The sequence below is a fragment of the Miscanthus floridulus genome, chromosome 9 (assembly GCF_019320115.1).
Source record: "Miscanthus floridulus cultivar M001 chromosome 9, ASM1932011v1, whole genome shotgun sequence".
NCBI classification, from domain to species: Eukaryota; Viridiplantae; Streptophyta; class Magnoliopsida; order Poales; family Poaceae; genus Miscanthus; species Miscanthus floridulus.
This window is the reverse complement of record NC_089588.1, coordinates 1,367,961-1,439,723: the sequence shown is the minus strand read 5'-3', so window position 1 is coordinate 1,439,723 and position 71,763 is coordinate 1,367,961. Positions and strand designations below refer to the sequence as shown.

At 45.8% G+C, this 71,763-nt stretch overlaps 2 protein-coding genes, 3 long non-coding RNA genes and 1 pseudogene across 13 annotated transcripts; 2 read left to right on the top strand and 4 right to left on the bottom strand.

Annotated features, from left to right (window-relative positions):
* Positions 1–553: 553 nt before the first annotated feature.
* LOC136481187 (uncharacterized) lies at positions 554–3,071 on the bottom strand. 3 transcript variants are annotated; one of them, XR_010764645.1, is made up of 4 exons: positions 2,896–3,071; positions 1,532–1,710; positions 1,357–1,442; positions 554–624 (listed from the first exon to the last, which is right to left on the bottom strand). It is a non-coding gene; the product is annotated as an uncharacterized lncRNA (long non-coding RNA). The 3 variants fall into 3 exon arrangements; XR_010764644.1 differs by lacking the exon at positions 554–624 and having other exon boundaries at positions 656–1,442; positions 1,532–1,660; positions 1,755–3,071; XR_010764643.1 differs by lacking the exon at positions 554–624 and having other exon boundaries at positions 656–1,442.
* Positions 3,072–3,147: 76 nt separating this feature from the next.
* Positions 3,148–4,329, bottom strand: LOC136481188 (uncharacterized). The gene is made up of 3 exons (XR_010764646.1): positions 3,791–4,329; positions 3,473–3,577; positions 3,148–3,332 (listed from the first exon to the last, which is right to left on the bottom strand). It is a non-coding gene; the product is annotated as an uncharacterized lncRNA (long non-coding RNA).
* Positions 4,330–8,867: 4,538 nt separating this feature from the next.
* On the top strand, positions 8,868–11,457 carry LOC136484066 (uncharacterized; annotated as a pseudogene).
* Positions 11,458–11,734: 277 nt separating this feature from the next.
* LOC136481185 (probable serine/threonine-protein kinase WNK6) lies at positions 11,735–13,064 on the top strand. Of its 7 annotated transcripts, none has more exons than XM_066478540.1 (4): positions 11,735–11,970; positions 12,181–12,218; positions 12,413–12,571; positions 12,894–13,064. In XM_066478540.1, exons 1-3 carry the CDS (start codon positions 11,866–11,868, stop codon positions 12,561–12,563), a joined length of 294 nt encoding a protein of 97 aa, XP_066334637.1. In that variant the 5' UTR covers positions 11,735–11,865; the 3' UTR covers positions 12,564–12,571; positions 12,894–13,064. The 7 variants fall into 7 exon arrangements, with proteins under 7 accessions (XP_066334637.1, XP_066334636.1, XP_066334635.1 ...); XM_066478539.1 differs by having other exon boundaries at positions 12,773–13,064; XM_066478538.1 differs by having other exon boundaries at positions 12,759–13,064.
* An 11,273-nt stretch (positions 13,065–24,337) lies between these two features.
* LOC136484065 (uncharacterized) lies at positions 24,338–52,844 on the bottom strand. Its single transcript, XM_066481227.1, has 7 exons — positions 52,100–52,844; positions 28,741–30,227; positions 27,754–28,392; positions 27,530–27,646; positions 26,130–27,170; positions 25,315–26,010; positions 24,338–25,174 (listed from the first exon to the last, which is right to left on the bottom strand). The coding sequence occupies exons 1-7, from the start codon at positions 52,842–52,844 to the stop codon at positions 24,338–24,340; spliced, it is 5,562 nt and encodes a 1,853-aa protein (XP_066337324.1).
* A 10,406-nt stretch (positions 52,845–63,250) lies between these two features.
* Positions 63,251–64,092, bottom strand: LOC136481184 (uncharacterized). The gene is made up of 3 exons (XR_010764642.1): positions 63,993–64,092; positions 63,493–63,659; positions 63,251–63,416 (listed from the first exon to the last, which is right to left on the bottom strand). It is a non-coding gene; the product is annotated as an uncharacterized lncRNA (long non-coding RNA).
* Positions 64,093–71,763: the final 7,671 nt, after the last annotated feature.

Here is a 71,763-nt window from a genome sequence, read left to right as displayed (position 1 = left end):
CCATAAATTAACAGATCCAGTATTCCAATGACCAACAACTTAATCAACAATTCTAAACTCGGTTCACATAACTCACTAGATATCACATTTGAACTACTAGTTTCATCTCAGTTCACATTAACATCACAGGAAATAATAAAAAGTTGCCAACCACCATCAACATAAGTTACTACATAAACAAAATCACCAGCAGACCCCTTGCTTAATGAACCAGCAGCTACGAGCAGCGCTCATGTCGAAGAAGCATTGTTGATGGCCAAGATACGCTTGAGCAGCGCATTGTTCTCCTCCATTGCCTTGTTGTTTATCTCTGTCAGCTTCTTGTACTCCTCCATCTCCTTTTGTGTCCTCGCCAGCTTTTCCTCAGCTTCTTCACTTCTCTTCCTGAGTTCATAGATTTCACCTTGTACAGCAGTCGTAGCTTCAGTTGCTAGTTGCTCCCGAAGCTCGCTTTTATTTGATGATGATGATTTAGAGGATGGCACTGGTTTGATGCCAACACTCTTCAGGAAAAGGTTTGAGCTATTCCAGGAGAGCACCTGGGACACAACCTACACACTAGACACTAGACACTGCTGTCTCACCTTCAGCAACAGGTTCTGTCCTCAAAGCTTCCATATTTGACTGAAACAGCAATGACCCATCATTAGTTGATACTTATTGCATTAATTTGAGGAGGAAATATCACACAAGATGTATTTTAAAAAATAAAAACCTATGCTAACGCTACGGCGACTTTCGGTAGTACAAATCAAACATTCAAAAGATAATATATGCATCGCTAACAAAGCATAAATGTGGTATGTTTAAGATTCACTAAAAATCAACGATACATAGAGTTACATATATTAATTAACACTGATCTCATTTGAAATACATTATACCTTTCACAGCACACACTGAAAGAGTTAGAACTACAATAAGTATATTTTCTGTCAATCGTCTTATCTACCCTACATACAGAGGCCTAAATAAGCATGTCTTGGTGGCAGTGATCGCCGTGGCAAAGGTTCAGTGAGGTGTGTGCAAAGCACCTTTCTACCAATATCTTGTCTGCAGCTAGAGAGCATGAAATGACCGATATACCATCTTTCTTTGGCTGATGCTACATCAACTAAAAGCTTGATTGATAGCACAGTTCAATCTGAAGCAATGTAGAAAAGTAACTGCTTGTAGACAGTGTCATATAGTTGTTCTGAAGGGCAAAGCAATGTCAGTTTAGTGGAACAATATAAATTGACCTGTCAGTTTAGTGAAACAGTACAAATTAACCTAGCCACGAACGGCCCAAGCCAAATCACCCTAGTGAAAAAGTACAAATGAAGTGCCCTGTGGATTCAAACCGCTGGCACTGACCTAAGGCCGAGATCTTCGACTGGAGCTGATCCGGCTCATTCTTGCGTGGCCTCGGCAGCCTCCTCCACCCTGAGCGTCACCGTGGCCTGGTTGTTAACATGCATAGTTAAGATGACAGAAAAAAGATACGACAGAAACTGTTGCACGGTTAAGATGAAAATGCATTGCATTTTACCTTTGGGATGTATATTAGTTTGCCAAGGTGAATCAAAGAGCTCGCAGTAGACCAAGTGCAGTATAATTTTTCGGAATTTTATTCATGCTGCACCAGGCCAAGCAAGTGCAGTAGTAACTACACAACCATCTGAAGGCATATGTCGCTGGTAAGATGATAGACACAGTTCTGAAAGAGATCTGACAATCAACAACAACAACAAAATTATTAAAAAGCAAGGTACCTAAGTGAGCTGCAAACATACTTGATCAGGAGCTAACGGTGACATTTGGTAATGCAAATCACACAACAAAAAATGATTTACCAGTGAGCTGAGATTAATCACTTAGAAATTCTGATTTAATGTATCACAAAAGAGTACAAATATTTACAACATACTTTCTTCTTCTTCTTCTATTTGCTCAATCAGTGTGCTGGTTAGTATAGATGATTATTTCTACAATCTCTCCAATGGTTATGGAGCAGGTTCTTCAATCACTAAACTGTGCTTACACATACTTAAATGTCCACTGGATGGGATGACTCAAGTAAAATGAGAGACAAGAGCAACACATGCATGCACCCTCATTGTTGATCTAAATCAAGAGGTTTCAGTTCAAGATCATTGTGGCGACCAACAATGTGGTAAGCTACATAGAAACACTGCGATTAAAATTATATATTGCAGTGTTCATCAGTCATGCATGCAACTGGAGAAGTTGTCCTAATCTCATTTGCAGGTACACCATTGAAGTATATTGCCCGTGCTAACGCTACGGCGATATCTATTTTGCTGTTGCCCTCAGGTTTAGACCAGGCTTCAACAATCTCAAACATCAGCACACAATTCCTCATTTTTTTTCATGGTCCAACATATATAAAATGCCTTAAATTGAACTAACCAGAAATTGTGAAAATTCTTAACATATTTTGATAGGAGATAACATGAACAACAGAATATAAAAGACAGTTCTCAAATTCAACTTAGTAATTTGTTATCCAATATACGTCCCAAAAGAGCTCAAGGATATTTGCATTTCTATGCAGAAAAAAAAGTTCTCAAATTAAATTTAGCAATTTGATACAGAACATCCTAGTTTTCAATGCCACCACTAATCACAAACCATATGCATATCTCAAATTAATGTATAGAATACAAACACCATTCAAACAATTCCTCCCAAATATAATCGTTGTTCCCACAAGGGCACAAGGTATTTGAAGAATATTTGCATTTCTGTTCATACAAAAAACTTTTCTAATTTGGTTTGGCAACTGCTTATCGATAAGATATCCTAGACTCGTACGGAAACAATTATTTGTAAGTAAATAATAGACAATATAAAGGAGATAATAATACAACTTCAATGGAACTTCTTAGTTACCTTTGCTTCACTGATTGCAGCCTCTGATGTTCTGTACCTGGTGGCGGAAGACAACATATGCGGAAGTCAATGCAGATACTGTCAGTATCCATTGCCTCTTCTCTGCCCTTTTCAGTTTTGACCAGGAAAAAGTTCTTCAGATGGAAGAATATCACCTCAATATCACCAGCTATCCCAGTCCAACCATCAACCATTACATATGTAATTTCCTTCATCGGGATGGAGTCACCAATGATCCTTGGTATGCTGCAGAAATAAGCATTTTAGACACTCCGGAAATCATGACTGCCATTCATAATTTCATTAAGAGAATGCAAGGAATAGATTATCAGAAACATATAATGTCGTGCTGTGATATATTTCCGAATTTTCTCGATCTCTGATTTGCAATAGTCAATAGCATCCACCTTGGAACCAAAACATCCAAGAAAGACAGCCTGCAACAAAGCTCAGTTAAAGCACAAGGAATTAATACTAAATATATTAATACAGTATTCCAGTTTATAGATGCGCAAACCAAAAACTACATCAAAGAACAGCATAGCTTAGCTATATAATTATTGTTGCCTATTCTTGCCTCTCTGATGGATTCGCTCATATTTTATCGGTAATAATCAAGCAAGTTTTGCATCTTCTTCTTCTTTTCAACCAGATCAGCGAGTTTATTTGCGTTGTAAACCACCTAAATAGCAACAAGGAAGATTTATTTTCCTTCCCTATTGTAGAACAATGTTAAATCCGAGAAGAGTCTACTACTACTCTGGGACGAAAAGAAGATGCGTGAATCAAAACCGATGTGTTAGATTGGTGCTATGCAAGATCGATGGAAAAAAAAAGTTTGGGTGTAGGCTTGGATTTGGTCTCGAGCGATCGATGGGAGATGGGGATAGCTTACCGGTGAGTTGGGATGGATCTCCGCTCGGCGTCAAGGGGCGCCCTCGTTGGACGAGTTGGGATGGATCTGAGCGCTCGGCCAGGTTCCAGGGGTTGCGACGAGGCCGGCGGCCTGGCGGCAATGGTCTCCCCCACGCAAATCAGAACAGACGGCGAGCGTCGCGAGCCGAGGGGACGAAGTACCGGGGTCGCCGCCCAGCCTGATATCTGCGACCTTCTCCTCGCTCACCCCTCCACCGTGATGCATGGGGACGGAGCACCGGGGTCGCCGCTTGGCGGCGATACGCGCGGGAGCGGGGCAACAAGACTGCCTCCCAGTGGCGAGTGCAACCGCGTGCTCGAGCAGCCGCCGTCCGCCCACCTCCGCGTGCACGCCTGGGGAGGCGCGCCCCTAGCCAGGCCAACAGCAGCCGCGGCGAGCATGACTCCGGGCAGCCTGGCGAGGGCCGCCGCGCGGCCTGGAGAAGGACGGCGAGCGGCACCGGCGGGTGGCGGGGAACCCTAGCCACGGCACACGAATAGCCGCGAATAGCCGGACAAACAGGGGAGAGGTGGGGGGACGATGTTTAAGTTTTTTTTTGGGAAAAGAAGACAGCCGAGGATTCGAACCGGCCGTGGCTATGAGGCGCGGGCCTGGGCGTCGGCGTGCGAGGTGCGAGGGATGAGGAGGTTGACACACTCAATCTGTACCGTTGGATGAAGCTAAAAGGAGTTCTTTTGTTTCTTCAGGTGGCATCCCCTTAAAATCAAAACTACTAAAATAATTTTGAGACATCAAATGATCTCAAATGAAAATTTGATAAACATCAAAGTTGTAGAGGTCACGAAGATCTACAACTTTTATTTTGGTCATCTTGCCATTTGACAAAATTTGAACCTTTCAAATTTGAAATTTTGAAAAACAACAAGTTCGAACCAAAATTTGAGACCCAAAATTATTTCAACATAAAAAGTAATGAATACCAAAGTTGTTCAACTCATTAATATCTACAACTTTTATTTTAGTCATCTTGTCATTTAACAAAATTTGAACCTTTCAAATTTGAAATTTTGAAAAACAACAAGTTCGAACCAAAATTTGAGACCTAAATTGATTTCAACATAAAAAGCGATGAATACCAAAGTTGTTCAACTCATGAATATCTACAACTTTTATTTTGGTCATTTCTTCATTTGACAAATTCTTAGCACACATTGTTCACTAATCTTATACATGTCTCATATAGTTTATAAAACCTTATGAGAGATGTGTCACATTTGTGAACAATGTCGTTACCACTTTGTCATATGAAGAAATGATCAATACAAAAGTTGTAGATCTTGATGAGTTATTCAACTTTGGTATTTATCACTTTTTTCGCTGAAATCATTTGGGGAACCAAAATCTTGTCTGAAGTTGTATTTTTTGAAATTCAAAATTTAAATTGCTCAAACTTTTCATATGTATATATTGACAAAACCAACAAAATAAATTGATAGAGAATGATTTTAGAAAATTTTAGGAAAAAAATTATCAGATTGGGAGTTAGTATGAGTAAGAAAAACTAGTTACAAAGTTGACCCACAGATTAAAAAAAGAAATCACACTGTTTACTAAGATCATGTAAGGATCATCTAGAACAGTGTGATTTCTCTTTTTAATCTGTGGGTAAACTTTGTAACTAGTTGTTCTCGCTCATACTAACTCCAAATGTGATGGTTTTTTTTCTAAAAATTTCTAAAATCATGCTTCAGCATTTCAGTTTGATCAAACTTGGATGTGACAATGTTTTACATATTTTAAATTTTGAAATTCGAAATTTGACAAGTTCAAACCAAATTTTCAAACCCTAAATGATTTCATATGCAAAATTGATGAATACAAAAGTTGTTCAACTCATCAAGATCTACAACTTTTATTTTGGTCATCTTGTCATTTGACAAAATTTGAACCTTTCAAATTTGAAATTTTAAAAAATGACAAGTTCGAACCAAAATTTGAGACCCAAAATGATTTCAACATAAAAAGTGATGAATACCAAAGTTGTTCAACTCATTAATATCTACAACTTTTATTTTAGTCGTCTTGTTATTTGACAAAATTTGAACCTTTCAAATTGGAATTTTTGAAAAACAACAAGTTCGAACCAAAATTTGAGACCCAAAATGATTTCAACATAAAAAGTGATGAATACCAAAGTTGTTCAACTCATTAATATCTACAACTTTTATTTTAGTCATCTTGTCATTTGACAAAATTTGAACCTTTCAAATTTGAAATTTTAAAAAACGACAAGTTCGAACCAAAATTTGAGACCCAAATTGATTTCAATATAAAAAGCGATGAATACCAAAGTTGTTCAACTCATGAATATCTACAACTTGTATTTTGGTCATTTCTTCATTTGATAAATTCTTAGCACACATTGTTCACTAATCTTACACATGTCTTATATAGTTTATAAAACCTTATAAGAGATGTGTCACATTTGTGAACAATGTCGTTACCACTTTGTCATATGAAGAAATGACCAATACAAAAGTTGTAGATCTTGATGAGTTATTCAACTTTGGTATTTATAACTTTTTCAGCTGAAATCATTTGGGGAACCAAAATCTTGTCTGAAGTTGCATTTTTTTGAAATTCAAAATTTAAATTGCTCAAACTTTTCATATGTATATATTGACAAAACCAACAAAATAAATTGATAGAGAATGATTTTAGAAAATTTTAGGAAAAAAATCATCAATTATCATATTATACGTTTACAAATAGAAAAACATGAATGCCTTTATCACAAAACGGCGAGTGCTCCAGTGGTAACGCACCAACATGTCTAGTAGCAGGTCGTGGGTTCGAATCTCCCTGCGTGCGCTATTTTTTGGCAAAAAAAGGGAGGCGGAAGGATGCAAGTCCACCTGGATCGTGTGGGCCACGCTGCCCCACTTGTTCGCCACCACGTCCTCAGGCTGAGACCCGCTGGTGGGACCGCATCGCCACGTCTTTGAGGTTGGGACCCAATGGTGGGACCACATCGCCACGTCCTCAAGGTGGGACCTGCCGGTGGGACCACGACACCACGTCCTCGAGGTGGTACATGAGCCAAACGATCTATGACGATTTAGTTTTGTTGTTTTATGACGATTCTTTTGTTTTCGTCATTATTCTTCATGCCAAAGCTCCGTCACTTGTTACTTATGACGAAGCTGGAAATTTCGTCATAGAAGGCGCTTGTTCTCTGACGAAATTTGAAAGCGTCACGACTAAATCGTTATTGATGAACACATTTCTAGTAGTGCATATTGTATATCTATGTGCATAATGAAAGCTATGTATCTAGAAAAGACAAAACGACCTATAATTTTAAATTAGTTTGGCTTTTTTATATACATTATTTTATTATGTATCCACATATAGCTAGTATATATATCTAAGTGCATAGCAAAAGCTATGTATGCAAAAACCGAAATGTCTTATAATTTCAAATAGAGGGAATCGTATTTTTCCTTCTATTTACAAAATGGCAGGATGCAAACTCAAAGCATATTTTTTCTACTATTTACAAAATGGCAGCACGCAAACTCAAAGCATAATTGATTTACTTGTGTACCGGAATCAAGTGCAAGTCAAGCAAGCAGGAGATCGATCATCGACCCCTCTCAGTTCAGTAACTATCTTGCTCTTGACCAAATTAACATGATTTAGGGTGAATAACACGGGAAATTCAACAAAATCGCTGCCGTGAATCCTTTGCTCTTCATTATGCACACGATCATCACAAAATTCTATATCTGAATATTTTACAGAAAGTTGAAACCCTTATCTCTACTATAATTGAAAACTTGAGACTCATCACGTAGGCTTCAACGCTCCCGTCCGTATAAAAGGAAACAAACGCCGTCCGTATCGACGAAAAAAAGAAAACAAAAATTCCCTTCCGCGCGAGCACGCCCGACGCCCGCCCGTCTGTCATCGACGAAAACAAAGGAAGCCCGACGCCCGCCAGTCCGTCACGGCAACCAGCAACGGCAATTCCGCGACATGCCCGTGCTAGCAGTCCACGACGGAGGACGACCGGGATCCTGATCACGGCAACCAGCAATGGCGATTCCGCGACGTACGATCAGCGGCGGCGACACGTCCCTCCATCGTGATCTACATCGAGTGCCGTCCGCGACGTCGACTCCGAAAGCTCCACGGAGATCATGCGCGTGGCCAGTGCCCCCACCTCCACGGACAAAGCCTGAGACCTCACGCACTTGAAGGTTTGCCTTGCCTTCCTTTTTTTTATTTCCGTCCACGACGGAGGACGACCGAGATCCTGATCACGGCAACCAGCAATGGCGATTCCACGACGTACGATCAGCGGCGGCGACACATCCCTCCATCGTCATCTACATCGAGTGCCGTCCGCGACGTCGACTCCGAAAGCTCCACGGAGATCATGCGCGTGGCCAGTGCCCCCACCGCCACGGACAAAGCCTGAGACCTCACGCACTTGAAGGTTTGCCTTGCCTTCCTTTTTTTATTTCCGTCCACGACGGAGGACGACCGGGATCCTGATCACGGCAACCAGCAACGGCAATTCCACGACGTATGATCAGCGGCGGCGACACATCCCTCCATCGTGATCTACATCGAGTGTCATCCGCGACGTCGACTCCGAAAGCTCCACGGAGATCATGCGCGTGGCCAGTGCCCCCACCTCCACGGACAAAGCCTGAGACCTCACGCACTTGAAGGTTTGCCTTGCCTTCCTTTTTTTATTTCCGTGAAGGCTAGGGTTTATTTGAATGCCTGCATGCCTGGGCTTCGGTTTGCCTTGCCTTTCTTCAAATCTGGAGCCAGTGACAATGAATTGATTAATGCTTTGCGTAAACTTTGGCACTACATAGTTTCAAAGCTTAAAACTTGATGCACCTGTGAAGCCAAGCCATTGTGAAAACATGATTCTGTTTCATGGGTGTACACTGGGAAGCTAAAGCTATAGCTCCAATATGTTTATCTGCACTATCATGTCATCTCATGACTCAATTTAAACATATGTCTTTAAATTTGAGAATTAATTAATTATTAATAAAAAATAATACCTCTCTAGATTATGCGTGTACGCAACAAGATGTTGAGGTAATTGAATATATGAAAGGAAAAAGTAAAAAGCATCTGCTTGTCAGAATCGATGATTGTTGGGGAGCAAGAGATGACATGGATTGTCTTTTTCTTGGGAATGAGCAAGTCAATGGCGCGGTAAGCATGTTTAACACTTGCTTCAGCATTAACTAATGTCCATGGGAAATATCTGCCAATCTTGAAATGACAAAATAAAAACTTGTAGGTCATGAGTCTTTATATCCAATTGATGCGGCAAGAAGAACACCTACTACATAGAGAAGGTGGAGATGTTTACTTGGAGAATACGTGGTTCTCTCAATTACTACAACAAGAGGGAGAGGAAGATGAGATGAAAAAGAGCTGGATAAAAGAGGACATGGTTGAAACAAGGGTACAAAATTATTTAAATGCTGATATGGTAAGATTTCACATATGCTAATTTTATACCCTTTCAAATGTAAGGAAATAGTTTAGATAAATGTCTATTACTGCAGGTCTTCCTTCCTATCAACATTACAAATTTTCACTGGTACCTGGCGGTCGTGAATGCAAATGAAGGTGAAATACATGTTTTGGATTCCTTCGGACAAAATATGACAGATTGGAAAGATCTCAGATATACGGTATGGCTTAACAATTGATATACAAACTTCTTTAAAATTCTTCATTATCTCTTTCTTAGTTAACCTTGGTGTTTTGGTCATTCCAGTTAATAGGAATGGAAAGACTAATAAAGCATGCACTGAAATCTAAACTACTAAACCAAACTAAATGGCTACACGGTATCGAAGTGTCATCTTGGGTGATTAAACATAAGATTACCGAACAAATGCAAAAAGATGGGTAAACTATCTTTCCATTTCGTGTATATACAATTGCACAACCAACAACAGTACCTCTAAAACTCATATTTCATTCATTTTTTGGAATATATGCTCAGTTGTAGTTGTGGATTATGGCTGATTAATTATATGGAATATTGGACTGGAACTGCTTTATCTGACCATGTCACCCAGGTAATTCTATAAGAGTTTATTTCTAAACATAATCATTTCTTTTGGATTGGTTAATATATATCAGAACTTGCTCAAATTTTCAGGAAGATATAAGTAACTTCAGGTTCAAACTACCTGCGATCTTGTATAACTCCCCGTTAAATGAAGCAAGAGGGTTACCGGATCGGGCAACAGTTAGAGACCCACAATGAGCTAGATGGTGATGTCACAGAGCTCGATGAGCTGGATATAATAATGTCGGGTGAAATTAAGTTGACACGTGCAATAAAGTGGAAAAGTAGGGAACAAATATTGGCCGCAATATGCACAAACATCCAATTCATCGCCAGCGACAAAACTTTACTTCAGTAAGTCATTCTATAGTAAACTATTTTGTTCTAATTTAGATATTTCAGTTATCCGTTCTAGAATTCATACAAAAAGTAATTTGTGGATTAACCTTGTTTTATAGCAAAGAGTGGATACGAAGTACACGACCGTACCTAATTTCTTTGAATCTTGTCAAGATTAAAAATATTTTAGATGAGGATCTAGAGATGGATCATGAATGCTTAAATATGGCTATTCGGATGGCTACGTGCAACCAACATATGGTTGGTAAGAAACAAAAATTCCACTTCATGGACCTCAAGTTTGCTGTAAGTTGATATATAAATTTATTGTTTATCAAAGACTTACAATAATTGTATAATTAATTAAAATATATTTTTGCACAATCCTCACGAAATAACTTGGTTTGGACGAGATCCACGATGTTGTGGCAGAATTGACAACGAATACCGCGGGAAATTGAGAAAAGTACTTGAGTGTTGGCCGGACATGGATTACAAAATTAAAGATTGTAACAACGTAAGTTATGTTATGTGTACTATTGTACAAAATTAATTTATTTTGTTTAGCACTTATATTCTCTATGTTTGTTTTTAGATTCTACTACCATATTATCAATGCGGACTGTACATTTTATTCATAATGGACATGGAAAACAAAACCGTGCACATTATGGACCCCCTTCAAGATGGTCCATGTTTCAAGGGTTATGATCAAACAATGGCTTATATACCTACGTTCCACACAATGGCTAGAATGTTCAGTCTCGCCATGGGGCTATCAAATTCTAAGTGGAACGACAATATTTATGACCGGAAGAAAGAATACCCTACACGTGTAACAAATGTTACACATAATAAATACTGGTAACCAGTTGTAATATATTTCACCTGTTATATCACAAAAAAAATTATTTCATTTATTTACATCAAATAAACAACTGATCTTGTCCAGGAAACTTGGAGGCTTTCTTGTATACAATTTCATAAAGTTCTAGGACGGCAAAAGATTGCCACCGATCAACAATGTAAGCATATATAGTCTCTAGCTATATATTGTACACTACATAGAAAAACAGTAACTTATTGTTAATCTATATACCATGCATAGCTCTCAACTTCACTGAGGATGGAATTCTTGGCAGACGTTTTGGCGAGTCGTGCAAACGAATGTTCCGATAACATCCCTGAATATCTTCAAGAGATGATTAAGGAGTTAGGCAAAAAGTAACTTAGATGGTCATAATATTAGAAAATTATACGTAGACTCAAGTACAATTGTTTTTACATTAGACTATGCAAAAATAATTTTATTGTTCTAAGAGACATTCTCAAGAAAAATTCGTAGCGTTAGCACGGGCACCAGTATATCTGATCTTCCACGTGGATGCTTATCACGTTCACGATCAGTTCCCACAAGGTCGCCGAGCCCACCTGCAGCCTCACGTGACCCCGCTCCTAAACACCCGCGGCGCGGTGCCCATGGAACTTGGAACAAGTTCTTTTGAGTTCACAAGAGTAGTTCAGAGTTGAGACTCGCGCTCGCACGCCGTCCTTCGCGCTGCTTAATCGGTTAGGGCTCGTCGATCCATCTCCTGCTCGACTTCTGATCTCGCGGGCAGAGGAGCGCACCGGCTCGATGGCTCCGGATCCGGATTTGTCCGGCGGCGAGCAGGCGGAGCCGCCCGACGAAGTGGACGACCCCGACGTCGACGAGGTCGACCCCACCGGCCGCTACTTCCGGGTACGTGCTGCGCCGTCCATCCGCCGTCCCTTCGCGTCTGCTGCTAGTGTCGACATGCATGTTGTTTAGTCTCGTCAGGTTGCCGGGTTGGTTCATCGCCTGTTAGCGCGGGGGGCTTTCAGTTCCTGAATCTTGAATCTTGATTGCATCTTGCGCTGCGAATTCGTCTGAAAATTGCCTGATCTCTGCGGTTTCGTGCGTGCGTTGCAGTACAAGGAGGTCATGGGATCAGGGGCCTTCAAGACAGTGTACCTCCCTTTCCTCTCCTCAGCTGTTTATGCAGTAATTCAGTAGCAAATTAAATGACAGTAACTTGTTTCCTGAATTTCACACTGGATATTCGAGAAATCACAAAGATTCGCCTTGAATATTTGTTTCAAAATATGAAGAAAGTAAGAATGCTTTCTGTGTTTGTTGATTCACGTGATCGATTTGGTGCCAGCAACAAAGGCTTCGACGTGGTGGAAGTCATCGAGGTGGCATGGGCCAAAGTCTCCAGCACAAGCACATCCTCAAGCTCTACGCCTCATGGCTCGACAAGAAGAAAAGGACCGTCAATATCGTCACTGAGCTGTTCACGTCTGGCAACTTGAGAGAGAATGTAAATATGGCATAACCCCTCCTTGATGTGCTGCTACGATGGAGCGTGTGATTGATTTTACTATTTGTGCCTCGTACATTCTTTTTGTGCCATGGTGAATGTTCAGTTATTTACCAATGGCAAACAAAATCTGAATAACTCTTTCTTTTTCAAATTTAAAGTCTGAATAGTTTATTGGTAGTTTTAGTTTTCACTTTTCAGGGTTAAAAGAAATACAGAGTTGGCTCTTTTTGCTTTCCATTCAGAAGGGAAACAGCTGTACAGAAGTTGCTACCTTCATCATCCCCCTTTAATGATCTACTCCATGTTATGGTGTGGTTAGCTACCGTACGAAGCACAAGAAAGTTGACATGAAGGCTATGAGGTGATGGGCCAAACAGATACTGACAGGGCTAGCCTATCTGCACAGCCAGAAGCCACCAATCATACACAGGGACTCGAAGTGTGACAACATTTTCTTCAATGGGAACCATGCGAAAGTTAACGCCATGATCGCTTGAATTTATCATCTTGTTTATCAGTTATGGTACAATATTTTTTTTATAATAAAATAGTATCAGTAGACTTATTAGTTTATCAGTTATGGTACAATATTTTTTTTTATAATAAAATAGTATCAGCAGACTTATTAGTCACAGAAACCATCAGTCAAACACCCCAGATCAAGGACTTCGGTTTGACAATGGTTATGCAGCAGAGGAAAACACAGAGTATACAAGGTACGGTTTTCTACAGACCACACTACCACATATGTGGTGAGCTTGATATGGCTATAGTAACATTTAACGTGAAACACAGGCACCTAAGAATTCATGGCACCAGAGCTCTTTGGTGAAAACTACAATGAGTTGGTGGATATATACTCTTTTGCCATCGTCCTTCTCCTTGACTTAGTCGACGCCGGTTCTCTGGCCCCTGGTCGCTTGGTCCAAGCCTTCTCATCTACCCTTTACCGCTTCTGGTCCATTGCATACGGACTCCGCACTTGACCTTCTCTATTGCCGTTGACCTTGACGCACCGAACACCTGCACATTCACAAGCAAAGAGACATGATGCACATCACACACAACATAACTCAACATGACACCTCCGGTTAGTCATTAGCATAATCAAACATATATGAAATTTGATTCAACTGGAAAAGTCGACATCTCATATCTGTGTCGATCATTCACAACACACGCATGAGCACATCTCCAGGTTCAAAAATGAAAAAGAAAAAAGAAAAACAGAAACGGACAAACTCGATTGGATTACGGAGGCATAAATATGCTTTGCCTGCTGTGCTATTCAACAAATGGGCCAAACCATGGCACAACCCACACGAAGCTACTGGTGGTTGCCATGCTGCCGAGCGCATGCAGCTTCCATGCACGAGTTTTTTTTATCAGACACGCAAGTTTGTTTTTCACATGACATATAAATTATATGCCATGTTTATGAATATGTTTTTTAAATTAAACATTTGTTAGTACCATTAATTATGAGTTGTTAAGGAAATATTTTTATATACTAAAACATAATATGTATATTTATGGCTCATGTATACTGTCACGATGTGTATGTTTACTTTTATTAAGTTTCAATATAATAACATTGATAAAAGTGTGTAATATAGAAACATATATAGGCTTTATGGTTATTTAAATATTTTTTCTTATAGAAGATGTTGATAATTTAGATGTAGATTTGAGGAGATATTATATAGGTATTCTATGCAGCACCCTGGGTAATGAATAAATATTATTCATTACTCGGGCACACGTCATCTACTCGTTTATCGAACTTCCGGCCTGGCCCATTTTTATTTCTCGCCGAGGCCCAACCACTGTCCCACCAACGAGGCCACGATCTTTTTCGGTTCATCATCATTCCCCTCACCTGCGTAGCTCCTTACGTGTCTGGCGTGGCTCCTCATCCCAAGCTTGCCTGGTGCCGCTACTGATCCCCACCACCGTCGTCGACCCTTCTCAACCGCCCCGCGCCGGCGCTGCCCCTCAACCTCCGCCCACCGGCCGCCATCCTCATCTATACCATTACTGTTGACCCTTCTCAACCCACATCTCCAGGACAAACCGAAGCGATTAGAAGATCGTGGAATACCGGTTACATCTACTGCTGCCGCACCTGGGTCGGCTATCCTCCTCGCATTACCTAGCCGCCAATGTGGGTCCGCCTGTCACCGTCATCCTCCCCATCATCTTGCCGCCGCCATGGCTGCGATCGAGAAGATCTAGTTGATGCTGAGCATCGACGACTGCTGGCTACTTCGGTGCCGGCGAGCTTGCTACACCTGGGCCGGCCATTCCCCTGCGACTTGTTTCGCCACTCCCGTGGCCCCACCCAGCACATCCTTCCTCCTGAGCCGTGGTCATGGCTAGGGTTGGGGGTATGGGGGGAGGGGAAGAAGGGGTCGTCGCAGGCGCGGTCGGGACTCCATGGAGCTTTAGGCCCGTGGTAGCGGCAGTGGAGCCCCGGCGAAACCCTACTGCGCCGCGGCGGGGCGGTGGGCGGAGGCAACGGTGCATGGTGCTGCAGGTAAATCGGGTCTCTAAAAAATCATTTTATAACTACGCACTATACTAGTTGTAATTGGGCAGTAATTCATATTGTAACTATGTCCTTTACTTTGGTTGCAGTTGTGTTTTTGAGACAATGTAGTTGTTTCTCTCCAAAAAGAATTGATTTATAACTACAAACTTCACTAAATTGTAACTGAGTAGTAATTCATATTGTAATTGTGTCATTTTATTTTGTTGAGTTGTGTTCCAGAGAAAATATAATTGTTTCTCTACAAGAAAAATCAATTTATAACTACAAACCACACTAAGTTATAACTGAGTAGTAGTAATTGTCGGCTTCATTTGGTTGTAGAATTGTGTTTAAAAACATTTTTTACTTTTTGTTTTAAAAAACTTTGTCAAAACATAGCCTTCATGGATCTCATTTTGTTCGGCACGATTTTCTTAACAATAATCTTGAAACCTTTGCCGTGCTGCCGAGCGCATACAGCTTCCATGCCCAAGTTTTTTTTTTATCAGACACGCAAGTTTTTTTTTTCCAGTACCACCACAGTAATACTGCTTGCGTAGTATATGTCTCAGGACGCAGGTGATCTAGCGTAGCAGTATCAAAGCTGGAAGCGACTAACAAGAGCGAAAATGCTGGCGTGAATTCCTGTATAAATATAGAACACGGGTACTGGCAAAATAGTCAGGAGAATGCTTCAATTGTTTTCAGTCCCGTTTTTTTCAGCATTATTAAAACGGGTACTGACAAAAAGGCTGCAGCCGTCCTCTCCTTCCTCTTCTCTTCCATCCCGAGAACAAAGGCGCGCGTTTGGACCCTTTCCTCCATTGCTGCGGCTGCGCTTCACCATAAAGCTAGTGCTTAGATTTTAAAGAATGGCTTGATCTTTTTGCTTTAAGGTTAGTAACAAACATCCACTCCTTTGATTTTATTGCTTAATTAGCTTCGTTTTGATGGCTACATTGCTTGATTCTCATTCTAGTTCTTTCTCCGTTCTAGAGAGGACTTTTCTAATTGGACATTTGTGCAAGGCTCAAATTATGGTGAATCCATCATCCAAAAGGTTGGTGTCTATGAACACATTTAAATTCCTAGCTAATTATTCTATGGTGGTCAAGATCATCATTCTTAGTATGTGATGATATAATTAGTTCTTAGAAGTAGAGTAGAATAGTTGTTCTTCAATATTGTGCAATAATTATTTTTTACTACGATTTTCAATTTACAGAGCCGGGGCTACCAATTTTAATTTTTCAATAATTAGTGTACAATAATGTTTTTAAAAAATAGTACTTTCGAGCTACAATTATGGTTCATGAAGCTCGATTTCTTATTAATTCTTTGTAATTATTGTCTCAGTATTTTTTTTTGTGCAGAGATGGATCGAGAGTGGATGCATCTGTCCCGAACGGACAAGCGGTACATGCATGGCGTCAGCCAGTTTATCACCGATGCCAAAGCCCATGCTGGAAATGTGAACCCTGTCTTCTGCCCATGCAAAAATTGCAAGAATCATAGGAACTTTCATCAAATTGAGTCTATACGATCGCACTTGATTACCAGGGGGTTCATGCCAAACTATACGATATGAACTATGCATGGCGAGGTTGGTGTGAATGTTCTGTGGGAAAACGATGATGATGCGGACATGCCTGACGTACCCATCCACGATGCTGATGAGGAACCCGGTGTCAACACGGAACCTATGGCCACAGTTAATAATGTGTTTAGGAACACGCTAACTGACGACACCGAGGATAACGATGGCATTTCTCAGCTGCTACGTAATGTAGAGACCGGATGTCTTAGTGAAAGACAGCTGAGAAAGCTAGAGAAAATAAGACAAGATGGCAAAACACCATTGTATAGGAATTGTCCAATGAGCAAACTGGAAGTCGACATCATGCTGTTAGAGTTCAAATCGACAAACGAATTGAGCGATAAAGGCTTCGATCAGTTGTTAGGTATAATAAGAAAAATGCTCCCAGAAAAAAACAAGTTGCCAGAAAAGACATACTCGGTTAAGCAAATGATCTGCCCCATCGGCCTCGAGGTTGAAAAAATCCACGCGTGTTCCAATGATTGCATATTATACCATAGAGAAAAATACAAAGACTTGGACAAGTGCCCCAAATGTGAAGCTCCACGGTACAAGGAAGGGCCGTCAGATTAGGGTATCAAGACCAGAGGAGGTCCCGTAAAGGTCGTTTGGTATTTCCCTATAGCTCCCCGGGTGCATAGGCTGTTTGCATGTGCAAAGTCAGCCAAACTGTTGCGCTAGCATGGCGAAGAGCGTAAGAAAGATATAATGATGAGGCACCCCACCGATGGGCATGACCGGAGAACTTTCAATACTATGTTCTATAAGGACATCGGTGGAGAGGTAAGGCACCTTTGGTTTGATTTGAGCATAGATGGGATGAATCCTTTCGACTAGGTTAGAAGCAATCATAGCACCTGGTCAGTGACGCTCTGTATATATAACCTTCCACCTTGGGTCTATATGAAGCGGTCGTACATCCAGATGCCACTACTGATCCAAGGGCCAAGATAGCCTAGGAATGACATCGATGTGTTTCTGGAACCAGTGATCGATGAATAAGTGAGATGTTTGAAAAGGGTGTGCTGGATGTTTGGGACGAGTACAAAAAGGAACATGTCACGATTAAGGGAGTACTTATCGCTACAATCACCGACCTGCCAGGTCAAGGTTCGTTGTCCGGAGAGAAGACAAAAGGCTATACTGGATGTGTCGAGTGCTTGGACGACACCGATGCAGTAAATCTGCCAAATAACTCAAAGATAGTTTATATGGGATACCGTAGGTTCCTACCTAAGGATCACCCTTACCGTAGGAACAGAAAAGATTTCAACGGTACTATTGAGAAACGCTTAGCTCTAAAATATCGAGACGGGCCTGCGATACTTCGAGAACTCAACAAACTGGAGGTTGTCCTTGGGAAGGGGGACAATGCAGTAGCAGCGCCTCATGGGAGCATTTGGAAGAAAAAATCAGTTTTCTAGAAACTACCTTACTGGCTATTTCTAAGTGTACGCCACTGTCTTGATCCCATGCACATCACTAAAAATGTGTGCACTAACACTCTTAACACCTTGATGGACACCGGGGGGACATCAAAGGATTCACTAGCCACTTGTCTGGACATGCAACACTTGGGAATCAGGAAGGAGCTGCATCCCGTGGAGCTAGAGAATGGCCAGTTCGAACTTCTGATTGCGTCATGGACATTGAAGAAGGAAGAAAAGCGTGCGCTTATTTCTTTCTTCAATGAACTCAAAGTCCCGATAGGCTATTGTGCGAACCCGAAGAGGCTAGTGAACATGAGAGAACTCAAGTTCAACTATGGCCCTATGAAGGCCCATGACTATCATGTCATTATGACTCAGCTGCTCCCTGTTGCCCTGCGTGGTATCCTCCCCCCAAAGGTCCGCGCCCCAATCATAAAGCTTTGCTCGTTCTTCAACGCGATCTCAAAAAAGGTCATTGATGTGTCCACGCTACAGCAGCTGCAGCGGGACATAGCCGAAACTCTCGTTAGGCTTGAGATGCATTTCCCACCGACTTACTTTGATATCTCATTGCATCTGCTCATTCATCTTGTTGACCAAATTAGAGCCCTTGGCCCAATGTACCTGCATCAGATGTTTCCTTTTAAAAGATTGATGAAAGTTTTCAGGAGGTATGTTAGGAACAGATTCAGGCTAGAAGGGGGCATGGTTGAAGGATGGTCAACGGAGGAGGCCATTGAGTTCTGCACATTTTATCTAGACATCAAAAGAGTCGGAGTTCCAGAATCTCATCATGAGGGAATACTACGTGGCAGAGGAACGATCGGGGAGAAATCTGTTACAGTAGATGACCCTGTTTCTTTCAGACAGGCACAGTTCGCTGTTCTCCAGCAAGCCGAGGGTGTGATGCCATACATTGATGAGCACAGGCAATCGCTGCAAACTCTGTATCCGAGCAGGTCACAGGCTTGGCTAGATAAAAAACATAAGGAGGAATTTGTCAGCTGGTTGCGACGTCGCTTGCTTGGAATAAAGTTGGGTAATCAACTGGATGCCTTAGCCAAGGGACCTTCGAGTACATATCTTAAGTACCAAGGGTATGAGATCAGTGGATTCACATTTTACACAAAAAAGCAAGATGGATAGAGCACATACCAAAATTGTGGTGTTTGTTTTGATGCTCACGACGAGAACAACAACGTGCAGGCGACATACTATGGTTTCATAGAGGAGATATGGGAGCTAGCCTACAGTCCATTGAAGGCAGCTCTTTTTCGCTGCCAGTGGGTCCGGCTCAAGGAAATCAACACTAACAGTGAAAGGTTCACTACCGTTGATCTCACTAAGACCGCATACAGAGACGACCCCTTCGTCCTTGCAAGAGATGTTATGCAAGTCTTCTATGCAAGGGACAACAAGACAAAAGGAAGGCTAAAAGTAGTCCTAGAAGGGAAAAGGAAGATTGTCGGTGTCGATGGAGTGATGGATGAAGAAGACTACAGGGGCTATCAGAAAATACCTCCATTCGGGGCGAACGTACCCCTACCTATCCTTCAAGAGGGTCACGAACCTGCTTACGTACGAATTGATCACAATGATGCCCTCATTGTTGATGCACCTAAAGATAGTTAGATTATTGTTAACTATGTAATCATTATGCAGACATTATATCAGTAATTCGCACTGAATATTTAATTTATATTTTGTGCGCATCTCTACAATTTAATTATTGACTATGTAATCAAATATTAAGATGATGTTCACAAACACTATTATTTGATAATTATAGACCATTAATTAATTATCATAGAATTAAATAATCAAGACACAAATTTTTGTGTTATTTTAGAATATAAACTAACTGCATTATTTCTATTAATAAATAAATAAAGAAAAGCAAACTAAGCGAACTCCCTATCCTAGCTCAGCGGTTAAGGCCGCACACTCTGTACTCTGAGACCCGCGCTCGAATCCCAGGGGGGCCAAACATTTTTGATTTTGCATTTATTATTTAGTAGTGCATTACAATGGGATAAAAGAAAAAATAAAACCATTCTAACCGAACTCCCTATCCTAACTCAGCGGTTAAGGCCGTGCACTCTCGACCCCGTGACCCGCGCTCGAATCTCAGGCGGGCCAAACTTTTTTATATTTTTTACAAAAGGCTGCGATGGCAGGCTCCAAACCGACACTGTTTTTTTATATTTTTTTACCTAAAGTTGGCGGCAGGGCCCTTCACTGCCGGTTTTGGTTTTAAAACCAGCAACGATAGCTCCTATCATAGTCGGTTGCTCAAACCGACACAGAAGGCCCAATTCACTGTCGGTTTTTAAACTAGAACCGACAGTGATGTGTAAATGCTCCTCACATGCCAGCAGTGCTCCTATGACTACAACAGTTGGAACACTGCTCCCACCTACCCCGACAACTTTAGTTTAGAAATAAAAATGTACCATGACTGCTAGCCCCTATAAAATGACCCTTGGCCAGGAGCTAGCCTCTCCATGCATGTTGGTTTCAGCCAGGCCTTATCAGCCATGATACAATGTTTTCCTCTCACAACAAACCACAGATATTGTTATGCATCGTAGTCCACCAAAATGGTGCACACATGAGGTACTAGTAGAATGCTACTGAAGATAGAGCAACGTCGAAGATTGGAGATGCCACGAGGTTCATAGAGCCATCCGATGTGGTGCCGAGCTGAATCCGATGTGCTCTGGACTGTACCAAGAAAAAGGCCATGTACAGCAGAGGTATGGATTCATCGATGCCATCTAATCATCTCCAACGGCTATAGCTCGTAGACCACCTCGATGCTGTTGTTTGACCCTAGTTGATGCTAGAAGAATGCTACTGAGGTGGTTAAATTATAATGTGTTGATACACATTGATGGTAACATTGACCTGTATGCAAATAGGTCTTTGTTATCGTATATGGAATTTTAGTGTAAGGTCTTTGTTATCGTATATGTAACTTATTTCTAATTTTTTGTAATTTTTTGATGTATTTCATTACTATCTAAATAAATATATCGTTGTTGTTAAAACTTTCCCACTGTAGTGTCTAAATAAATATATCCTTTACATATATGCACCTTCACTGTCGGTTCTATTTAGAAACCGACAGTGATAGTCACCTTCACTGTCGGTTCTATTTAAAAACTGACAGTGATAGTAACTTTCACTGTCGGTTCTATTCAAAAACCTGCATTGATGTCCATGCCCCCTATATAAAACAAACTGTCAGCCACATACATCGATCCCACCCACCCATAAACTCTCTTAGTCTCATTTCTCTTATTTCACTCTCACTTCTCAAGACATCCACTCTCTCTCTACGTGATTTGGTCATGGCTCCTGTATTTTTCAATGGTATTGATATGTTGTCTTCTCCAATATTCTATCTATATTCATTTTATCTATATTTATATTCATGTTTCTTTGCATTCTATATTTATATATATTCTTATTCCTTGCATTCGATCTATATTTAATTATGTTGCCACATTTTACTTGGAAGAATTTTTTGTGCATATATTTTATGTTCATATTTTTTTTTTGCATTTTATCGATCAGGTGGTATGAACAACGGACCTCCCCCACGACAAGAACCAGGTTTCCACCCTGGTGATAAGCCATTCGCTCCTAATGTGGCCATTCCACGGTTCCCTGTTCCAGCTATTATATAAAATATTTTCCAACATCTTTTGTTTTTTGATGCTAACAAATAACTGTAATTAGTTTAATATCATTGTTGCATGCATATATCTGGCATACTATATCCCCAATAGATTGGCTGCGAACAGCACTTAGCTGGTTCTTTATCTCGGACATCGTCAAGAACACGACATCTAATGCAAGTGGTCGGCTATGGACGTGTGAACTCAGTTTTTTCATCCCTGTGAGGGGTTCAAATCATCGGAACCATATCCACGGGATGGGAATATAGAGCTCAGACGTAATAAGCGCCCAATTAACTGACGTGCGCATTTATTTAGAGGCACTTCGACGTATTTGCTATGATGTGCCTGATTTCTCGCACTTCAAGGCACTTGCTTTGAATGCTGGTGATATCCCCGTCCCGTAAGCAAGCGAATGGTTTGCGAGCTATAACCATGCGGATGTGGTAAAATATTCACTTATACCTTAGTCGTGGTTATTTGTTGTTTATTATTGTAATAACATTCTCTATTTTTTTTCTTTTTCTCCGCATCCAGATTGCGCTACAGGACCTTACCTATGCTGCATGTGGCTTGTGGGCCGTTCTAGACCAAGCTACGGAGCAACTCGGATATGATTGTGACTTCTGCAATGGAAACCTCGGCCAGCTCACTATAGAAGGACGCAAGTACCGCATAAGGATTACTAACATGGGCAGTGGTCGTTCAGTAGGTTACATCTATAGCCGACCATTCTTTCGGTATTGTGAAGCACGAGAGAGTGTACTCATACGGGCATTGGACTTCACGATATAAGCGGATACATAATCCGTGACATTAATTACCATATATGGCTACAAAGGCATGTTAGTGTGCATAGCCCGATCGATCCCGGCAGTGATTCCGATAGTAATTAATGTTTATTTAGCTAGGTTTTTAAGGTCGTAGTTTAATTGGGTTCTAATTTTAATATGTACGGCTTTGTGTGTTTAATTATTGTCATGCATGTAATTAGTAAGCGATCCTAATAATATATTATTTTCTAATCACACATACCACTTTCTAATGTTTCTCCCTTTAATGTTGCTCAGTGTCCGAAAAAGACATATCGGTGGGACGCAGGTCCCATTCAAGGTTGTCGAAATGGAGGGGAAGTACCTGTCACAGCTGGCGAGAAACAATGAATGCGGGTTTTATGTAGTGTGGGCAATGCTTCGCTACATCGGCGAGAAATCGGAAGAAGCCGATAAGTTGGTGTGTATAATCCCCATTTCATTTATGTCTGTTAATAATTCAACATAATGATTTACCGTTCCTCTCTGGATATCATCTATTTTGAACGACAGCATAAAAAATATAACCGCCAAAGGCTGTTAGACATGGAGATCGTCGCACTACAATCGGAGCTCGCAAAGTTCATCTTAGCCGAGGTATTGGAAAAAGATGAAGTATTTTTCATTGCACAATCCGTGAGGTACAATGACCAGTATGGCCTAGAGTAGCTCGCCAGATTATTGTAAGAAGTCCGAGAAGCATTGCACAATCTATGACGTCCGAGAACATTTCTTTTTTGTTTTGAGGGCTCGAGATCTGGATAAGAACATTTGAACTGTAACCGTAACATTTGTAATGTTTAATATTGATGGACCTGTTGTCTACGTAGCGTATATAAAGCGAAACCCGATTCCACGAAAAAATATAAATTAAAATCAATTATAAAACAATAAAATGCGAATGGGCCATCACTGCCAGTTAGCAACGAACCGGCAGTATTGTCGTAACCATCACTGCCGGTCATCAACAAACCGACAGTGTTGTCTTGCTCAACACTGCCGGCTTGAGCCATAAGCCGATAGTGTTTTCTTGCTCAACACTGCCGGCTTGAGCCATGAACTGTCAGTGTTGGATTGCTCAACACTGCCGGCTTGAGCCATGAACCGACAGTGTTGGATTGCTCAACACTGCCGGCTTGAGCCATGAACCGACAGTGTTGTCTTGCTCAACACTGCCGGCTTGAGCCATGAACCAACAGTGTTGTATTTCTCACACTGCCGGCTTGAGTCATGAACCGACAGTGTTGTCTTGCTCAACACTGTCGGCTTGAGTCATGAACCGACAGTGTAGGCTTGCTCAACACTGTTGGCTTGAGCCAAGAACCGACACTCTTGAAGCAACCATCACTGTTGGTTGGGACTACAAACCGGCAGTGTTGTTTAACTAGACACTGTCGGGTGGAGCCAGGAACAGACACTGTTGCCTATAGATCAGTGTCGGTTTTTAAGAACCGACAGTGATGTCAACCCCCCATCACTGTCGGTATGCCACTGTCGGTTCAAAATCCGACAATGAAGGGGGTTTTTGAACCGGCAGTGATGTCCATATCTGGGGTAGTGCTGATGTGGCAAATATATGCATGGGCCCCTAACCCGACAAGTTTTCCAGGCCACGCACGCCATATAACCATAAACCAGTGCCCGATCGACATGATTTTGTGACAACAAATTAAAAGGGATACAACAAATAACATATATAATTTGGCGAAGTCTAGTACGGTGGTCGACGACGAGCGCATATCCGATCTGGATCATTGAGCACGAGGGGTACAAGTTTTAGTGCATCTTCTGGGCTCATGATTCCGATCGATTCTAGCGTCCTGTGTTGAGGCCATCCTTGGTAGGCGTGATCCCTCCAGTCCAGCAGTGCTCTTGATATTAATGGCCCATTCTTTATGTAATCCATCAGTTGCTTGGTAAGTTTCGTCCCGCCTTTATTCCAACCACCTGCCATGGCTTCGCGGACAGGTTCCATCCTCGCTGAATCGCAGACCATGATCATCAGGCCCACCAGTGACCGCTTGGCTTCCTGACTCGGCTCCCTATCTGTGAAGCGCGATAGCTCGCGCACGGCTTCCGCCATGAAGGTCTTGCCCAGCCTCACGGGGCCCAGTATTTGCTCACTGTCCCTTCCGTAGTCCCACCACCACTGGAGTTTTGAACTATATTCTACTGCGAGCTTCCGACGATTGCCAGGCTCGTAGCAGCAGAATCGATCCTTCATGTTGATGAAGCCTATTACGTCCAAGTTGTCACACCGCATGACTAATATTATCGATGACCTTTTTTCCGCTTCCAGTTTGATGTGAAACAAACTTTCTGGTTGGATGCGGTCAGTGTCAGGATATATCGTGTTGACTTCCTGCATGTTGACTTTGCGGAGCACTTTGTTGTTACTTGTGGATGAGAGATCTGGATGATCAGCCACGAGATCCCTGCAGCGTGGGTGGTCGGTCACCAATCTACGCAGCTCAATGATGAATGTACTGAATCCTTCTGCATCATTCCAAACCATGTACGATATGTCAGGTTGCCACATCCTATCCATCTGCATTACATATGTAGTAGTGATCAAGCAAATGACTACATATGACATATCTGATGATTAGCGAAAAACAAAACAAAACAAAAGGAAAGCATAAGAAATGTGTTGAGTAACGAGTGCTCAGTCATGTTTTCAATGTTTACCTTCCATGGTCCCGGGACATATTGATCACAAGGGTACAAGGCGACGTTCACTTCAACTTCATACCCGTCCACTTCACGACGTTGACTCGACCTGCTACTGTGGTTGTCGAAGGTGAGAATAATATTATTGAAACGCGGATTAATACTAGCCCCTTGGTTCTTGGAAGTTTCAATGCTTAGGTCCACGCCTATGTGAAGCCATTGACCACATGGCACCGCAACCACATTCCTGGCCAGCTCAAGGGACCGCACCAGCTGATACAGGACGCCCGGCGGCGAGTCCGTCAATGGAGAGAGATGCTGTGCCGTCTCCTTTGTACGCCTGAAGAGGATGCTCTGGCCTTTGAAATCACCAATGCTAGCAGTAATAACACCGTAGACGCTACAAGGGCTGTTCCCATCTTTCATCCGCAGCTTCACCTGCACTGTGGCCTCCAGGGCGTTGGACATCACCGCATAGGTGATCTTAACGTTGCGGCCGGGGCCTGAAGAGCTTAGGGTCCGAGTCATGGGTCCTTTGTCAACTTCCCTGGCGTACTCTGGGTCATAGCAGTCCCATTCCCATTTGATGGAACCGCCGCCGCCGCCATCGCCAGTGCTTGTGTAGGGTCCTGGGACGTCAATTTTGATGGCAAAGCACCCGTATGCCAAGATGCTTGTGCAGGGTCCCGTGAGCACCAAATCAGCCATTGTTCCCTACAACCATGCACATTGCTTCATTAATAATCTAATCTATTATTGCTTTCATGCGAAAAAGATTCATATAGATTATGGATACCAGGGATTAGTTAATAGACATGATCTAATACATATACCTTTTCTTCTTGTTCCTGCTTCCTATAGATGATATGGCCTCGTTTCCCATCGAAGACTATTACGGTTGTGCCAAGGACCCCAAGGTCCGCATGCATGGCCAACAGCTCCACCCGAGGTCGGTCCTTGGCGCCGTCAGCCTTCTGATGTCGCGACCAAGAAAGGTCCATGAAGCTGCTGCTGCTCTCGGCCCCGCCGGCCTGATGAGGTGGATCCAAACGGTAGTTGAGCACGAGGTAAATGTCTCGTAGCGGTGAAATGGGGTGCGGGTTGGCATATCTTCTACTCTTCCATGCCAGCAGCTGGCATGACATCCTCCCATATTGATTCAACACGTCACCACGCATTAGATCCCGAGTAAAGTCCCTGTCGGAAAATAGCGTGTAATCTTCGCTGCTCCTGCTCCACGAGCTTGTAAAGAAGTTGTAGATTGGATTCATCCTTGAAGACTCGCAGATGATGAGGATCAGCCCCGCTAGTGCCAACCTGGGTGACTTCATACAAATACGATCGTCCACCCAAGCTGGGAAGCACGACAGCACGTGCACGGCATCCATGGCGAAGTCCTGGCCCGGATTCACGTGCTCCAGTATTCTCACAAGACCACCTTTAGTGTCGAAGTCCAGTAAGGATCTGTAACCGACACCCCAGCTTAGGCGTTGGGGATTGTATTCATCAATTGGGAGTATATCGGCAGATCTATCCGGGTTCTCAATGAGCTGAAATGAATCTCCTTGCTGGTTCATGAAGCCACAGACATACAAGTTGTCGTCCCGCATGATTAGGGTTGTCGACAGCGTTTGCTCTCCCTTCACTGCTTGCAGCTTTACGTGAATCCACCTCGCCGGCTGTTCAGCACGTTGCTTGGCGAGCACTGGGTGTTCTCTGGTGGAGGAGAGAATTGATCTGTGGTGGCGATCAAAGATATCCTCGCGGTCAGGATGGTCAGCGAGGATGCCACGGAGATCCATTATAAATTCAGTGAACGACAGTTCGTCTCCGATGGTGTACACTACAGATCGATTCCCTGAAACCATTTTAGCCTGCATGCATTACCCGAGAGTTTAGTTAAAAGAAGGAAAGTGATACTCCCTCCGTTTCTAAATTATAAGTCATTCCAAGAATCTTGGAGAGTCAAAGCATCTCAAGTTTGACCAAATTTATATAATAAGTTAATAAGATAATAACATTTATGATACCAGTTAAGTATCATTAGATTTTTTGTTAAATATATTTTCATAGTATACCTATTTGATGTCATAAATCTTTGTATTTTGGTCAAATTTGAGATGCTTTGACTCTCCAAGATTCTTGGGATGACTTATAATTTGGGATGGATGAGTAACAAATGTCTTCAATGTTTAGCGCAAGCACTATAGTAGCTAGTCCTCCTTTAATTTACCTCCTGTGTACCACTGATGATTTGTTCTAACGACGACGGAGCAGTAATAGCTTTCTCCAGATGAGCCTCTTTGCTGGTTATTATTTGCTCCGGAGGGTGACTTATTGTCCGTGCGATCTGCAGTGGATTAGTAGTATATAATAATCATCCAGTAGACAACAAGATTATTAGTATTCGTTAAAAGAATAAGAGATGATAAAAAATGTCTTCAATATAATGTTTACCTCCGGGTACCAGGTGACTTCCACTTCCACTTCCACTTCATTGCCGTCGTCAGTTTTACTGGAACTAATTCCATTGGCGAAGCGGAGAGGAACATTATTCAATTCAACTTTCTTGCCATCGCCAGTTTCAATCTGGAGGTTCACCTCTATTTGAAGCGCACTGCCGCATGGCACTGCAACCACATTCCTCGCCAGCTCAAGAAGGAACCACGAGTCGTCATCGGTAGGGGAGAAACACTGACGCGTCCCCTTCGCACACCTGAAGAGGACGCTCCTGTATTTGTCTTCAAAGCCGTCGATACGTGCAGTGATCTCACCACCAATGCCAGCAGTGTTATGCCCATCTTTGAGTCGCAGCCTGACCTGCACTGTGGCCTCCAGGGCATCTGACATCACAACGTAGGTGACCTCAGCTACCTCGGGGCGCATGTCCGGAGAGCAGATGGTATGGCTCACGGGTAGTTGGTCGACTTGGGCGGCGTACTTGGGGTCATAACAGTCCCATTCCCATTGGATGAGACCACCGGCATCGCCACTGCTGCTACTGGCAGTGGCAGGTGGGATGTTAATTTTAATGGCGAAGCACCCGTAAGCTGAGATGCCTTTGTAGGGTCCAGTCAGTACCAACTCGACCATTCCCTACATGCATGCACTGCTTGATTAATATGGCATGGTTGTAAAAAGGATTCATGTAGTAGACATCTTACTATTTCTAATCCTCCCAAGATACACAAAGAAAGAAAAGATAAATTCTGCAAAATTTTCGCAATGATCAAAAACAAATTGCCTTTAATTTTCTATACTCTAGGCATCATCTTACTACTGCATACAAATACTCACAAGAAGCACTAAGAAATAGTGTCTATGACCATATGGTGTTTGAGATTTGTTTGGAGTAAACAATGATAATAATGCCCCGTCACATTAGAGAAGGGGATCCAAATAGGCCCTAAGTTGACAAATTAGTAAGACATAATATATGTATACCTGTTCTGTCTCCTCTTCTCCTTCCTCCTTCCTATAGATGATCTGGCCTCGTCTGCCGTCAAAGACGACGATTTCCGTGCCTTTGACATGAAGATCAGCATGTATGGCCAATAGCTCCACCCGAGGTCGACCGTGGCCCTGGCATCGTAGATCAAGATCCCCGTTGTCACCGGCCTCCCCGGGTTGGCTAGCAGAGCCACCGCTGCTGTCACCATCACCGGCCTCTCCAGGTTGGCTAGAAGAATCGCCACCACTGCTGCTGGTGTCGTCTCCGGCCTCATCGGCTTGGCTAGCAGGGCCGCTGCCGCTGTCGGCATCGCTAGCCTCCTCTGATTTGCTATCACGGCCGCCATTGCTGCCAGCATCGCTAGCCTCCTCCGATGATTTGCTAGCAGAGATGCCACCAATGCCAATGTTGCAGGACTTCTTGTGTTGGATTTGTGGCCTCCCATTGCTGCCATTGTTGAATCCCCTTTTACGCTCGCGGCCACCTCCGCTTTGGCTAGGAGGGCCGCCACATCCGTTGGTATTATGGCCACCTCTGCTTTGTCCAGGAGGGCCGCGACCACTGCCAGTGTTGCCGGGCTTATTAATAGAATCTCCATCGTTGTTCACACTGCCAGGCTTCCCACGTTGATTCTTCTTCTTTTCTTCTTTTTTAGCCTGATCACTTGTATGGGTGTTGTTGAGCACGAGGTGTATGGTTTGTAGCTCCATAATGGGGTGCGGTTGCCAATTCTGTGTGCTCACATTGCTGGCGTACCCTCGGGTCTTCCATGCCATTAGCTTGCTCGACATTTTCCCATGTTCCCAGAAGTTCTCAATCATCAATTGCTTGGCGAATCCCGTGCCGGTGCTCCACCCACGTGAAAAGAAGTCGTGGGGAGGATTCATCCTTGCGGACTCGCAGACCATGATGATCAGGCCCGCCAGTGCCACCCCGGGCCTCAGATCGATACTAGCCACCGGATTTGGGTGGCTCGACAGCACGCGCACGGCGTTCTTCGCAAAATCACGGCCCAAATGAGCCGCCTCCAGTTTGTGCACGGCATGATCATTACTTTTGGCTCCCAGCATGGACATGTAACTGACGCCCCATCTTGAGTGTTCGGGATCGCGTCCATTAGTAATTGGGAGTACCATATTGGTGGATGCATTCCGGTTGTCGTCGAGCAGCTGGAACGAATCTCCTTGCTGGTTCATGAAACCAAGGACGTACAAGTTGTCATCCCTCATGAATAGGGTTGTCCACGACGTTTCCTCTCCCTCCACTGCTTGCAGCGTGACGTGAATCCACCTCGCCGGTTGTTCATCAGCACGCTGCTTGGCCAGCACTGGATGATCTCCGGTTTCGGAGAGATTTGGGTCTTTGTGGCCGCCCAAGATATCCTCACTGTCTGGATGCTCGGCGAGTTTGCGACGTAGATCCGTCATGAATGAAATGAATGAAATTTCATCTCCGATGGTATACACCAGTTCAGCATGTACTGCAACAATAATTAAATTAACACATGAGAAAAATAACCCAATATATACATGTACATGCACGCACGCACGCATAGACCAAGTTATAGTTTTGAACTTAATTTGTAGCAAATTAATTACCCACGTATCGTCTCATCAGAGATATACTCACTTTCGACGTTGTTAAAAGTAAACTAAATTAACTTCGAAATATGCATCAAAATTACTTACATTTGTCGTTTTAGAAAAAAGTCTCAAAATGACTTTTTTTTAACATAGACTATATCATTATGAATGCGAGAACTTATGAGTATATCGATTTTCATATTAAATATATGCCTCAAACTATGTTTTGTTGACAGCAAAAATGTTAGCACACGTGCAATGGGCTCCAACATGAAGTTCCCGACGTCAAGACGATCAAGAAACACATTTGAATAATCAAATTTGGAGTTCAAACGAAGAAAGGATGATTTTGGGGTCTGTCTGGCTTCTCTGATCCTGTCTGGCAAGGACCGTTCAGCCCCGCGAATACTGGCTAGGCCAGTTTGCCTGGTCTGAGACCGCTTCGAGTTTAGCTCCGTCCTAGCTCATGTGTTTAACGTGGAAAAATTGTAAATTATGTCTTGGATATGTTTCTTAATGGGATAAGGCCACCCCCTCTCTATATATTGGAGGATCATGGCCAGTTGAGGGATGCAACTTCCAATCGATAAAAAAAACATCTATTACCCCTTTTTATTTACCCTAGCTTTTCCAACCCCTGCTGTTCGCTGCGTCTCTCGACGAGATTCGGTGGCGTTCTAAGTGGCCCTTGCCGACCTTAGGACAACCTCAACGTGCCCCTCCCTGACGGATCTTCCCGAGAGGTGTTCTTGAGCTTTTCAGGCGAAGAACGGGCATCGAATCGGCTCTACCAACCGGCTGGTCGGTCTTACTGATCTCGGACGTCCTTGTTGCATGATAGGTCATGTGCGACCTTGGACAAGCTAATCTTTGCTGGTGTGTGATCCAAATCGACGTCAACACACTTTTTAGTGACCCCGCTAGGAAAAGAAGATTAATCTACAAGCAACGTGTTTGAAGAACACAACAAGAAGGAGGGTGATCCCACGGATCCGTTCAACCCCGACAATATCATTCATCCTACGATGATCGATCAACTACCAGAGGATCTCCGTAAGATGGTGGAGGAGTAGAACGCTACTAACCTACAAGCCACTCTTGCAATTTGTTCGCTAGATCGGCGAGGAGGGGTGGCAAAACAATTCAAGGTAGTCAATCAGGTTGCTCATTCAACCACGGCTGAACCCAAGGTAACACCACCCATAATTAATACATCTTCTATTGTTACCATGGAACAACTCAATAAAATGATGGCGGATTGCGATGCGGCTATGATAAATACGTTTCATAGTATGCAATACAATGCTAGTCTTAAGAAACCTATGGATTATGGACCTGTTATGCCTAGTGTGTCTGTATTGGTGTCTTCTTCTCGATCTTAAGACCATGGATCCTTCCTTTCGCATGCCAATGAACTACTTTAAGGGTGATAGGATCAATTAGCTGACTAGAGGGGGTGAATAATCTTTTCTAAAACTAATTATGCGCCGACTAACCGAAACAAATACAGAAATAGACTAATCGGTCTAGCCAAGACTACACCCATCTATCTATGTTCACAAGCACCTTACAAAGATTCTAATTTTGCAACTAAGGTGCCGAGCTAGAGAGAGCTCACCTACACAAGTCTCGTTGGTAAGGTCACACAAATCTAAGCAACTAGTACAGCAAAACACACCAAGAGCTCCTACTCATACTAGTTAGCAAAGCATACAAAGCCTAAGCCACACTAGCACTACTCAACTAGTAAAGCTACACAAGCTAAACTAGAGAGCAACAACTACTTAGTTATACAAACTAAGCAAGGCTACTTAGCTACACAAGAACAACAACACTAGCACAAGTATGTACAAGTAAAACAAGCTAGTGATAAGGATTGCAAACTGTTGACGGTCGTTAACCCTCAAAATAAACCATCAATATAACATGAAAAACTGAATAAATATGATCACCAACATAGGCATAGGGGTTTCAACTAACAAATTCCACAAGTGTTGGTGAATCTATTTCTGCAGGAGGATTTAATCAGAAAACAGGCAAAGTGGACCTATCCGTCAGAGCAAATCATGATCATCAGCGACGAAACCGACTTAGAGGACCTCCAATCCACCATCTAGGATAGATCATCAAAGATTGGGCAGAGAAGAGCCTAGGTGGGGCTAACCGGCCCATGGGGCCCGCTGGTCAGCCCCCCGCTTGTACGTCGGTGCTCCACCGCCTTTAAGGATCAATCTTAACCGTGTATCGAGGTCAGTTCGTATCAAGAGTCCAGATGGATTGTTGCCACGGATTCATGGGCCCATAGGATGCCTGGTGCCCCCTATAAAAGGCCCCCCATACCTCCTCCAGAAGGCATCAGTCCTGAACCTAGAAACGATCCCAGAGATCATTCAACCTCAGAGCTCCCTACACCAATATTCATAGGCATAGCTAGCTAAGTTAGATCTAGAGAGTCAAGCTTCCCGCTTGGATTCCCGATCCTGTCAGTCTAGCTTGGTATAGCCTTGTATCCTTTATTATTCATACATTTGCTCTGACATTGTTCTTCATATTTATTATGTTCTTAGTTATCATGTTCTTAGATTACTTTGATTATATGCTTGGTGTAGTTAGAGTTATCATTATGTTTATGCATAGGATCGCAAAAGCGCTCATTCTTGTTGATGAATGGGGTGAGTGGTCGACATTATGTAAGCGTGGTGCTTATACGTTGTTTACCTGTGGATGCACCCTACATTCCGGATCGTGTGGTAGATCGCGAGGGTGACAACCTCGTTGAGTCCTTTATAGTCCATCTCCCATCTGTAGGCCAAGTAGGACTCGGTTGCGACGGAAGTAGTCAAGCTATGTTCTTGCTCTTCTTTAGTAATGTCCCTTATGCATAGATATAGAGTTAATCTTTTGGCTATTGCTAAGTATATATGCACATCATTGTATGCTTTGACTTGTGACTAGAATAACTTAGGAATTAATCTTTCTTGTATTTACTTAGACTTGCTATTGCTATCTTATTGAGTACTCTGAGTGTTGCATTTATCATTTATATATTATTCTATCTCTTGGTTTACCCCTGTTTAGAGTAAGTGTTTGGCTCATTGATCCATCATAAGAAAGTAATCAATATTCTTTGCCAGTCCTTCCCTGTGGTAAAAATATAAATAACGATACCTGGAATACTCCCGGTGAAGTGCTACAATGGTATATCTGTGCGCTTGCAGAATTTCATATCTTTCTAAGTCACATAAATACCACAAGTATTTCTGGTGTCATTACTGGGGATTATATCTCTAGTAGTGATGCTAAGAAATGCCAACACAAACCAACAGGATGACAAGTTGACACGATGAATTTTATCCTAAGGTTCGGTGGTTTGCCAACCACTTAATCCCCATTGAGGCAAGCCCAAGGTTGTTGCCGATCCTCTTGCTAGCGGTGGCCCGCAAGCCTATAGTCTCCCCACAAGGAGTGCTCCAAAATGAGCTCTAGCACTTGATCCGGACAAACCACTTGGCGCTCTTCACACCTCGCTCTACTAGTGTTGCTCTTTGCTTCTCCCATTGGGTGAGCACGGTACCTGGGGTTCACATGCTTCTTACGGGCTTCAAGAGTAACAAGCACACCGACTTGCCTTCTTCTCCTTTCCTGTGTTAGTGCATGTGATCTATTGTCCAATGATCCACCCAATGAAACAGTACGATGGTGATCCAAACAAGCCATCCACATGCTTTTCAGAGCCTTTTCAAGTGTGCTAAACTCCACCAAGTGAACCAACATTTCATGTGTGTGAGTTAGCATTTTCAATCATTATGAAAGAATTTTCACTTGCACCTTTCCACGCCACTCGATCCTAGCAACGTATGCAAAGTTAGATCACTCAAGTGGCACTAGATGACCAATATGCAAACAAGTTTGCCCCTCTTAGTAGTATGACCATCTATCCTAAACCCGGTCAAGCACTTCTCTTCTTAACCTTAGATTGGTAAAATAAAATGCCCAACAAATATATCTTTTCCTTGCACATTCCATTTCATCTCCATGTTGGTGATGCTACACAAGCATCCAACCTCCACCTTCAACAAATGATGAACAATGATCATCCATAGGTGTAGCCTGTTGGTATTTCTTATGCTCATGTAGAATATTCCGCAAGCGCATAGAATACCATTGTAGCATTTCACCCAAGAGTTTACCTACTAAGCCAAAGTGAGGGTACGTGATATACAATAAAGTAGGGTGACACACAGAAGATCCACTCATGGAAATGTATGGTGGAAGCGTAGCCAAGTAGGAGGACAAGGAGTGAGGAAGCACAAGAATCCTAAGTTACTTCTTATCCAAGCACAACTATAGCAAGGGACTATGGTGATACAGATAAACCAAGATATAGCAAGGTAGGATGCAATAGCACTTCGGGGCTTACCTGCCCCAAACTGACCCAGAGGGTTGATTGGGCACAGCAGCACCACGAGCCCTATGATTTAAAAACTAGACCTATCGTGGGGGAATACATAGGATGGACAAGGCTGTCACCACCTGCCAACTACCCTTAACTATCCAGAGGTCTAGCCGCATTCCAAGGTATCGATAGTATAAGCACCACGCTTACACTATTTGTTACTCCCCTAACCTCATGTTAAGACTAGAGCAGCAACTAGTGATGAAGAACCCATGCTATTAAGAGCCTACTATACTAAACAAGGTAGTAGAAACATCACTAGAGCATAACAAGAACAAGACTTAGCACTCAAAGTAATAAGACTTGAAATAGTACTTGCATAGAAAGTAATATATTGAAATGAGGAAAGTCTCACAAGAGAGATACAAGAGCTATAACAGACTGCTAGAGACCGCTTCTAGACTCTAAGTAAGGCTCCTTCTCACTCTAACTCCCACTAGGGCTAACACTATCACTAATAGTGTCGGGTCCATAGACCCGGGGTCCCCAATGGGACCGCTTTTCCACAACACTTAGCCCAGCAGACGGTGAGGCAACGATGCGCACCTGAGCTGCCCCAAATACGCGACGCCAGGCCGAGACCATGATCTGGCCACCGACCGGTGCCTCCGACCAGGAGGCCCGGTTGGCACCCCGACTAAATGGCCTGGTCCGAGGACGGGACTACAGTTAAACTCCGACAGAGTTCCCCCGACCGGGGGCATGCCAATCCGACTCCGACCAAGTTCCCCCGACTGGGGGCATGCCAGAGCTACGCACACCGCTCCTTTCAACCACTATAGTTGGGACCTACCAGGATAGCCGACCGGGGATGCCCACTCGGTGTGGACCCGGGGAGCAGGTGGAGCAGATAAGGTAAGATGCTCGGGGTCAAACCGCTATACAGGGGACGGTGCCTCACCATATCCCATACACGCATTGCATAGTGCCGCTGTGCCATGTTAGGTGGACATTGTGCTACCTGCCCGACGTGATGGAGCACGAACAGGATGGAGGGGGATGGCCATCCCATACTCGATGATGTGAGCATGAACAGGGGTGGAGGGTGATGGCTATCCTGTACCCGACGACGTGGGTGACAACGAGACTAGGCAGCGCCCACACACTTTCTCACACTCTCTCTTTGACTTGTATAGCCATTCCCTTCAACTATAAAAGGGGATACGCTCTCTCTAGACAGGCTTCAGGCTACACACCAGATGCATAGACGTAGACGCACACATGCAGCTCTACCTCTCTAGCACTTAGCGCACGCTCGAGTCCCTGTCGTCCTCCTTCATTCGAACCGGAGTCCGATCGGGTCTCGAACACTTCCCTTCTCATTCCTCACTTGTTTGTACCCCCACTACAAACTTCGAGCATCTAGGCTCAGGAATAAAGTCGATCGACCGACCCCAACTGGACATAGGGCCCACTGCCCGAACCAATATAAATCCTGTGTCATTGTGTGCTAAGCCACATCCGATCTAACGCATGGCAAAACTACAAATATTACTTGTCAGACAGTTTACGCACCAACAGTTGGCGCCGTCCGTGGGGAGGACGCCATGCGTTCGTGTTTTTTGGTCATTAGATGGCCCACCTCTCTGGCACTTTTTGCATGGTGAGCTCGGGCGATACGATTCGCTTCCGTTCACTAGAGTTTCCCGCACCCCCACTCGATGGCATGTGGGTTCCTCCCATCTTTGCGCTGTTCCAGACCTTCCGCTTCGAAAGTCTGGTCTTCATCGCCGACCAGCTCGGCGTACTTTGCCTCGATGAGGAGGCACCCATCCTGGCGTCCCTAGGAGGAGGAGCGCCCTCCATGGGCCCTGAGCCACTCGATGACCTCGATGTCGAGATGCTCGCGCTCTGCCTTGAGTCCCTGTTGGGCTCAAACCACTCAGTGAGTGACGTGGATATTGTCCTATACTCACTGTTCAACACCTTTCGCTAGCTCTCCGGAGGGACCCCGTTGTCCCCACCATGATCGCCGCACGGCTAGTTCCATTATGGCCTCGCATCCCCCATGGACGCATACGCATGGGGGCTCTAGAGAGCCATGATGCCGCCCCCTCTCATGTCCGAGTTCATGGGGATGGTAGGCTACACCCCCGCCTCCTTCCATGATCTCATCGATGAAGATGTTGAAAGCGACGGCTGAAGCATTGGCGACATTATGGCACCTAGCCATCCTCTATCCTGGGAGTGCGCCATGGCAGACGTCCTAGGACAGCTACCGGAGTTGGTGGAGTCCCAGCGGACTCACACCGCCCAGGACCCTTGTGCGCAGGCCATGGCACGTGCGCAGGAGCATGGCGATAAGCTACGACAATGGTGGCAGAGCCGGCAGCCACATGCGCCGGCACGCCTGGCATAGCACCCTGAGCCACATGTGCATAACCCAGCGAGCGGCCCTCGAGACTACGCCCGCCAGGTCCAGTGCAACATCCTGCCTAGAGGGGATGATCCCCCCAGTTCGCTCAGGCCGGTTAGAACATCGCTGCCGCGGTGATGCTTTTGTGCAGCCTCCCTGAGCCTACCGATCCCTAGGAGCAGGCGATCCACCGGAACCTCCGGGCGCTGGTGGAGACTGCCGCCGTTCAGTAGGCGGAAAGCTCCGCATTGCGATAGCGGCACGCGGTCTCTTGCCCGACCAGGGCACTGGGGCTGCACCAGTCGAACCGCTCCATCTGCTCACCACAACAGTCGCTTCGTGTGAGGCAGGGTGCCACGGTTGCATCGCAGCCTGACCCGACGCCTGCTCCATGCCGACCACGTGTGCGCAAGTGACTTGGGCTGAACCTTGATGCTCACAGCGTCATTAGCACTCGGTGCCAGGCTCAGCACGATGCTGACGTCCTCTGGATGGCAGCGAGTGTGGGCGGCGTAGGCCCTAGATGGCCCACCAAGGAGTACGAGGAGACACACCCTAGGCACAGTGGCCGACCGACCGACCGGAGCCCCAGCTCGGATGGCCTAAGGCCATGGGCTTTTGGTCGCCGTATCTAGAAAGCACCGTTTCCACAGCGCTTCTGACCACCCACAAACATCGCCAAGTACATCAGGGAGACGAACCCAGATGGCTCGAGGACTTCTGGCTCACCTGCCGAGCTAGTGGAGCTGATGATGACTATTTTATCATCCAATACCTCCCATCTGCGTAGGGGAGTTTGTTTGGGCATGGCTCGAATTTCTTCTGCCCAACAGCATCCATGACTAGACGGAGCTCAAGAGAGTCTTCATCAGGAACTTCTAGGGGATGTCCGTCCATCCCGAGAATTCCTGGGACCTCAAGAGTTGCAAGTAGGAGCCCAATGAGTCCCTGTGGGATTACATCCATAGGTTCTCGAGGTAGTGCAACTCCCATCCTAATGTCATCGACGCAGATGTCATCAGCGCATTCCTCTTTGGGATGACCTGCAAGTCCCTGGTCCACAAGCTTAGCTGCATGAAGCCCCGTACCATCCGTGACCTGCTCGACATCACCACGAACCACGCCTTCGGTGAGGAGGCGGTTAGGACAAGGGCAAGTCCAAGCGCGAGGACCAAGACTAGGGCCCCTCCACACAATGGGGCAAGAAAAACAAGAAGGGTCGGCGCCGACTGACCAACACTACCCTGGTCACCGAGACCAAGCGCTCGAGCAAGCAGCCCCAGCAGGGCTAACATGACCACATTGACAAGCTGATGGAGAGCCCATGCACCAACCACGCCTACCCTGTCAAACACCTCTACAAGGACTGTGAGCTCCTCAAGCGTTTCCTACGGCAAACGACCAAGCCCAAGGAGGGGAACGGCAAGGAGGACGTGGCCAAGAAGGGAGGCATGGCGGGCAAGGATGGAGATGGCTTCCCTAGCCCTAAGGAATGCCTCATGATCTTTTGGGGCCCGATGCTGACCACTCCAAGCGCCAGCTCAAGGTACGCTATCGAGAGGCATGTGCCGCCGAGTCAGCCGTCCCCTCTTTCCTTCACTGGTCGGACTCCCCAATCACATTTGATTGGAGAGACCATCGCCCTTGCGTCACCCGACAAGGTTGCTACCCGCTCATCGTCGACCCCATCGTCCGCAAGAAGCGTCTCACCAAGGTGCTGATGGACAGAGGCAGCAGCCTCAACATTTTGTACGTTGACACCCTCGACGCCATGCGCATCCTCCGGTCAGAGCTCTGCCCTATGAGCTCTCCCTTCCACGGTGTGATCCTGGGGACATAGGCATACCCACTCGGGCTGATCAACCTACCCATCGTATTCGGTGATCGCACCAACTTTCGCACGGAGGTCCTGACCTTCGAGGTGGTGGACTTTCTGGGGTCCTATCATGCTATCTTGGGGCGGCCATGCTACGTCAAGTTCATGGTGATCCCTAACTACACCTACCTCAAGCTAAAGATGCTGGGATCGAACGGCATCATCACCATGGGTAGCACCTTCTCGCACGCCTACACGTGCGACCATGAGCACTACGAGCTTGCCACAGCCATCGTCAATTCCATCGAGTTCCCGAAGCTCGGGAACACGGTGGCTCTGGCGGTCCCTGACTGCAACGAGCAGACCTCCACGAGCACCTTCCATTCGACCGAGGAGACCAAGGCGGTGGAGGTCGACCCCAGCGACCCAACCAAGATGGTGCGGATCGGGACCAAGCTCCCGACCAAATAGGAAAGCGAGCTCTTCGACTTCCTGCACGTGAATCAGGATGTTTTCGTAAGGAAGCCTTCTGACATGCTAGGCATACCGAGGGAGGTCACCGAGCTCTCACTACACATCGTCCTAGGCTCAAAGCCTGTCAATCAACGCCTGCGCCGCTTTGATGACGAGGGGCGTAGGGCCATAGGCGAGGAGATCACCAAACTTCTGGCGGTCGGCTTCATCAAGGAGTTATACCACTCTGACTGGCTTGCTAATCCTGTTCTTGTAAAAAAAGAATGGGAAATGGAGAATGTGTGTCGACTATACTGGCCTTAACAAGGCGTGCCGCAAGGATCATTTTCCTTTACCATGCATAGATCAGATAGTCAACTCCACTTCAGGATGCGAAATCCTCTCCTTTCTGGATGCCTACTCAGGCTACCACCAGATCGCGATGAAAGAGGCCGACCAGGTCGCGACCTCATTCATCACCCCGTATGGTTCATACTACTACATAACCATGCCATTCGGTCTGAAGAACGCGGGTGCCACCTATCAACGGTGCATGCAGCGATGCTTCGCCGCCCAAATCGACCCACCCGACCAACCCAATTAAGTCGAGCAGCCAAAACCCACTATTATTGTCTACGTGGATAACATAGTGGTGAAAACGGCTCATGCAAATGACCTGATCGCAAACTTAGCTACGACATTCGTGAACCTTTGAAGGTTTAGCATCAAATTGAATCCTAAAAAATATGTTTTCGGGGTTCCGAAAGGGAAGCTGCTCGGATACATCGTGTCCGAGCGTGGCATCAAAGCCAACCCTAAAAAAATCATAGCCATCTCCAACATGGGCCCCATACGCAATGTCAAGGGCGTACAGAGGCTCACCGGGTGCTAGGCCGCCCTAAGCTAGTTCATCTCCCGGCTAGGCGAACGGAGCATGCCTCTCTACAAACTCCTCAACGAGACAGACACATTCGTCTGGACAGAGGAGGCACAACTGGCTTTGGAAAGCCTCAAAGTGTCGCTAACGTCGGCCCCAATCCTCATCGCTCCTGAATGGGGAGAACCTCTCCTCCTCTACATTGCGGCAAGCAACCATGTGGTCAGCGCCGCCCTCATCGTCGAAAGGGAGGAGCTGGGGCATGCGCTAAAGGTCCAACGACCAGTGTACTTCATCAGTGAGGTACTATCCAATGCCAAAGTTCGCTACCCCTAGGTCCAGAAACTTCTGTACGCCATGTTGATGGTGACCCGGAAGCTCCTGCGCTACTTCACCGACCATGAGGTCACAGTCGTCACCTCATACCCGCTGGGGGAGATTGTCCGCAACCACGATGCTGTCGACCGAATCTCCATGTGGGCACTCGAGCTCATGGGCCACAACATTAGGTATGTCCCTCACACCATGATTAAGCCTCAGGCCCTTGCCGACTTCATCTCCGAATGGACGGAAGTCAAGATCCTGACCCCGGACATCACCCATGAGTACTGGACGATGTACTTTGATGGGTCGGTCACGGCACCCGACTCGGGGGCTAGGGTGGTCCTGATCTCCCCAGGTGGGTGCAGGCTCCACTACACAATTCATTTTTAGTTTCTGGCCTCGAACAACATCGTGGAGTACGAGGCCCTCATCAATGGGATGCGCATCGCCATTGAGCTTGGTGCGAAGCGGCTATATTTTTGTGGTGACTTGGAGCTGGTAGTCGACCAAATCATGAAGGAGTCCTCCTATAAGAACCCTCTCATGGCAGCGTACTGCCAAGAGGTGAGCAACCTCAAGGACAAATTTTGAGGCATCGAGCTGCATCATGTCCCGCGAAAGGACAATGACGCCACCGACTTCCTTGCGAAGTTAGCGGCCAGATGGGAACCACCTCCTGATGGGGTCTTTGTGAACGAAATCTATGAGCCGTCTGCCCATGTCCGAGAGGATCCAACCCAGTCTCAACCTAACTCTAGTAGAGCACTCGGGGGCTCCGGTGCTTTGACATGGCTAGACTTCGACCAAGTGCTCGGGGGCTCCGACCCTGACGCCACCATGGCAACCTCGTCCGGCGACACTGCCATGATGGCGGTCGACCCAGCCGAATGGAGAGCGCCACTGCTTGCCTACCTCCTCAAGAAGATCCTCCCACTAGAGAGGACTGAAGCACGATGAATCGCTCGATGCACCAAGACGTTCGTTGCCATTGGTGGTGAACTTTACAAATGAAGTCCGTCCAGAATACTCATGAAGTCCATCCCGACCGACCAGGGCAAACAACTTCTCCTCGACATCCATGCCGGAATTAGTGGAAAACACATGGCCCTGAGGTCACTGGTTGGTAAGGCCTTCCGCCAAGGTTTCTACTGGCCCACCGCGCTGTGAGACTAGAGGAGGTTGTCCGCAGGTGTGAAGGATGCCAGTTCTACGCCCGGCAAACTCACCTGCCAGCGCAGGAGCTCCAGACCATCCCCATCACCTGGCCATTCGTGGTCTGGGGCCTTGACATGGTTAGGCCCCACAAAAAGGCCCTAGGTGGCTCCACTCACCCACTCATGGCGGTGGACATGTCCACCAAGTGGATCGACGTGAAGCCCATCACCAACATCTGCTCGAAAGTGGTGGTCAAGTTCTTCCTCGACATCATCTATCGGTTCAATGTCTCTAACTGTATCATCACCAACCACAAAATGAACTTCACCAGCAAAAAGTTCCTGGACTTCTATGATGAATATGGCATTAGGGTCGATTGGGCCTCAGTCGGGCACCCGCGGACCAACGGTTAGGTCGAGCAGGCCAATGGCATGGTCCTCTAGGGACTCAAGCCTCACATTTTCGACTGGCTCAAAAAGTATGCAGGGCGATGGGTAGTAGAGGTCCCAGTGGTCCTCTAGAGCCTAAGAATGACCCCAAACTGATACACAGGGTTTACCCCCTTCTTCCTGGTGTACGAAGCTAAAGCCGTGTTACTGTCTGACCTCGATCATGGCGCCTCAAGACTAAAGGCCTTTGACCAAGACCGAGCTATGAAGGCTTAGTAGGATGTGGTCAACCTATTCGAGGAGGCATGAGAGACGGCCCTCATCCACTCTGCTCATAACCAGTAAACCCTCTGTAGGTACCACGAGAGGAAAATCTGAGGCAGGACCCTCGAGGTCGGTGACCAAGTACTCCAGAGGACCAAGTCGACAAAGGACAAGCACAAGCTCTCTCCACCATGGGAAGGACCATACATGGTGGCTAAGTTGATCCAACCAGGTGCCTACCAACTGAGGGACAACGACGGCTACATCCTCACCAACACATGGAACATCGAACAATTATGTCGTTTCTTTCCCTAAGCTCGGTTTTACCGGTCATTTCCATTCAACATTTGCTCCTACAGAACCCTAGCCCGAGCACTCTCAGCCTAGGTCGCTCAGGGGCTCCATGGGGGTGCGATACCAATCCCTCCTTACTGTCGTGTAGTCACGCATTTCGCCCAAACAAAAGGGCATCTCCCAAATGAAAGGGCATCCCGTTCCTTGTCTCTACCCTATGTAACTTGCGCTTCAACCTCCCAACCGATCAGACCCCGCTACGACCTACGGATATGAGAAGCTAAGCCTCGCGGGCCATGCCCGGGTTCTAAAGGTTGCAGCCTATGGTCAACGGGCAGGTTTGAAATGGAAAAGGACAAAAAGCAAAATTATGCAAGGATAAAAACAAGGGTGGGCGGGACAAGCTCCCCCTCATGAGTGATATTATCACAAAAGAACTTAAATTGTTCACATGGGGGCTCCCCCATGTATTCATCTTTATACAAAGACTGACTACATTTTCTATTGTGGCCCTCCGACCGCATCGGCTAGCAGTGCGGCTAGCAAGGACGAAGGCGCTTCAGTTGCAGCCGGGACGACACTCGGCTTGGTTGCGTGCAAGATGACGCTCGCCTCCAACCCGATCTCCACTACTTCAGTAGGATGGACGACGCCTTCCTGGCCCATGCCTGCAGCTGAGCGGCGAGTCTCCATCACCCACTACACGGTGGCCAGCTTGGTGATCGCCTGCACGTGTGGCACCAAGCTCTCCCCCAGCGCCTGGATCTCATTTGCACTCCACCCACTGGCATACCCTCTATAGGCAGACGCGAAGTCCAAGGTGGGGTAGTGAGTCACCACCGACATGAGCACCCCCGATGCCCCATAGAACATGCCGTCGGTTATGAGCACCCGAACCTCATTCGAGACCTTCGTGAGTCAGATGGCGGGCATGCTGGTGCTCGGGCCTGGCCCGAACACCTCAGGGATCACCACCAGCACCACACTATAGAGTTGGTCGAGCTCTCCCTTGAGAATGGCTCGCTCCTCTAGGGACCATTCCAATGCCTCCGCACTCCAACCAAACATCACCTAGGTCGTTCCTAGCTCCTGCTGTAGAGAGCCAACCTTTTCACCTAGCTCTAGGAACGAACGACAGAGTTAGGAGCCTGGAAAATAAGGATCAAGATGTCGACCGAGGGCAGGATAGATATGTACCATGGTGGGAGCTTTCACTAACGGCAAGCCCTCGCTCTTGTTGGGTTGCCCTCTCCTGCAGCGTGGCAACATTCTGCTCCGACGACAGTGCCCGTTGCTCGACGTCCGCTCGGGCCTTTGGCTCCGCCTCTAGAGCCTCTAGGCACTCCTTGAGCGCTGCCTCGGTCTCTGCAAAATGGGCCAACACCGCGTTGGGATCCTACTCGGCAGCCGTCGCCAGCTCGACTGCACGCCGCTCCTCCTCTTGGGCTCTCGTCGCCATTGCCGCCTGGTCTTGGGACTCACGGCGAGCGGCTTGTAGCTCACGACTGAGCTCATCGACCCGCCACAACACTGCCGTGTCCTGCTCTAGCCGACCATGCTCCTCATGAAGGAACTAGGACATGGGGGCCAACATCCTCTCCAAGCTCTATGAGATGAAGAGCAGGCGCGCTGAGACGACCGTTGAAAATCAAGAAATCAAAGACAAACACCAAGATCGTAGAGAACTTACCTCTACAATGCGCGGCAGGCAACGGTCATGGCCCGGTGGACAAGCTCGACCCTCTCCAAGGCCTCCTTGAGCCTTGTCATGGTAAGGGCGAGGTTGGACTCCATCGATAGCCCGCTCTGCCCGAGTAGGTCCCAAAGCTCACCCTCCTTTCAGTCGTGAAGGACGAACCAGGCCTTTCCTGGCTTGCCCGGCTAGGGCCGCACCAGCTCCTGGGTCACCGCCGACCCACCGGAAGATCCAACCACAGCAGTGCCAAGTGACGATGGGATCATCACCCACTCCTGGGACACCAGGATGGCTGGCTACACCTCCCCAGTGTCTTCCTCACCGTCAGAGGGGATGTTCACCACCGAGATGTCATGGCTCGCCAGAAGCTGCTCTACCTCCATCCTGACCACCTCCAACTCTGACTAGGCAAGTGAATCATGCGCCCCTCTACCGGGTGAAACAGGGAGCCCCACGTCCCTCCTCACCTCCTCGGTGACCGGTGGGGGAGGGATCACTGTCGCCACGGTCGCCACCATGCTCACGACCAGTGGGGAAGAAGCAACCCCCATCAAGGGAGGTCGAGCCGCCACCAGCCTACTTCCACCGTCGCTTGTCGTGACCCGCTGCAGGTTGGGCCTCCACTCTGCATGCACGGGAGGTAGGGAGATCCATGAAGGAGCCGACGCCTGGCCGCTGCAAAAAAGAAGGCGCTAAAGCAGGTTAGTCACGCCTGAAAAAGCTTAATCTTCCTGACAAAGGGAAGCACGATTACATACCCAGACGGAAGTGTTTGAGGCTTGAATGCCCGACTAGATGACAATGAGCCAACCGGACGAGGATTGCTCAGAGGTCGCAGCCTGCGCCCCCTCGGATCAACCAATGGTGGGGGTGACTAGGCCAGTCTCCGTTCGGCCTCCGAATGGCCTCGGCGGGGCATCTCCCCCCTAGAGGCTGCACGCGCATGCTGACCCCGAAGGCGCAGGCAAACGATCGCATTTCCCCAACCAACCAGTGTGCTCTGTCATGCTTCAAAGCAGGGGGCTACGAAGCCGACAACGCATCCCAAGGCCGTGACGACTGCACCCGCTTCGCCTCACATTCACAGGCGGCATCCTTGCTCGTGGCACACTTCCTTGATTCAGGGGCATCAGAGCGCATCCACGCTCTGCATCCGCCACCGACAGTCGTAGTAGTGGGCTCGCAATGCACCACCGAAGCTATGGTGGCACCCCCATCCTCCTGGTCCTCCAAGGAACTCGCATCATCGCCCATATCCATGTGGTCATCCGACTCGAGCTCCGCCTCCTTGTCCTCCCGGCGCTCACCACGGTGGACCCACCGATTGATCTCCTAGTCCTTTTCGAACTTCCTCCGAGCCTTCATGGACCTTTTCTTCTTCTTGGCGAGCATGGCCTCCCTCTAGGCGGCTTGCCGAGCCACGCCTTCTACCCCTTTCGGGAGATGCGGTTGGGACTTGAAGCCTTCGAGCCCCTACGAAACAGACAACTCAGAATCGATCGAGAGATCAAAACAAGCAAGAAAAGGGTCATGGGAAAGGAGCATACCAAGTCGGACCGCTTCATGGCATTGAAGGGTCTAGGCATCCCGTCGAGGGTCTCTTGTTGCCCCAACTGTAATGCCCGATCAAGATATCCCCAGACGTCGCTCCCCGACAACTTCACCGACGACGTACGGTCGAGATCCGACACGCTAGAATACTCCTACATCGGTCGCGTTCTCTCTGCCAATGGGGCAATCTGATGGTAGAAGAAGGTCTTGAAGACCCACACCCCACTGAGGCCGTCTTTCACGAGCTTCCGAAGCACCGTCTCGATGATCTCTAGCTTGTTCTGTTGACAGGAAGTAGGACCCCATGTCCAGCTATCCCTCTTCTCCAGCTTCCCTCCAGTGAACTTCGAGAATGGCGCCTCCACCGGGTTCCTGATGTAGAACCACTCGCCGTGCCACCCTCAATTGGAGTCGCTGGGGGAGTATGACAGGTAAGGAACTGATAGCTTGGGCTGCTTCTACAGGGTGAACCCACCAACCGGAGCGACTATGAGCGCTTTTCCCTCGGACAGAGCCCGCCCACTAAAGATCCACCGAAAGAGATCCACCTATGGCTCCATCCTGAGGAAGGCCTCACAAATGGTGACAAAGCCAGTGATATGTAGCACCCTATTTGAATTGAGGTGCTGCAGCTCCAAGCCCTACTCACTGAGAAGCCTGTGTAGGAACCAGTGCGTAGGATACCCGAGCCCGTGCTCATGGAAGGCGAGGAAGGAGACAACCTCATTGACCCAGGGTTGCGGAACACCCTCCCCTAGTGCAGGAGCCCTCTAGTGTGCCACCTTCTTCGACGGGAGCAGCCCCTTCTTCGCGAAGGCGGCCAGAAAGTCCTCCCATTCGTTGGAAGGCCTCTAGTTCGACATTGCGCGCCGGATCAATGAACGGATCCATAAAATCTCCCACTGTACCCTCCTCTCTCTTAGGAATCACCATGGCATGCGAAGATGCTTGGCGAAAAGAAGGAAGGGGAAACGACAGCGGTTGAAGAGAGGCAAAAGGACAGGAGAAAAAACCTCCTCCTCCCCCCTATTTAATGGGGAAGGCTGCACGACAGGACGTGCCCTGGCTGACAGGACGTGGCATGATTGACGGAATGTGGCCTAGGTGGGACCCGCCCACTACCGCAACAGGGGCGCAAGAAACAGGCCATGACCCCACGCGAATGACCCTTGGCCCTCCCAAGCAGGGTTTGGAAGGTTCCACCAACAGAGTCTTCACCAAGGAGAGGCCAACAGGCCACCCGAGTTGGTCGGACGGCTCGGGCATCTGCCGAGAGACGGGTATGGAGCAGTGGAATGCCACACGAAGGCCATGCTGACCCCATCACGAACGACGGATCTAGATTCCACTCGGGCATACCTGATAAGAGCTCCCCGAGCCCGTCACTCCAGCCATCAAGGTAAGTGGCATCAACTCGCCCCCTTCGGTTGCAGAAACCATAGATGGGGCAATGCCTGAAAGCCCGACCGAAGTAACTTTACCAACCCTCTATTTTCCTTTCCAGTGCATGAGCATTCATTCATCCATTCATCTCATGCCTGCATACATTCGTTCATTCATCCCTGCATGCATGCATTCATTCATCCATCCACACATTCATCTCATAAATGCAATTATTGCATTGCAACGCTTCGTGTCATGTCACAAAGCAAAAGTCGGCTCATTCGAAATGAGCCACGATCGACCGGGGTTCGAAGGCTAGCCCGCGAAGGGCTCAAGGCCGCCTCACGTCAAACAAAGCCAGGGGAGAAAATGCAGATGAGCTCCAATAGCCTTCGCCCGACCCGCTCAGCAGTGGCCAGGGTCATCTCGACTTTTTTGTTTGATCCTGACCTTGACCCATGCCCACAGAATCTCCATCGAGTGGAGGCCGGCGGGCCACCTGAGTTGGTCTCTGAAATGGTCAGGCATCTATCGGGAGGCGGGTTAAGGAGCAGTGAAATGCCACATGAGGGCTATGCTAACCCTGTTACAAATGATGGACCCGGATTCCACTTGGACATGCCCGCTAGTGAGCTCACCGAGCCCGCCACTCGAGCCATCGAGGTAAGAGGCGTCAGCTCAACCCCTCCGGTTGCGAAAACCATGGATGGGGTGACGCAGGAAAACATGCGACCGACCCCTAGTGGCTTGGGGGCTCGAGCCGCTAGATCCCGACTTGAGAGTCCGACCAGCGACACAGGACATGGTCGGAATGCACACAGGCAAACACCCCAACTAGCAATAAGGATGGTATCATACCAACCGATGGGGACACGTGAGTCCGTGACTCTGGAAAAGTACAAAAGTACTCACTTCGGGCCGACTCCTCGGTCAGCCATAGGCTCGGGGGCTGGGTGCCTGTATCTACTCGGCATGCCTCCACGGCCTTCACCGGTCCCCTCCTTAGGGCTGGGCACCTGTATCTACTCTGCGTGCCTCCACAGCCTTCGTCGGTCCCCTCCTCTGCGGTAGGGAGCCTGTATCTACTCGGCGTGCCTCCGCGGCCTTTGCTGGTCCCCTCCTCAGGAGCTGGACACCTGTATCTACTCAGCGCACCTCCGTGACATTTGCCAATCCCCTCCCCAGGGGCTGGGCGCCACCATCCACTCGGCGTGCCTTCGCGGCCCTCGCCAGTCCTCTTCTTGGGGGCTGGGCGCCTAATCCTACTTGGTTACCCTACGCGGCACAGCAAACCAAGGGGGAAACACCGAAGTTCCAATGACAACCCGCCTCCACGGCGCAATGGGCACATGAAACATATAGTGAATATGAGCTTTCATTAAGCTAAAAACAGAAGCCCATGGCTTTTACAATATCATGCAAAGCGTGTGTGAACAGCCTTGGGACTGATCTACACCTTGGAGCACGAAGCGGGACAAGGGAGCCGTGCTCCTTATCCCCCCCCCTCAGCGATGCTCTCCTGCATCCTCTGATCCAGAATCTGGGATGAGGCCCAGTCGGGACCCATGATGCTCTCTCCTCACGAGGAGTCTTCTAGCATCGTGGTCTCTGGACTTGCCCAAAGAGGCTTCGGAAGGAAGGAGCATCCGAACGACTATTACGAGAAGCCTTCCGACATCAGGGGGAATAGCCGAAGCCACCCCTGGCAAGGAGCAAGAGCCTCAAACCGACTAGCGCTATAACTTGAGCAATGAGCGCTCCAAAGGCAGGAGCAGCTCTATTTATAGCCAAGATAGCAAGCTACCATCCAGGAACACTACGGCACGCACCCGTGACTACATAGTGAAAGTATCTGGGAACAAGACAACATCACAGTACCCCCGTGAAGCTGATCCTTATCTAGGGCCCGTACTCACACGTGGCTTGTCCCTTTCTTTGCAAAGAGACGAGGGCGAAGAGTACCCCCGTGAAGCTGATCCTTATTCAGGGCTCATACTCACGAGTGGCTCGTCCCTTTCTTTGCAAAGAGACGAGGGCAAACAGTACTCTCGTGTGGCTGATCCTTATCAGGAGTCTGGGGCCAGTACTTGCACGCGGCGCGCCCTCTTCTCTGCAAAGAGACAAGGATGAACAGTACTTCCGTGTATTGAGGGCTATTGATGAGGTCGCCGATAAGAGATTAGAAGCGGCTATTGAGAGAGACAAGTTACAGGTGGCAAAAGCATACAACAAGAAAGTCAAATTGAAGAGCTTTCAAGTTGGTGGTCTAGTATGGAAAGGTGATTCTACCAAAGCTCAGGAAGTGGTCTCCAAGTTGGGAAGATCATTTCAAGATTGCGAGAGTACTTCCCAGGAATTCATATTTGGTGGAGTCATTGCAAGGTACTTTGCTACCCATGCTCTGAATGGAAAATACTTGAAGAAGTTTTATCCAAGCGTGTGGCAAGAAGCATTAGCGCATATGGCCGATAGTTGGTTATTGCCCTTAGAACAAATATATGCATGTCTAATTTTTTTAATATCACCCTTAGAACAAAATAAACATGGCCGATGGGTGTGTTGACATCGTCCTTGTCTGCATCATCACAGCAAATGGAAAAATCTGGTTCGTCCAGAGCCGCACCAAAATATTGGACGCATCCGGTCATTCGCGTGGGAGGCCACGCCACACGCGAAAGAAAGCCCACGCCACCTGTTTTCACACGCCCCACTGGGTGGACCCCACGCTGCGTACCGCCCTACCATCGCGCTCGCTGTATTTCGCCTGACCACCACGCTCGCACGCAGGAACCCACGTGGGTCCTAGTCACCTGGCCCCGCCTGTGGATGCCGCGCCATGGATGTGTCTACCGGCCTTAGGCGCCCGCACAGTGACCCACGGTGGTTCCCCAGTAGTTGCAGCAGGCGGCTGCGGCAGGTGGGTCCCATTGCAACATGTGCAACACCCGATCTACTTTTGCAACATTTAGATGAAACACCTGTAACATACGTCCGAAACAGCTGAAACACTTGCAACATATGTCTGAAACACTTGTAAAATACCAGAAAAACTTAAAATCACGTGTGTAGCCATTGCAAACCTATGCAAACATCAAGACAAAACACTTGCAACATACATATGAAAACACCCGAAATACTTGCATATATATGCAACATCCCGATCTAGTTTTGTAACATCCAAATAAAATACTAGCAACATACGTCTGAAATAGATAAAATGTTTGGAACATACACTTGAAACATACGTGTATAGCCATTGCAATATGTGCAGCATCCCGATCTACTTTTGCAACGTCAATATAAAACACTTGCAACATACCTCCGAAACATCTGAAACACTTGCAACATACGCTTGTAACATGCTCTTTCAGCGCAATGTCACCTTACAGCTTGGACGAATGGAGGCTCGTCGTTCCGGAGCTCGACGCCGGCGCGGAGGTCGGCGGAGGCACATGGAGCTCGCAGCGGCGCGGAGCTCGCCGGTGCGACAGCGGTGCGGGCAACTCGCCGGCGGGGTGGCGTCACACGAAGCTCCTCCCCTCGCCTGCTTGCTGGAGCATTCGTCGTGGAGGCTCGCCGGCTTGGTGGAGCGGCCGCAACGGGCCGATGGCGAGGTGCGGGGAGGAGAAGGAAGCGGGACGAGGAGGAGGAGGCGTGCGGCGGCGGGCATGGTTGCCAGAGGCGGGACCACGCGGGAGGCCTTGAGTGCGGGTCCGGATGCGGGAGGCTGGGAGCCTGTGACTGTGAGGCTGTGAGGGAGGAGCAGTGTGCGGTGGAGACGGGGCTACTTGTGACATTTGCCACAGGCAGGTTGCTTGGGCCTGTCCGTAGGCCCAGCAAGCAAGCATCCGGGCGGACAACACCCTGACCCGGGCATTACCGATAAACAAATGCAAGGTGAGTCCGACTAGGAGATACTCAGCAGACAACACCCTGACCCGGGCATTACCGATAAACAAATGCAAGGTGAGTCCGACTAGGAGATACTCAGCAGCTAGCGTTGCTATTTTATTGGGAGCTCTTTCATACACGACGGCATCAAGATACATGGAAAGGGAGTTGTGTGCACAGGGGAAACATACACGTCCGAATCAAATAACCACGTTTCGGTTTAGATTAGGACTCCTAGCTATTTCCTTTAGAAAAGACCAGCCATCCTATAAACATGTGAAAGGTGATGGCCGATTCGTGACAACACACAATCGCACAAACAAATCTACTATATTATTTGGCATCTACTATTTTTTCTCTATAGTTTTTGCTTCTTAGTTTTTGTTGTTGCCATCTATTTTGTTGCGACAGTGAGCACAAGGTCCTAGGGGCGATGAGGCCGACCTAGGGCAGCCCATCGCTGCCATTCTCCATGACGGGGTCTCTCCCAGGAGTGTGGGATGTCGGGTTGCAGGAGCTCTCGTCGGTGTGTCCTGTCTATCGAGGTCCCAGCGAGGCTTCCCTTGCGATATGTCTTGCGCACCGCGCTCATTGTCGGGGGCACACATGACGTGTTCGTGTGCGAACAATGTGGTTCTTAAATTTATTGTTGAATTAATAATGCTTATGTTCCTTAGCCATTTTAGTCTATGCTTAGCACAAATTGACGGACTAGTGTGTGCGTAGTACTTTTTACAAGAAATACAAAAAAAACAGGGATCAGCAGTGTGGCAATGATATATCATATCATAAAAAATGCAATAATATTTTGAAAATGGTCATACTTTAAAGGATTGAATGCACACTTCAAAGAAAAGGGATTACCGTTGAGCACGAGGTAGATGTCACCTAGCTCCGAGTGGGGGCGCTGTTCTGTATAGTTTCCACTCTTCCAATGCCTCAGACGCCTTGACATCTCTACATATTTCCACACGTAATCTGTCATCAATTGCTTGGTGAATCCTGTCCCGGTGTCCCAGCCACGTGCAATGGCGTCGCACACAGTATTCATCCTTGCGGATTCGGAGACCATGAACATCAGGCCCACGACGGCCCGCCTGGAGTTGTAAACATCCGCCACTACATTTGGGTCGAAGCGCGACAGCAAACCAACGGCTTGCGTCGCGAAGTTCTTGCCCAAGTTTGCGGACGTGAGTCTATCCATGACTTCCTCCTCCTTTCTGACGCCTAGTATACTTTTGTAGCTGTTGCCCCAGCCTAGAAGTACTGACTTGTATTTTGGAGTATACTTTTGTATTTTGGGTTCTGCTGTCCGCCGATACCCAAGCTCGTACCGACGATCTCCATTCTGGTTGATGAAGCCCACAACGTCCACGTTGTCGTCCCGCATGACTAGGGTTATGGACGTCGTTTCCTTGCCCTTGACCACGTGGAGCAGCTCGATGTGAATCCACCTCGCCGGTTGTTCAGCACGCGGCTTCGGGAGCAGTGGGTGTTTGTGATCAAAGATATCCTCACGGTCTTGGTGATCAGCGAGGATGTCACGTAGTTTCTCTATGAATTCAGTGAACGACCTGTGATCTCCGATGGTGTACGTGAGGTCAACCATTACGACCTGTAGTATGTGATTTAGTTACTAAAAGAAGATGGAAAATGACAATAAATGACATTAATGTTTGGTGCACAACTAGTCGTCGCCATTTGCCAATCATCGCTCCAAATATTTTACCTCCTGTGGCACGTCCAACATCTCCTGGTCAGTCGCACTTCCCATGGTGAATTCCACTGCAGTACAGTAATTTAGTTAATTAGTTCCTACTACCACCATTCACTGGGTGACGAGTGCAATGCCAATGCACAGCCCCAATGCTAGTCAGTAGCTCTGATATAATGGGTTGAAACCCACCCCCTACCCGACCCAAACCCATAGCAAATTAAGTCTTCTATCCACCCCAAATTTCCCAACTCACCCCGAAATTTTATCGTTTCAATCGAACCCAATTCAGCTCACCAACAAGTAGACACATAAGTTCACTACTAGATTTGCATAAAAGATACATATGAGTTTGAATAAAATATGCAGACTCACATCAAAAGAACGAAAACCTCACCTTTGCACATTTAAATTTTATCAAAATTGACTAAAATTTATTTGCTCGAGATGATCTAATATATAATAAGGAAGCTACTTCGTGCCAAATGGTATTGCATAACGTCAAATCCCGTGGCGCGAGGTGGAGGACGTCGAGGAGGTTAGCAGTGCCACCAACTCGTTGAGAGCTGTCCTCTCTACTACTTGTTCGGTGCACCCACAGCGAGACCAGGGCATTCGCGCGGGCCATGGACGGTGACATCGCCGTGCTTCTCTTCAGGGACACGGCCGACGCCGGGACTCCCCTTGCCTCCGGCAAGGAAGGTATGACTGTGTCTCCCCTGAACCTTCCCTTTCTGTTTCTTGTATCTATAAGGAACGCGTCCACCCGTCGTTGTGGCGTCCTGCTAGCCTTCCTTCTTCTGCGGTTTTCTAAAATCATGATGTGCGGCAAGAACATGTTTCTTACTAGTGACGCTTTGCCATCTGTGTTCTCTTTTATAAACTACTGTAAGGAAGACTACCACAGACAATGGTTCTTACCATCAGTTGTTTGAGTCTGGTGGTGCTCAATTTTCTTTGCTAGTGTGTGACTACCACAGACAATGGTTCTTACCATCCGCGAATGCCTCCCTCTCCCACTGCACTCTCTTTTTGTTCCTTATCCTCTCCATCTCTCTCTCCCCAACCCACAAATCTCCCTAGGCTGGTGCACAGTGTTTTTTCCTTTTTTATTTTGTGATTTGTGAAATGGGCATCACTCACTACTACTAAAAAGATTTTGAGAGATTGACCCCTAGGATTAATAGAGGCGAGCACAAAAGGATGCCACTTCTGTTAATGGAGGGCGCGCCCAGAAACACCTGCCTTTGTTAACCATTAACGGAGGAGGTCATATTAAGGAGATCGCCTCCGTTAATGCTCCACTAACAGTGGTGAACACTTTAAGAAGACCACTGTCACACGTCCGATCTAGGGGGTTGACTTCCCCTTGATTTAGAGGTAGGATTGGGGGATTATAGGGGAGGAGCGGCAGCCCTAGTGCTGATCGCGCCCTAGAGAGAGGGACGGAACCGCGGCGGCAGCAAGCTACAGCTAGCCTGGCTAATGGTGACCGGTGCGGCCACGGCGGCTAGATCAGGCGGTGGAACGGCGGGCGGCATGGGTGGTGGCGGTGGCAGCTGCCGACGCCTGCTGCTGCTGGTAGCTGTAGGGCAGGGAGGCGCTGTGAGGCAGGGGGCGGCGGCGGAAGGAGAAGAGAGGGAGAGAGGTAGAGGGTTTTACCACAAACTATTCTTGCTTAATTCCAAAAGATATATCTCCCTTTATATTTATAGGAAGGACTCGACTTTACTTGACTTACAAGCAAACCTAGCTTCTAGACTCTTCCTAAATCTAGATCTAGATGGGTCTTGCAACATGCTACAGTGCCATTAGCGGAGACGGTCCCCTTAACAGATGCGAGCTTCCTAAGGCGTCTGCCTCCGTTAATGGGTCCTTAGCGGAGGCAGTCCCCTTAAGACAACTCACGCCCTCCTCTATTCGTTTTAGGATGCCTGCCTCCGTTAATGAAATGCTATAAATACATCATCCCAACCATTTCATCTTCCTCCATGAGCTCTCCCATTTATTTTGACAGGGTGAACTGTGAAAAAACTCCATTTTTCAAGGGGGGAGGTTTTGATCATGTTTTCTTTGAGGGAGGTGGCCATTGGAGGTTGCTATGCTCTCATATCCTTTTTTGTGCTCTTTCCAAAGTTTTTGATGCTTTTGGGATGGTCTAGATCTAGATCTATGGTGGAACGAGAGAGAAATGAGAAGACATTTATGGTGCTAGTTCATGCATGGTGGTATAGGTCCAGCATGTTGGTTTTATTTGTGTCATGCATGCATATTTTTGTTTTTGTGAGAGAAAGAGAAGTATATGTATATGTATATATATATATAGGGAAATTATTTCCTACTCCCAGGGCGTACTTACTCCATGTGTATATCTCTAGATTGAGGGTGTATATGGCCCGGCGAAGTGTACTTAGACGGAGTATATGATCATACTAGACCATCTAGGGTAGTATGTATGTCAAGTATGCAAGTATACATAGAGTAATTAGCTCCATAATTAGTGGCGTTTATGTATATTTTTGTTTGTGTGAGAGAAAGAGAAGATATACAAGTTATGCATGCACCATCTCTTGTGCACTGTTTTCAACCAAGTTAACTGCAGAATTTGGAAAAGTGTTCTATAACGAAGTTGTGGAGAATTTTGTAAGCTTTCCAACGGTATAAGCTACAACTTCATTGGATTAACAGAATGGGAGTTACAGCCTGTTTTACTGTTCTATTGTTTTTTCTGCTCGCGAGGAATTTCAGGTTTCTTGTTCTTGGCCATATACAAGAGTACCATCGGGATGTCACAATGACTTCATACTAGTTAGCTCATCTAAAAGAATGTGCAAGCTATGCTTGGTATCCCCTAGTTTATCTTTTCTTAAGGGGGGTAGCCAAGTGAAGAATTTGCAAGATGAAATGTCCTACGTTCTAGTTTGCGCAGCAGAAGCGTGGTGGTACCCAACGATGTGAGAGAAACTCAGAGTTTCAATGAGGTTTGATTGAAGGTTCAACGAAGGTTTATCCAAGATCATCAAGATTTTGGTAGAGCTACCAGAGAAGTTTTCAAGTTAGTTTGGATCAAGAGACCTTAGCTAATTGCCGGAAGGAGTTGAAGAAGAGGTTGAAGTAAAACCAATGTGTTAGCTTTATTAGATCAGGACAAGAACTTTATATCCACTAGGATGCACCCTATCAAGGTGTGGGATGTGTCCTTAAGCATGAAGAAAAGTAGCGACTAGTTCATTAAGTCAACTAAGGAAGCGTGAGTTAAACTACCTAACATAATATCTGGAGTTATCCATTGTGGAGCATGGAAGTAATATCTTCTTGAAAGTAAAAGTGACATCTAGGAGGATCACAAGAATCTACAGGACATCTTCACTAAGTTGGTCTTGAGCTTGTGATATCTTCGTTGGAATGAAATTGATTATGACTTGAAAAAGTGCTATCACTTGGAGAAGCAAAAGTCATGGCCGATGCCCTTAGCAATGGAGAATTGTGCTAAGAAGGTTCGGGTGACACCAAGAACTAAGAATTGTATTCCAAGTTTGAGCAACTTGATCGAAATCACTAATGTTCTGAAGATTGGTAGTAGAATTTTCTTCTGACCAAGAGATTCATCAGGCTTCATCGGAGAAGGTGGATATTTTAAGGAAGAGAATTGGTACTAAAGGAAAGGTGGCCTAGTAATTGGAGTTACCTGGGAATTTCTCAAGGTACTTGTCATAATCTTGGAGTTAGTTTGACAAGTTACTTGGAGTAAGATTTGCAGGTATGCAAAGTAAAGTGGGATCCTTATCAAGTCGATGGAACCGCACGAGGAAGTAAAGAAGAATCCAAAGGTGGAGAATATGCATATCTTTTGTCAACATCGTCCGAATCTCGAGGACGAGATTCATCTTAAGGAGGGTAGAATTGTAACACCCCAAAATTTGCCTCTTTTGAAAATAGGATTAAAATGACTTGATTCTGTATTTTTGTGCTCATGAAATATAGGAAAATAAATTTTTTCATTAAATTAAAATTCATCATAAGATTTAGCAACATGTTTGAGCATACATGCCCTTGCATTTGATTTATTTGGTTGAGTGGTTTTGATTGAAAATTTAAAATGATTTAAATTGCTTTTGCAAATAAAATTAAAAAATGGTCTTGAAGTAAAAGAAAAGAAAGAGAAGAGAATTAGAAAACAAATGACTTTAAGAAGTTGTAAAAATTTATTTTTGAAAACTTATCAAAATTGCTCACTTTTATTTGAGTTGAAAAGTATACTTGAAACTACATTGGAATTCGATTTGGTTCATGTTTTAAAATTTGGTTTGAATTAAGAAAGGAAAATAGAAAGATATTTGGAAAAAAGAAAACTCCATACTCCTTTTCTCTCTTGGCCCAGCTGGCCTGTTTTTTTTCCCGTGGCCCATCTTCTCTTCTTCCCCCTCCTTTCTCATTTTTCCTCGGCCCAGCTCCCTTCTTCTTTTCCCTTTGGCCTAGCTGCGCATAGGCCTGCTTTCTCCCCTGTGCGAGCCCAGCTCGGCCTTCCCTCTTGCGACCGAGGCCCAGCTCCTCCAGTTCCCTCCCGTGCCCCGCGCACTCTCTCTTCTCTCTGGCAAGCGGCCCAGCATCACCGCGCCTTCTCCCTCCCGCGTCTGCTCCGCAGCGGCCCAGCCTAGCGCCGGCCCAGCGTCTCGGCCAGCAAAGCCCGCAGCGCGCACCTCTTTCCTTCCTCTCACTGGCAACACAGGCCCACCTATCGGGTGCGCCTTCTTCCCCACGCCGTATCCTGTCCGGACTTGCCGCCACCGCCCGGGAGTCCCACACCACCCCGCCCGTGTTTTTCTTTGCGCTGCAAGTGTCTGCGCCCCTTAAATAGCGGATGCCTGAGCCCTCCACTTCCAATCCCTAGCTTTAGAGCCGCAGCCACCATTGTCCGAGCGCTGCAGCTGCCGAAGGGGATCGCGCCGCCGTCCGCCGTCGCCAGTCAAGCACAGCGCCCGCTTTGCTCCTTCTCCGCCGCGGGAAGCAGCTAGGTGAGTTTGCCTCAAGCTCCTCTTTCACCCCGTGCCGTTCCCGTTGAAAACCGTGGCCGTAGGCCTTGAATCACGCGTGCCGCCGAGTTCCTCGTCGCCGGCCATGGCTTCCACTGTGCCGGGCACTATAGCCGGCCGGCTCTCTCCTATTCCCCCCCCCCGTGATCTAATCAGCGCCGTCCAAATTAGATCTGACGGTCGATATTTCATAATACCCCTTCGCCGGTCAACATTGCAAAAGAGCCCCTCCAGTTTTCTATTTTTGGACCCGCAGTCCATAGCACTTTTCTAGAGTACGTTTTCTTCTCTGGAAAGCGTAGTTCTATTGGATTAGATCCAAAATACGTTTTCACTTATTTACAGATTTGCCACTGATTTTGTTTTAGTCATAACTTCTCCGTTTTAACTCCGATTTGACCCGTTCAACTTGCGTTAGGTTCGTAATTTCATAACCTACATGTTTAAACCACTGTTAGATATGTTTTCAACTTTTAAAATTCGTGAGTAGATTTAATCTTTTATTTTACTAAAGGAAATCTTATTTATTTCATATCTTCTGCGTTTTAGCTTCGTTTTGATCCATTCAAGTTGTGCTAGATTTATGCGTTAGTAATGATGTTTATCATGTCACTAATACTGGAATTTCGTGGTTTAAACTCTAATTTGAATAATAATTATGCGACGGGATTTTATAGATAAAATATGATTTGTTTTACTTTAGTTTTATAATTCGAATCTAAACTTGACTTAATTCAATTTATGTAAGCTTTTATATAGTTAAAATAAATAAAGCCTATAGTTTTCTTTTACGCATATAAAGCATATCTATCGGTAGATGTATCTATTTCACCGAAGCTCCGATTAGCGTGCCTCTCGCGTCTGTGTGTTCGGAGCGATGCGTAGAATCGTATTTCAAACTCTTTCACTTATTTTTCTATGATTGGTGTACTATTCTAATTTAGATCTATTGTTTGCTTTATGTATGATTGTGTGGTGCTTTATGATTACGTTCAGTCGATGAGATATACGTGGTGATCAAGAAGAAGAAGAAGAGCGTTGAAGATTAAAGCTTACCGAAGGATCGATGTTTTAAGGCAAGTATAGCATGGGATCATCCTTGTTGTCCTATACACCTTTAATCATTTAATTCATACTGCATGTGTCTACCTTGACTATCACTAAGGATTTCCTAGTACTTTGTTACCCTATACCTTGATACCTTTGGGTTATTGCATTGGGTAGTATGATGCTAGTGCTCAACTAAAGCCATGATCTTGTAACTTGACTAATGGTATATGCAACAAACTTTAAAAGATGCTTTTTAGCAACATGGAACAAGGGGGCTAGAGCATTGGGCTGTTTTATGATGCTCTAGATTCCTCTCCCTAAGGACTTATCTGTAAGTGATCATCCGGGACTTACAGTACAGCTGTGAGGGCTATATGGCTCTGGCTTTAGCTCAGTATGAGGACCTTTTCTAGCTTGTTAGAGGTTACCTTTATTGGCATAAGAATGGCTTGACGAATCGGGTATAGGACAACCTCTACTCTTATGTGTATAGGCTGCGTGTCATTGTGTCATTCAATAGGGGGGGTTCCTATATCTGTTTGCCGAATGAATCTAATGGCCCTAACCTGTTAGACAAACCTTTAAAGGCTTCATAGTGAACCCTGCCAACCTTCCTTGAAAGTGGGTCAAGAGATTAGTTACCTCCAGCAAAAGGGTAAATCACAACTCACAGTGAAAGTGTACAACCTCTGCAGAGTGTAAAACTGGTATATCAGCCGTGCTCACGGTCATGAGCGGCCTTAGAACATTTGCAGAATAGATGATCACTAATGGTTAATGATGATGAACACTAATGATACTGATGATGAATATGCTCATTAATGATTACTATTTATGCTATTCATTATTCATGTTTACCTGATCATGTGTTTATGGGCTTGTGATGAACTTGTTGCCACCCAAATTGCTAAAAGATGACTCATTAAAAGCTAAACGCAGTTAAACCAGTGTTAGCCTTTTGAGCCTCATGAACCCCATGCTATATTTGTTGAGTACGGCTTGTACTTACGGTTGTTTTACTTTTTAAATCTTTGGAAAAATCCCGGTTGGGTACCAGATTGCTAGAGTTTGAAGAACTTAGGCTTGTGATCAACCAGTCAGTTGTCCCTGTGGATTTGGAGTCTTCGCCTGAAGATCGAAGTTGTCTATCCGTTGTCTATACTCTGAGGTTATAATCTTTATACTAATACGCTATGTATTTAAGCATTGCCTTTTGATATTCCCCTTATTTGTAGCTATATGTGAGATTTGACTTCTTGGGCTCACATATGGTGTGTATCTGGTTTTGTTTTTAAAACCGGGTGCTACACTTACTCCCATGTGTATATCTCTAGATTGAGGGTGTATATGGCCCAGCGAAGTGTACTTAGACGGAGTATATGATCATACTAGATTATCTAGGGTAGTATGTATGTCAAGTATGCAAGTATACATAGAGTAATTAGCTCCATAATTAGTGGCGTTTATGTATATTTTTGTTTGTGTGAGAGAAAGAGAAGATATACAAGTTATGCAAGCACCATCTCCGTATATAAGATGATTCATATATTGATGCATCTATAATATATATAATTTTCCTGCTACAAGATTATTACCATCATGAAAAGGTCATAATGGATGTATAACATATCAAGGCTAACACCACCTTTCAAAGAACAAGTGACGAAGTTTGTTGTTAGCGCTCGGAAGCATGCTTTGAGTGAGAATCGGAAGTGCATCGTTTGTGTTCTCGCTACAAGAACAAGCATGTATGGATGCTAAATGGTTGTGAAGTCAAATATCAAGTGAGGTTTTGTCCATGGCCACACGGTTAGGATGTTTTATGGCAAAGAGATGCGAGTGCTGCATCTGGAAGAACAACAGTGTAGGCACACCATCAATCTGCCATGATAGAGGATCATGGTGGAACCTCACCAGCCGGTCACAGCGTTGATGAGGATGTTTTTTTCACGTTCGATGAATTTGTCAAAGACGCGGACGGCCACGGTGATGGTGGTGGTGATAGGTTTGGATGATCCTGAAGATGCAAAGTTCTTTGCGGAGTTGCAACACCGCCTCAATGACACAGGTATCGCTCCAGTCTGATGAATAAGTACGTACTTTAACAACAAGGATAAGCCTGAATCTATCCCACCAGCACTAGAGAGCTACAGGAAATGAGTGTTTCTCATGGTGAAGGACATGGAGGTCATCTTTGGAAAGAACAAAAAAGTGGCAAATAAGATGAGGAAGAGAAAGTAGGACAAGGTGGAGGCAGATGCCTTTCCTCTCAAGAAGTCAATTTTCTTCAAGCACCTGTTGTACCAGAACGAGCTGGAAGCGCCCATGCCATCGATGGCATGCACCTAGAGAAGAATGTCTTTGAAAACACAATTTGCCTCCTACTAGAAATCAAGGGAAAGAGGAATGATAGTCTCAAGTCATGGATGGATCTTATCAATCAAGTCATAGGATCACAAAGCGCTCATTCTTGTTGACGAACAGGGTGAGTGGTCGACATTGTGTAAGCATGGTGCTTATACGTTGTTTACCTACGGATGCACCCTACATTCCGAATCGTGTGGTAAATTGAGAGGGTGACAGCCTCGTTGAGTCCTCTATAGTCCACCTCCCGTCTATAGGCCAAGTAGGACCCTGTTGCGACGGAAGTAGTCAAGCTCTATTCTTGCTCTTCTTTAATAATGTCCCTTATGCATAGATATGGAGTTAGTCTTTTGCTATTGCTAAGTATATATGCACATCATTGTATGCTTTGACTTGTGACTAGAATAACTTAGGAATTAATCTCTCTTGAATCTACTTAGACTTGCTATTGCTATCTTATGGAGTACTCTGAGTGTTGTATTTATGATTTATATATTATTCTATCTCTTGGTTTAGCCCTGTTTAGAGTAAGTGTTTGGTTCATTGATCCATCATAAAAAAGTAATCAATATTCTTTGTCAGTCCTTCCCTGTAGTAAAAATATAAATAACGATACCTGAAATACTCTCGGTGAAGTGCTTCAATGGTATATATGTGCGCTTACAGAATTTCATATCTTTCTAAGTCACATTAAAATACCATAAACATTTCTGATGTCATTGCTGGAGATTACATCTCTAGTAGTGATGCTAAGAAATGTCAACAGAGTCATGATAATGAGCCTCTAGGGTAGAAGCCCATTTGTGGGGTCTATATAATAAGGGGTGCGGGTCAGAGAAGGGATACGCTTGTGCACCCTATACACTCTAGCCGCCATCCTTCTCTCCCTCCCACCATGTGCCTATCCTTCCCACACTTGTGGATACTATGGAGGTGTTGCTGCTATTACTGCGGTGTTGACCGGTGGTGAATGCGAGACGGGACAAGGCGGCGGTCATGTTATTGTTGCCAGGACGTGGAGGATGTATATCCACTTCCACTACATTGACGCGCACGATGTTGGATCAGGCTGCTTCAACTCTTCTTTTGTTGCGCTACGTCAAGTGGTAACGATCTATGATCTGCAACTCGCATGTTGTTCTAGTAGAACGCGGTAAAAAATTTATTTTATTCTAGCGTAGCTGCTAACAACAGCTTAGTACTTACTTTTCTAAGCTTAATGATTCGATCATGCCTTCTTTCATTCATAACAACAGATAAGCTGTTCCATTCACAGCTTTGTAGCAACCTGTGACAGGAGGGGAAATCTCCATCCCATCTCGGCCTCCCACTCAAAAAGTAGTATAACCAAGGGCAGAGAGCATGAAGCAAGGAAATGCTAATAATTGTAATCCGTGTGTTTAGAGAAATCTATTTAAGTGCAAATAATAAGAAATAGCAGGAAATTTTCAAATTTAGGCCTCGTTTATTTCAAGCTTATGCTAGCCTTTTGCAACATAGAAGCAGGAAGTGGAAACAAATTAATTATACAAACCTTAAAAAAACAACGTGTGGTGTAAATTCAACCAACGTCATGGAGTATCTACGTTCCATACGGTCCTATTTGGCCGGGTTAGATCCCAAGTCATCTACTCCGAATTTGTTTTGTACAGACACTAAAGGCCCGTTTGGCTCGGCTTCCGCCGGCTCTGGCTGCGCCTGACAAAATCTGCGCTGATCACTGTAGCGATGAGCCGGTTTTCTCTCTCCACCTTTTCTGTCTCACTGTAGCGTGTGGTACTGTAGCATGCGGGAGATGAAGCCAGAGAAGCCAGGAAAACGAGCTTCTCCGGCTCCGATGAACAGTGCAAGTGTCGGTGAGAGGGGGAGAGGAGGAGAGAGGAAAGCCGCTTCTATGAACAGTGCAAGTGTCGGTGTCAGGGAAGCCGGAGCCGGCGGAAGCCATGCACATATGTCCACACTGATCTACTTGGGTCCGTCACAACATCTGACCTCTGCGAGATACCCATCAACAAAAATCCTGCACATATGTCCACACTTTAGCAAATTCTTGGCTTTAGTAGCTTCAAGAGGAACCTGCATGAAACTGAACCTACTCGGATGGCAACAGGAATGTGATGGTAGGTAGCATCGCCATGGATCATTGATACAGCCTTTTTTAACCAAATACAACAATAGTATTTCCAGCTCTGAATATTTTCACTACTAGTTGGGAACAACTTCTGAAAGCTAGCACACTTGGATAATTGTATAGGACTGCAAACTGCATGATTGGGAAATATAAATGTGAATAACAGTGGTAAATTTGCACACTCAAGTGATTGTGCAATGCATAATGTGCACCTAGAAATTAATTAAGTCACTGGAAATTGGAATGTAATGCCCGAAATAACAACAATCAAATGACATATTTAGCAGTTTTCCCTATTTTACAGGGACTGCCTAGGAAGCTGAACATTGGCACACCACTAACACAGAGACCCATCTATAACATGCTTAATCACGGATCAGCAAAGCAGAGGTTACTAGCTCAAGGCAGTACGGAAGTGCTTTTGCCATGGATGGAGAGAAATCAGTGGCAGAATCGATCACTAACCTGTTGGACGACTGATCAGGCTTGCACGGAGATCCAATTCCAAAGCTGCTGCCTTCAGAACCTGAGAAGAATGGGGCTCGCTTTCATCGTGCGTTGACGCGGTGGCTATGGACTACTATGGTCTATATATGGAGGAGTCATCCAGGGGGGAGGCAAATTCTGAGAGAGTCTGTGTTTAGTTCTCAAAAACTTTCCCAAAAAGTGCTACAGTAGTTATCACATCGAATCTTGCGATACGTGCATGGAGCATTAAATGTAGACGAAAAAAAATTAATTGCACAGTTTGGTTGAAAATTACGAGACGAACGTTTTGAGCCTAATTAGTCCATGATTGAACACTAATTGCCAAATAAAAACGAAAGTACTACAGTAACCAAATTTCCAAAATTCGCGAACTAAACACGCACAAACTCTCCCCTTCCTTCTTCTAAAGAGACCTCCCTCCTTTGCTTGCACGTGGCATACACCAATCTCAAAGCAACCTGTGGGCCTTCCCATTTTATCCTAGCTAGTGACGCCGTTAGCACAGCACAGGCAGGGGGCGGGCAGCTGCTGACCTGCAGACTGCAGTTGTCTTCCAGAGAAAGCCACCGACAGAGCTAATGTCCCTTTCAGTGGAAGCTTCACAGCTGCTTCAAGATAGGCTGGAGAACCAAAATTAAGGCCTTGTTTAGTTCCACCCTAACTTCTAAAAAGTTGCTACAGTATCTGTCACATCGAATGTTTGCGGCCCATGCATGGAGCATTAAATATAGACGAAAAGAAAAACTAATTGCACAGTTTGGTGGGAAATTACGAGACGAACGTTTTGAGCCTAATTAGTCCATGTTTGAACACTATTTGCCAAATAAAAACGAACGTGCTACAGTAGCCCCAAAATCCAAATTCACCCAACTAAACGAGGGCTAAAAAGAAAAGGAAGTAGAGGTCAGCAGCTTATCCATCTTCATGCTCGCCGCTAAGTCTCGACAGATCGCCGCTTGCCCCTATGTTGCCGCCAACTGTTCGTGATGATGTGGGTGAAATCTCTTGCCACAACTTTGAGGATGGTGGTGGAGATTTCAACTACGATGATGAGAAATCTGAAGAAATTGCTTCAGCAGATCCGGAGGTCAGTCATACATATTTCTATGAAAAAGTAATTCATAAGTAATTTACTACAAAGGATGCTCTCGGTAGAAGTAATTATTGATATGCGATATTTGGTTTTGATGTATGTAGGGTAATGACCAAAGTCTCTCAAATGAACTTGTGCCGAACGTTGGCATGACTTTTACTTCAGAGGAAGATGCATACAGATTTTATAATGCATATGCTGGAAAAATTGGGTTCAGTATGAAGTGTCACACAAAACATAGAGCAGATGGCACATTATCTTCAAAGTACTGTGTTTGAAATAATGAAGGTCATAAGAACATTAATCCGAAATATCAACCAAAGAAAGAACGCGCTTCAACAAGGACACGTTGCAATGCTCGTGTTCAATTCTATGTTTCACGAGAAGGAATCTGGACGAGGCAGAAAGTCATACTCCCACACAATCATAGCTTTGTAAGCCCTAACAAAGCACACATGCTTAGATCGCAGCGGCGTATGACAAAAGCGGATGAACACATAATCAGCAAAATGCGTCAAGCTGGAGTCAGACCAACTGAAATATATGAGTTTTTTCAACGGTGGTCAGGTGGAGGTTAGAATGTGCAATTCTTGAAAATGGATTGCAATAACTACTGCTGTACTGCTACATGGTCAATATATGAAAACTTAGAATACTAGTTGTTAGTCCTATGGATCCAAACAAGATCTTAGTTGGGTATTCAGCTGATAATTAGTTAAATTATTAGCTAGCCCATTTGGATTCAAGGAACTAATTATTAACAACTAACTATTAGCTTTATGGATCTAAATGGGACCTAAGGGTCCGTTTGGATATGCATAGCTATTTACTAAAAAGGGCGTACCCAGTGCAGAGCGCTCCCGCACTGTGCAGGGTCTGGGGAAGGGTGTTAGTGGCAAGCCTTACCCTCGTCTGTGCAATGCGAGGAGACTGCGACTCGAACCCGGGACCTTCCGGTTATAGGCGGTAAGACTCTACCGCTTGCACCAGGCCCGCCCTTCACATGGCTATTTACTAGTCGGACTCAAGATTAACTCAGATTACATGTGGTTGGTTAACGAGTGGGCTAACAACTAGTTAAAGATTTGCCTAAAAATTAGTTGACCTATTAATCCTTCTGTTTAGATGCACTAGAGCTAATTTAAGCTAGAATTAGCTAGCTAACAATTAGCTCATAGTATCAAATATGCCCAAGTCAAACTACCTGAACTTTGACTACATTAAATATATAGAAAATATTCGCCTTGTTCTCTTGTCCGGCTTATCAGGCATGGTACAGTGTTTTTCTCTCACAAGAAAACAGCATCAGCCGCAAAAACCATCAGCCGATCACCCCCATTATCAATGACTTTAAATAGGTATCTTGTGGAAAGATATTTTTATAATAAACTTAAATAGGTATCCTGTGTATCCAATATTTTTTAATATAAAGTTAGTTAAATTTTAAAAAGTTTGACTAGTTGGCTAGTTATTAACTTCTCCCTGCCAAGAGATTCCATCACCTTTTGTAACTTTCTGCAGTAGTATCATGCGGGTACTCCGTATTATGGAAGAAAAAATGGCTCCTTATATTCGTCACATTTTGGACGATAGTAGAAAAATGGGGGTTAAGATGTCGGATCCTGGATCACTTTCCATCAAGGAAGCCACTATCAAGTACAGGGACGTGTTGGACTCTCTTGGCAGGGAGAAGTAATTAACAGACCATCATCGTTGATCCATCTCGGCGGCTAATTGTCGCCAACATGTGTTTCACGATCGCAGTAGGCCCTAAAAAGATAGTATTTTCTTTTTTGGGCCATCAGACACTTTCCTGGAACATGAAATCGTCTCTCGCTAGCTTGCTCTCTCAATCAAAAAGATAGGATGGTTGATCAATGTCTAATCTATTTTCTATTATGCCCCGTTTAAATCTAAGAATTGAATTCATTTTAATAATCATAATTTAGACATAGATTAAGCTAATATTGTTGTATATGGAATATATTTGTATATTATTATGGGCTAAGCGAGAGAGGTACTTATGTGTCGCATTTTGACCGTAGGCGAGCGAGTTGAAGAACGTGTTATAAGTTGCAAAGTAGAAACATAGCATGATGATCTATAGAATCTATTTCTATATCCCATCCTATGAATTTAAGATGGACTTTGGAAAGTTGTGGAATGTCAAATTCCAAGCCAAATAGTCTAGTTTATTAAGTAGATTTCAATTCCCCCGAAATAAAAGGATCCAAACGGCCCCTTAGTCAAATTGATTCCTTCCCCAGAAATCAAAATGTTTATTAATTTTAAATAACATGTGAAGCAGCGTACCAGACCGTGAACCGCCCGAACGTGAAGCTTTCAGAGAGGCGCAAAAAAAAGTAGCACAGCAATATTTGAAATCCAAGGCATTTACGGTTCAAAAACTAATTTCATGAGATCCCAATCTTTTGTCTATCTGTTCAACTCAGGTCCAAGTGGCTTGAGCTTCTCTAATAATAGTAAAGCCAGAAAAAGCCACACGCTTTTGTGACTTCGGTCTCAGGTGAAAACAACTACAATTTCGTTTTATGTATGGTTTTGATTTCACAAGCCGTTTTTTGCATGTTGGCATAGCTTTTTGATTAAGCTGGTTAATATACCCCAACAAAGATCTACTAAGGAGGGCTTCAATCAGAAAGGTTGGATTGGCTGGATAGGTCCCTAATTAATTTTCTAGTCAAATTGTTTTCTTTTTAGAATTCCGTAGTGTTTACAATGTGAAGCAGCACTCCCGACCGTAAAGCGCCGGTCACTTAAAAAAAAATGAAGTACAACAAGACTTGAATTCTTCCAAAGGCATTTACGGTTCAAATCCTAGTTTCATTTTGATTTTTATACTCCCAATCGAATCACTCCACTTATCCGATCCAAAGAATTGCAGAAAATCACTCCTGCCATGATCATGCGCGACATTACCCCAGCCCGACCTGTTCTAGCGGCTTCAATCAGCGTGAGAAAAAATTACACACTGTCAGTGTGCCGGTGGCATTTACGGTTCAAACCCTCATTTCACCCGATTCTTCAACGCCCAGTCGAATCCCTCCACTTATTGGATCCAAGAATTGCAGAAAATTACTCCTGCCATCATCACGATATTATCCCTGCCCGACCTGTTCTAGCGGCTTCCATCAGCGTGAGAAAAAAATTACGCGCTATCAGTGTGCCGGTGGCTGACCGCCCCCCGTCTGCAGTCAACTTATCGGTATTAACAATCCAATCCCCGCATCATACTTATCGCTCAGTTTTCTGCCATTTGCGTTGCATGGGTACCCGTGATTCAACCGTTGAAATCGGCCAACAATTCCTGGGGGGGGGGGGGGGGGGGGGGGGGGGTCGCCCGGGGTGGCACCAAAATCAGCCGGTGGCCTGAGCCTGCAGACCCGGCATTTTCTAGTGCCGGACCGTATCATGGTAATGTTGAAAGCAGTGCGAGGGCCCTGGGGCAGGGCACAAGCAATGTCACGGGATTGGGGCATCCCACGACACGCAGTGAGGCCGGCAAGGCCAGGATGCCGTCACCGAGGCAGACTTGCGAGACGTAGGGTTGCGCCGGCGCGGGCCGGGACAACCCCAGCGCTCTCCATCTCCCTTCCGTGTCAACTCGGGCAACGCCTACATGCGATCACGCTAGTCTTCCACCGCCGTCCCCCAAGTCGCTACCGATACGACGAGGCGGCTAGCTAGCTAGCGCGGTTGGAATTCGCTCGTTGTTGTTGGTCCACATGCGAGCAGGACGAGGAGGAGCATCCTGCAATGATTTTGGTGTGGCTCGCGCGCGCCGCTGTTTCCAAGATGTTGCGATTGCTGATGGCTTCTCGGAAATGGAAATCCCTCGCTGGGGTCTTGGGCTACGGCTGCTCAACTTTTATTTCCATGTCGCTGGCGCTGTGCCTGTGCTGCGACAACTGCTACTGTAGTTTGGCATCTTCGGTCTAGCGGCACTCCAGCTAAAATCATAGCGTCGTCATATGCTAGTTTAACTGCATGATGCAGGAGCCGATTGAGACTGGAGCGGCAGCAGCAGAGCAGAGATAGTTGGCTTCTGGCTTCCTGCAAGAGGACTTATCAGGATTCTGAATTTCTGATGATGTGTCCATCACCTGGAATAGAAACTCAGTATTGCCAGGTAGACAGGCCGCAGCGCGTAGCAGGACTGCAGATCATTCATCTTCCTGCCCTCTCCTCTGCGTGGCCTGATTGATCGACCCGCCATGTTATGGTAACATGTCATGCAGCCTGTTCGCTTGCTCGTAAACGATCGTAAATTTCCAGCCAGGAACAGTGTTTTTCTCTCACACCAAACTAGCCAGCAGTAAATAATCCACGATACGATACGGCCTCCCGAACAGGCTGATGGTCCCTGAACAGAACGGATTAGGTGATGGTCTAGTGATGACCATGAGAAGCCATCGGTGGCGAATCAATGCGTACACACACACAGTGACCCAGCATGGACCATCTGTACTATGCCACTGACAATTAGGGAGCTAAGGCTGTGTTCGGCTGGCTTGTTTCCAGCCGGCTGGCTTGTTTTCTCTCTCACCGAATCACTGTTCACGTCCTGCCAGAACAGTATTTTTCTCTCACAACAATCAGCCGGAACAGTATTTTTCAGTCCTGCCGAACAGGCCCTAAGTTGCGTGCGGTTCATCGGCAGGCGATTAAAAGGCCGGGGCTCACTGATTAATCCACGTTAGCCAAGGCCAACGCCTCTCGAAGAAGCGGACGCGCACGATAACGACACGATCGCGATGTACTTGCGCGACGGAGACTCAGGGTACCGTGGTTGCCCGACTGCGCGAGCAACAGCAAGTCGAGTAGGAGTACATCACTTCGGCGAAAAAAACTACTACTAATGCCTGCACAATGATGTTCAGTTTCAACTTCAAGAGCATAAGCAACTCTATATATGTCATCCATGTCCTCCTTCGTCACTGTATGGTTTCAGAGAAGTGTTGTTTCGTAAGCCGTCCATTTGCAGGCTAAAGGCTACGCGGAGGATCAGCGTATTTTACCGCACGATGATTGGCCACATAAGCACCATGTTCTGCTTATCTACTCACTACTACATAATTAAACATCATTGTCGGCCTCATCACTGCCGAATTTTAAAAAACCGACAGTGATAGGCAGTGATAGACCATCACTGCCGGTTTTTTGCTAAAACCGGCTGTGACAAGAACAACCGACACTGATATTCGGGTATTCACTGTCGGTTTAAGCAAGAACCGGCAGTGATATTAGGTCATCACCGCCGGTTTTAGGTGGTGTTTGGATCCAGTGATTAAAATTTAGGAGGTGTGTCGGGAGTATGTTCCATGGAGTGTTTGAATACTAATAAAAAAACAAATCACATAATCAATCAGTACTACGAATTTTTTAAGCCTAATTAATCCGTCATTAGAATATATTTACTGTAGCACCACCTTGTCAAATCATGGACTAATTAGGCTTAAAAGATTCGTCACGCAAATTAGTCGCAAACTATGCAATTAGTTTCGTAATTAGTCTATATTTAATACTCCATGCATGTGTCCAAACATTCGATGGGACAGCGACTAAAATTTAGGAGGGGCAACCAAACACCACCTTAGCCAAGAACCGACACTGATACTATCACTGTCGGTTCGTGGCTTAAATCGACAGTGATATGCTGCAAAAAAAAAACTTCATAAGTTTCTCATATGATGTCCGATGAAGACGAACTTTATATCAAAGTTGTAGTACTCGATGAGATCTACAACTTTGTAGTTCAAAATCTTTTAATTTGAGATCATTTGTATGTCCAAATATTTTCATTTGAAATAATCTAACGAAAATTACGTTTGATTTCTAAAATTTAAAATTTGAATTTTTCAAACGGCTTCAGATGGAGAAACGCCCAAAACAAAAATTGTAGACCTCGAAAAGTTATGCAACTATGTAGTTGAAAACTTTTTTATTTGAAATCATTTACTACTCGAGAATATATTTGAAATTAAAATTTAAAAATGTTGAAGAACTCTGATTTCTCTTTTTAATCTCTGGTTAAAACTTATAACTAGTCTTTCTCCCTTATACTAACTTCAAATTTGATGATTTTTTTTTCTAAAAATTTCTAAAATCATACTCTATCAATTTATTTTGTTCTTACCGCTATTATTTTATCCAACTTTATTAGCACTTGTTTCCTCGGAGGCCCATTTCCTACGGTCGGTGGTTCTTCAACACGCTATTATTCCATAATCCGGCCACTTCAACTAGTAGTACCTGTTGTGTGTTAAACCTTGTTGTTTAATCTCTCTGTGGCTCCGATCGTCTTACCATGTGAACACGGTAATTTTGTCGAAGGATATACGTGTACTTGATGCTACTTCAGGTGAGACCTCGCTCTGATCATACACATATGCAAGCATTTAATCAGCTTTACAGTACAGGGATAATGCACACAAGCTCAGATATATTTGACACTAGCGAGAGCCCCGCGGCAATTACACTAGCTAGAGCCCCGCGGCAATTGCCGCGGGCTAGGAAGAGACAGCTGATATTATTGGGGTTTTTTTGTCTACAACATATATGGATTATAGGCAAAGGGCCTCATGACATGTAGGACATGGATCCACTGCCTCTTGGAAGCAGAAACCCGCTGTT

Excerpts from the sequence above, each read along its gene's own strand:
- LOC136484065 (XM_066481227.1), bottom strand. The coding sequence starts at position 52,844 with ATGGTTGACCTCACGTACACCATCGGAGATCACAGGTCGTTCACTGAA. Across the intron at positions 30,228-52,099 it reads CATCTACCTCGTGCTCAACG|TACATGCTGAACTGGTGTAT; the intron begins GTAATCCCTTTT and ends TTATTGTTGCAG. Across the intron at positions 27,647-27,753 it reads AAGTCACCTGGTACCCGGAG|ATCGCACGGACAATAAGTCA; the intron begins GTAAACATTATA and ends AATCCACTGCAG.
- LOC136481185 (XM_066478536.1), top strand. The coding sequence starts at position 11,866 with ATGGCTCCGGATCCGGATTTGTCCGGCGGCGAGCAGGCGGAGCCGCCC. Across the intron at positions 11,971-12,412 it reads CCACCGGCCGCTACTTCCGG|CAACAAAGGCTTCGACGTGG; the intron begins GTACGTGCTGCG and ends ATTTGGTGCCAG. Across the intron at positions 12,572-12,758 it reads CTGGCAACTTGAGAGAGAAT|TTTTCACTTTTCAGGGTTAA; the intron begins GTAAATATGGCA and ends TGGTAGTTTTAG.